General features: G+C 50.9%; 3 protein-coding genes across 6 annotated transcripts; all 3 read right to left on the reverse strand.

Annotated features, from left to right (window-relative positions):
- Positions 1 to 2,038: 2,038 nt before the first annotated feature.
- Positions 2,039 to 18,128, reverse strand: NUCKS1 (nuclear casein kinase and cyclin dependent kinase substrate 1). Of its 2 annotated transcripts, none has more exons than XM_050326828.1 (8): positions 17,969 to 18,128; positions 11,615 to 11,664; positions 10,439 to 10,544; positions 9,879 to 9,934; positions 9,400 to 9,552; positions 9,048 to 9,200; positions 8,432 to 8,581; positions 2,039 to 7,776 (listed from the first exon to the last, which is right to left on the reverse strand). In XM_050326828.1, exons 1-8 carry the CDS (start codon positions 17,983 to 17,985, stop codon positions 7,577 to 7,579), a joined length of 885 nt encoding a protein of 294 aa, XP_050182785.1. In that variant the 5' UTR covers positions 17,986 to 18,128; the 3' UTR covers positions 2,039 to 7,576. The 2 variants fall into 2 exon arrangements, with proteins under 2 accessions (XP_050182785.1, XP_050182786.1); XM_050326829.1 differs by having other exon boundaries at positions 8,432 to 8,578; positions 17,969 to 18,126.
- A 2,762-nt stretch (positions 18,129 to 20,890) lies between these two features.
- RAB29 (RAB29, member RAS oncogene family) lies at positions 20,891 to 28,929 on the reverse strand. The gene is made up of 5 exons (XM_050327038.1): positions 28,770 to 28,929; positions 27,486 to 27,557; positions 25,940 to 26,121; positions 25,021 to 25,142; positions 20,891 to 24,387 (listed from the first exon to the last, which is right to left on the reverse strand). The coding sequence occupies exons 1-5, from the start codon at positions 28,927 to 28,929 to the stop codon at positions 24,270 to 24,272; spliced, it is 654 nt and encodes a 217-aa protein (XP_050182995.1). The 3' UTR covers positions 20,891 to 24,269.
- Positions 28,930 to 30,014: 1,085 nt separating this feature from the next.
- Positions 30,015 to 46,355, reverse strand: SLC41A1 (solute carrier family 41 member 1). 3 transcript variants are annotated; one of them, XM_050326984.1, is made up of 11 exons: positions 46,314 to 46,355; positions 44,812 to 45,937; positions 39,745 to 39,852; positions 36,474 to 36,545; positions 35,870 to 36,014; positions 35,632 to 35,778; positions 34,759 to 34,906; positions 34,602 to 34,681; positions 33,658 to 33,792; positions 33,316 to 33,464; positions 30,015 to 33,067 (listed from the first exon to the last, which is right to left on the reverse strand). In XM_050326984.1, exons 2-11 carry the CDS (start codon positions 45,169 to 45,171, stop codon positions 32,882 to 32,884), a joined length of 1,530 nt encoding a protein of 509 aa, XP_050182941.1. In that variant the 5' UTR covers positions 45,172 to 45,937; positions 46,314 to 46,355; the 3' UTR covers positions 30,015 to 32,881. The 3 variants fall into 3 exon arrangements, with proteins under 3 accessions (XP_050182941.1, XP_050182942.1, XP_050182940.1); XM_050326985.1 differs by lacking the exon at positions 46,314 to 46,355 and adding an exon at positions 46,034 to 46,051; XM_050326983.1 differs by lacking the exon at positions 46,314 to 46,355 and having other exon boundaries at positions 44,812 to 46,003.
- Between the last annotated feature and the right edge of the window lie 5,021 nt (positions 46,356 to 51,376).

The raw sequence follows: 51,376 nt of genomic DNA on the forward strand, positions 1-51,376 counted from the left end.
AAGTTATTAGTGATATCTGTGCTTCATCTATCACACTGTGTGGGACACACACCCCAAATACCAGAGAAAGAAGTAAAAACTCCAAGCTGTGCCCACTGCCCTGGGGAGCCCGTTCAGTGCCCAACCACCCTCTGGGGGAAGAACCTTCCCCTGAGATCCAACCTCACCCTCCCCTGGCACAGCCCCAGCCCTTCCCTGGGTCCTGTCCCTGCTCCCACAGAGCAGAGCTCAGAACAGCAGCTCTTCAAACCAACCCCAGCCCATTTACTCCTCCAAGGGCACCTGCAGGGCCCCAACGAGCTGTGCTGCCACAAACAGATCCCGTCTTGAATTCCACCTTTGGACTCGATTTTCGTCCTAGAACCAAACGCTACCAAGAGGAACACAAACAGGATATTCCCCAGGCAAAATTCTCTCGGATTCAAACTTGACAGCGAGGATTGTTTGCCAAGGGAATCTTATTCCCCCGGTTTGGCAGCACTTGCTGGAGTTACTAAACCTTATCCGTGTCCACCGCTCAGATGCCCGTCCAGCAAACCCAGAAACAAATAATTTGTTTCTGGTATTAATTCCCTGTAAATATCACGAAGCCAATGGGAACTTTTGTTAGGGAAGTTTCCTTAAGTTTATGCTGGCAAAGCATCTGCCAACAGGATGGAGCAGTCAGGAAATACACTGGGCTCCAAAGAGCAAAGCAGCCTAAAAGTGAAGTGGTGCAGCAGGACCTGAAGGAAACTCCGCTCCAGGATCAGAAATCCATGTCAAGACTGCAGCACAGGACTGCAGATGCCACAGCAGTGAGGTAGGAATACCTGGCAAGGTTGATTGGCTGCCCTGTTCAAAGGGAAAAGACAGGAATGCCATGAGCTGCGTGATTAAACCACTCCATTCCCATTATTCAAGCTCTCCGTTCCAAAAGCCTGGAGCATCCCTGTCAGCAGCAGCATCCAACAGCAAACACTCCCGGGTTACAGAGCCTCATTTTACCACCCTGTGGGATAAAGGGAATAGGTAGGAAACCCCTGCAGGCAGACACAGAGATGGCATTTCATAAAGTGCCCCAAATAAGCCCTGGAAGCAAATGTGTTAATGAACCACCACTTCATTGTGGCTGAGCATCCTGCTGACCTGGGGCAAGGACAGCACAGGGGCTACAAGCACGTTTAGCCATCCCAAACCTTTCAGGGAAACACGCTCCCTTCGGATCCCAAAAGCAGCTTCAGCTTAATCCCCGCGAGGAACAAACAATTCCAGGTGCTCGTCCTGACGGACCGCTTCGGTTTTTAATAAACACACTCGCCCAGCTCCACTCGTTATTCCAGAGCCTTTCCCGGCTCATCCCAAGGGAAGGAGGGAGCGGGATGAGGCGCCGTCCCAGTGCGCCCCCTTCTGGCGCAGTGCGGGCAGGACACCAAAAATGGGTCAAAATCGGTAAAATCGGTAAAAAAATGAACTGACCGGGGTCCAACCCGGGGCCGAAGATTCCGCAGGAAACGGGCTGGAATGCGCTGGAATGGATTTATGAAGAGCACAGGCGAGGTGCCGTGACCCCCCGTGCCTGGGCAGCCCCTCCACGCTGTGCCAGGCAGGCGAAATTCGGGTGATTTGTCCCATATTCCCGATGAACACAGCAGGCATCTTCCATACGCAGGGGCTGTGGGGCTGCTGTCACTGCTGGGACACACGTGGGGAATTCCCTCGTGGAGGTGACGTGACCTGTGCAGGGCTTTGAGCCTTAAACCCCCAACTCACGACCCTCCCGGAGCGCTGGGAAAGCCCAGGTTGGGCTTCTCACAGCCAACATGACTTAGTTTGTAATTCCTGCCCCTCATCTCACAGGCAGAGATGGGAAGGTCCCACCTGCCCCACTCTTCTGGCCAAAACCCGACTTCCCTCTCCCCAGACAACACAGGAGCTTCCCAAGGAATCAATCCCAAAACCACCACACATCCTGGAAGATAAACACCTCTGACACCTCAACCAACCACTGAAGGGGTGATACCTTCAACCAGCAGAAGAATTACACAACTCGTGTTCATGGGTTATAAAAGCCCTTTTATAAAGCCATTTTTAAACAAAACCAAAAAGTTTACAAAAGAAAATAAAAGATACAGAAGAATGAGTTGCTTAATATATTCCAAAAAGGAGAAAAATAAAAGAGGGGACACAATTCCAACATGCTGAACAATAAAAGGGTTCTTTTTCCTCGTGGTTTTTTTTTTTGTTGTTTTTTTTCTTCCTTTTTTTAATACAAAATACAAGCGAAGGATACACATACTTAAAACAGAGCTCAGGAGCAGGTATGCAGTCCTGGGAACCCTTTCAATAAAAGCAAAGCAGGGTTTTGTTAATTTTTTTTTTCTTTCTTTCTTTGCAGGTACATACAGAGACTGGAATATGTAAAATTAAGTAGCACAAAAGACCATCACACAATTCTACCAATGAATGTTGCATCTATAAATTCACGGACATGGGCGACAGTCATGTTCACTTCAACCCCTTGAAAAAACAAAAACCGAGAAGAAAGTGTGGGGTTCATTTTTTATTTTAAATAAAGCATTAATGTTACATTCAGACTTAACTCCTAGTACCATGCTTATCTCAGTGTTGTCAAGGTATTGCAAGAGTTGCCAACCCCACTGGGCCCAGAGGTGACTGTTTGCAGCTGCCCCTTTTCTGTCTGCTCTTGAGATCAACAACAACGACAAAAATAATTAAAAAGGATGGGGAGGGGAACTGCAAAGAGCCTGATTTTTAGCAAAGCTCAGCAGGGGATTGCAAATACTCGAGACAAATATTCATTGCATACCACAGAACGATGCCTTGCCCAAGGCCCTACCTGGAGTCTCCTCCTCTACCTTCCCACTGATTTATTCAGGGGTTTGCTGTGACGCGATGTTAGAACGGGAAATTAACGTAGCTCTTATTTACAACTTTAATTTCGTAACAATTGCTTCTGCAGGAGAGGAAAAACAGAAACAAACAAAACAAAACAAAAACAAAAAAAAAAGGGAAAAAATTAAAAAATAAAAAGCAAGTCAAACTCACAAACCTCGTGAACACAAAGGGGATCAGATGTCAGACGCTCCCAGGCACGCACTCACACCCGCGCACTCACACACCACAGACCTCGGGGGCTTTTACACACATTTAAGTCTGGCTTAAGCTGATTTGAGGGATTTCCTCCATCCCACCCGCTACCCCCACCCCCTCCCAAAATATATATATAAAAAAACCCCCTCGCCCCAATATACAAAGCATATGCACAAGGGTGGTTTGCAGTCACACTGAGCATGCTGGGCCGGCTGCAGGGGCAGGAAGGCTGAGTCGGGGCCGACAGTGGTTGAGACAGTTAGCACGTGGCAGGACTTGACTAGACTTAGAAAGAGTTGTGGGTTTTTTTTAGTAGAAAGAGTTCCATGAAAAGACATTCAAATGCCAGTCAACTAGTGGAGTGGGGGGAGTCTGGAATGAGGGCACACTGGGTTTGGGGGGAGGGCTCGGAGGGCACGGTTGGCTCTCGGAGCTCTGATGCTCCTCAGAGCACTCAAGGAACAAGGAGCCACCTGGGACAGTTAAGAACAGAACAGTTACTGCTGCTTCCTACTCGATTAGAACTGCCATTTGAACCTCCCAGAACTGTAAGGAAAATACTCAAAAAGCTCAGGGAACATTTTTTTTTTTTTCTATTTGATCATATACATATAGAATATATAAATTTCCACATATAGATGTCACCCCCCTCCCCAAAACTAACATCTCCTCTATGCCAGCAACTACCTCGTGACAGTGTCCCTTTAAATATCCACCTGCTTCATTTTCACATCCTGCCTCCCCCCAACAGATGAACGTCCACTTCTCAACCAAATATTAAAACTCTCGGATCAGTTTGTAGGTTTTAAGAACCATGTGTTTAACAATATGATCTGTTATAAAAATAAACACTCCACAAACAAATTACATAAAAGCAAAGCACCAGTTTCTACAGCTCAAAAGCTTCCAGCATGTTACAGTTTGCTTCCCTCCCCCTCCTTAACCTGGGTGCCTCAGTGTCTAATTGTACCTTTGTGACCATCACCAGCGGAGGGAAAAAAAAAAAAAGGGAAAAAGGAAAAAAACCAGGAATTCCAGCACATCTTCTGCCACTGTCCCTGGTTGTCCATCACCTCCTGTGCTGGCACAGGAGCTGAGCAGGCTCAGAACCATTACCTGGCACTGGTGTCACCCAAGGTGTGCTGCTTCTCTCCCCTCTCACTCCTCTGCTCTGATGAAGTTAAAACAGAATTCAAAGCCTCTCAGCTGCCCCATTTTTCTCAGGCTCTCCCCCACAGTCCACTCAGAAACCCGCTCAGCTCAGCGTGGTGGGCACTCTGATGCTGATCAGAAACTGCAGCAAAATCACCTTCAACCCAAAATTCCAACTGAAACTGCCACTTCTGACTGACCAAACCTTCTCCAAGGCAGGACTGTTGGCATGAACTGCAAAACTCAACGTGGTGGTGTGGATTTAGAACGTCCAAAAGAAATCACAATACAAGTTATAAACTGCTATTTTTTAATGGTGAGGTCAGGGCAGGACTCAAGCCTCGACTAAACTTTGGGATAAATCCATTTACCTCTCTGCAGAGGCTCCAAAACTACAGCTGTGCAAGTGAAGATTTTCAAAGCCTCCTGTGAATGAAAAGTTTCTGCTCCAGGGAGAACCATGTGTGCTCCCAAAGAAAGGCATTTGCACAGCTTTCCTTTGAGAAATCAGAATGCTGAACACTAATTAATTAAGAAAGGACATGGAAAAACATGAAGCTGCTGCTACTGGAAAATGGTGTGTGCTAAAAATAATTGAAAATCATAAAAATATGAATGTAAAGGGCTGTGTTTCTAACAGAGCAGCCAAGAGACCATCAGGGCTTAGTGTTGGCATAAATCAGAACAGTTAGATTTAGAAAAAAGTTACAAAATCCCCAAAGCACGGGATTTGCATCGTGTTCGGGATGTGATAAACTCAGAAAATCAGCACCGTGGAACAGCCACAAGAAATGAGTGTGTGAGGGGGAAAAAAAGAACAGTCCTGTGAGATGAGGGGCCAAACTTGCCAGGCATAAAACAATCCAGTCCCAAAAAAAAAAAAAGACCCCAAAAATACATATTTTAAGCAGAACTTACAAAATACACTCTTCTGAAAAGATCTATAGCAGGTGAAGAACCGGCTGTTTGACCACATGAACTGCAATATAATCCTTGCACATTTTAATACCAAAAAGCCCCCTAAGAACCCAACGGTCAAGAGTAGCTTGAAACACGATCTGCATTGAAGGGGAACAACTCTGCAAAGCAAACACTGACAGGAGTGTTTGCTCCCCCCAAAATTGTTAAAATATGGCCATTTATTTTTCCCATATTCCCCAGGAAGCGCAGGACTAGGAGCAGAGGGAATGCAAGAGGCTCTGCTCTCCCAGAAATCAGGGAAGAGGAGCTGGGAGAGGAGAGGGGATTAAATTCACTTCTTTCTCGAGATTGGGGCTTCGCTCCAGGCCTGGAAGCTGCTCTTGGAAAGTGGAACCACTTCAAAAATGAAAGATTTACAATCGAAACAACGATCATCTTTATTGTAACGGCAACAGTAGTTTCATGAGAGGAAAGAACGTTAAGAGAACTTGAAATTTTTTATAAGCCAAGGTAAAGTAATTTACCAGCCTCAATAAAAACCAGGGCTATGAACCACACAAGACAAACCACTCGGCTGCTGCATTAATATTCCACTCCCCAATCTGAGGCATCCTCAGGCTCACTAGGGGTTCAGCCAAGTGTCCTTCCTGATCATATTAGTGTATGACATCTAAGAGCTCTCTAAAATCCAAACAGGATTACGAATCTGGTAGCATGTGCTACCAGAAATCCAACTAATTAGCTGCCTTATGTTACACCTTCAAGAGGCTGGTTATAAAAGGTGTAGTTCTGTGACAAAAAAAAAAAAACAACCAAAAAAATAGGATGCAAAGCTTGTCAGCTGGAAGATAACTGTGAGCAACGTACAGAAGCACAAAGGGTTTAAAGGGAACAAAAAAAAACAAAAAGAAAGAAAAATGGCAGGTCCAGTTTTGAAATATTTCCACCAACAAACATGGCAGCAACCTCTGTTATCAGGGTTTGAAAACCAAGGCTTGTGTAGTTCAATGGAGGTTAAAAAATAAACAACAACAAAAAAAAAATAAAAAACCCAACAAGAAAGGACGTGGCTGCTTTGATAAAAGCACATTAAAATGCCACCACACACATTTTGAGTGTCTTGCATTTAGAGGGGCCTCCTGCTCTCCTTCTAAAACAGTCCTGCTTCCAACACTCCCCTTCCTGCCAGCTCCATCCCTCACCAGCTCCCCAGGCAGCCCTGCCCAGGCTCGGGGGGCTGTGGATGGAATGGGTTGGTGGTGGGGATGGTCACTGCCTGCTGTCCCACGCTGCAGCTGCAGGGGCTGAGGGATCCCCCTGGAGCTTCTCTGAGGACAGATGGAGGGAGAGAAGAGAAACACTAAAGCCTGACTCATGGGATCCAAGACTGACCAGAGCACTACGGAATCCTTTGCTTCACATTTACAGACGGACATCCCTCGCCCCAAAACCTAAAGGATTTCAGTTTTACACTACCCATTTTTTTTTTTTTTTTCTCCTTGGAAAAAAACTCTTAATGACATTTTCCACAAGACCAAATGGAAACCGGTTTCAGAAGTGGTTTGTAATTTCTCTTCCTTATTCTGCCCATCTACAGCCAACCCTGAAGAAGTAAAGTGGAGTTAATTGATGTGGGAAGCTTGTAAGTTGTATATCTGGGTTTGTACAGAATGGGCTGCAATTTGCCTACAGCAGAACAGTTTTCTATCCAGCAAAGACAAAAAAAAAATTAAAAATCTCCCATCCTAATTGGAGGGTCTTTTCTAAATCAAAGACATTGGACCATCTCTGGGTCTCTTGATTGCTTTCCATGAAAAACGTGCCTGAATCCAAGGAATACAGGTTTCCTCCCTGTATCTCCTTTTCCTCCACTGGAATTATATCAACTACATTTTTTTCTGAGAGTGAGCTTGTCTCAACAAAAGTCTGTTAAAGCATAGGTTCTTTTTTTTTTTTCTTTTCTCTCCATATATTCAAATACAGAATAATAGTTTTAAAACAACTCTTTACCAGCACTGGGAAAAATCTATTCTACTTAAGGATTTGTAAGTATGGTTTCCACATATCAGTCCTCAAACCTTATTGCTTCACAACTGCAATATCCCTTGGAAAAAAAAAATATATTTAATGGTCTGTTAATGTGTCTCAAATGGCTTTCAGATTTGCTGGGGGAGGGAGAACGGAATGGCCAACAGAGAACATTGACTTCAAAATATCACTGTATAAGGGTTTCCTCTTATTAAAAAAGGATACACTGTATTAAACAGCTGAAAGTAAAGACAGCATTCAAAGCCCATGAGTCAAGCCACAGCCAAAACCGTGTTCTACCCCTAAAAGTATGTTTTTCTTTTCCTTTTTCTTTTTTTTTTTCTCTTTTTTTTTTTTAACCAAAGATTTCCTCAACTGCCATTTAATCTTCACCAGAGGGTGCTTCATCTTCAGATCCCTCATCCCCTGACTTCTCTGGTGGAGGGCTGGCTGATTTTTTCTTTTCTGGGGGGCTTTCAGGCTCTTCATCCTCTTCTTTGGGGGATGGGGTCTTTTCTTTCGTTGCCTTGGAGGCTGTGGGGCGACCTCCCTTCCCTTTGCCTTTCACTGGACTGGGGGTCACTGAAACAAGAGAAAGCTTGTAAAACTTTCCATCAGCAAAGGCAGAAAATAACCTGACATGGTGTTACACCAACGGCATTTACAAGGCACTTCAGCAGCAGGTCCTGTTTTGCTCTGACCCCACAGGTTGTTTTCTGCACTCCTTGTCAGCAAAGCTGAAGTGAAAATCAGCTGACAAGATTTTAAAGCTGTTTCATGGCAGGTCCTGACTAATTGTGGCATCGTGAATGAACACAGCTCTTGTCAAACCAGAACATGCATCATCTATTAAACTTCAAACTTGCTGCAGAAATGCATGGAATTCCTCCTTTGGTTCGGATTTCCCCACCTTCCCCCAGCCTGAAAACAGAGTCCCCAAAAAAGCCACAAATTGTATTATTTGGCTACAAGACAGAAAAAAATCAGAATGCAGCACCTCAACAGGGAAGCTTTTGAATACTATGTAGTTTTAACCAACAAGATGTAGATTAATTCAATCCCTTAAGTAAAAATTAAAGTCACCTTATTATTTCACATTACTGCTTTAAATCATGGCATTTTAGCCCTTCAGCATTTATGTGGGTGTCTGCTGACCCCAAGATTTCCACTAAATCCTTTAATAGCAGAAAAAGAAAACAACCAAAGGCAAACTGAGCAGCTTTCTTTGCAGACTCACCTGTAGCCTTTAGCCTGGGCTTGGGCATTTTCTTTTCTTTCCTCTCTGGCTTGGATTTCTTGGAGACCTTCTTATTCTTCTTTTTTGAACTGCCATAATCACTGTCATCATCATCTTCCATGAGGAAGTCTTCATCACTTCCTGAATCTGCTGGAAGCATAGAGAAATTTAAGTTCTTTTGAGGGCAAAGAGGAAAGGGAGCAGAAGATGAGAGACCTGCCAGTGAGACAGGACACAAATTGAGACGCTGTGAGCTCCCATTTATCTGCTGGGGTAAAACATCTGGCTTGGTTTTTACATCATCTGAGAGTAGCATCATCAGTGCCTTAAAACCAGAGGGACAGCAAGAAGCAGTGAGAGCTTTATAACAACCCTGTAGGGCTGATTACAAAAACACACATCTGCAAACTCTGAGCACAAATCCTAGGGGTGAAAAACCAAAGCTTGGTCTGTTGGACAGTACAAAGTAAATTAGTAAGAAGGACAACTGATGCTTTCGGTGTCCCAGCCAAAAAGCAAACTGTTCCTTCTGCTGTGTGGCCAGACCCACAAACTCACACCTGCTCCTAATCCAGTTCATCACTGATGTAAACTCTTTACAATCCCATTTACTCACTCTCCTGGAACTGGGCCTCATCATCCTCCTGCTCTTCCTCCTCGCTCCCCACGTCATCCATGAGCATCTCCCGCTGTTTGGAAGCTGCTTTGGACGCCGCCTGTCGCTGCTGACGGACGTTTTTGTGATCCTCCTTCTCATCCTCGCTGTCCTCTGCAGCAAAAGGCACCAGGTTATGAGGGATGCACAACACAGACCCCCTGTCTTGAGGCAGCAAGTCATCAGTAAATCAAGAACTCACTTGATAACTGAGCTGTGAGGACAACACAGCCATGCTCAACATAATAAACACCCTCCTGTAGTCACCCAACTACCAGTAAACTCCTTTTTTTTTTCCTTTTCTTTTTTTTACCTGCAGGCCTTTTCCTGGATTTGGAGGCTGCTCTCTTATTCTTGTCCGGTTTAGCCTTTTTTCCTTTTTTGCTTTTTTGAGAGCTCTCATAGTCACTGTCAGCCTTGCCATCATCTGCTCCTATATCATCATCTTCACTGCCAAAATCTTCATCTGGAAGGAAAAGGTACAAATATGAAGTTTCTTGCATCATTCTGAAACGTGGATGGAAACTACAGGGAAGAGATTAACAAGTCTATCCACCTGTGAAGATGAACTTTATAGTACCATCACATTACACCAAAAAAACCCCACCACATTATCCCAAACCAGGGTGGGAGGTGACAGTAGGAGAGGTAGAATCCAACTTAAGGTAAGTGTATTAGAGCAGTGCTGCTTTTCTAGTCAGAACTGTGTCAAATCCTCCTCCTGCAACTCTCACAAACTGGTTTTGAAGAGACCCTGCTTGCTCTGAAGATGTGTCAGTACAACAGAGTTACCTGCTGAGTGTGAATCGTCTTTCTTAGTCTTCACATCTTTGTCTTCTGAATCCTCACTGAAAATGAGAAATTACAAAGTCTGACCGCTGTTCTAACTTTGTTTCCAGTCACTCTTGTGTGGAAAATCAGCATTTTTAAAGAGCAAACTGATGTCTAGGCTGGGAGTATGCACTTTTCCTGGATGTTACCATGTTATGCTTCAGTTTACTCTGGGGTATGTGCACAACCACAAAAGTACCAAATGGTCCCCCACCAACTCACCTGGAGAACCGTCCCGGCTGCCAACTTTTGTACCTGGATCATAGTCCTCCCCATTCCAACTGTCTGGCTCTGGAAAGCTATTTCAGTGATGGAGCACCAGTGACAAGTGCTTCACACATGATTTCTGTGTCTGCTCAGATAAGGGAGAACCAGCTCACTGTCTAAGCTGGTTATGCAAGTTCTGAGCCTGAGAGTTCACCCTCCAGACTTGAATTCCACCTGCAATCCCTCCTCCTGCAAGGTCCCTCTCCCCACACACCCACGGGGCACATTCCCAAGAGCTGAAGTGCTGCTTTTACCTGTCCTCCTGAGAATTCTTCCCAGATCTCCTCTTATTTTTGGCCTCTCGGGGAGACGAGCGGATTTTCTTGGATGGGGGCCCTGAATCTCTTCCATAATCTTCATCTGGACGGGACAGTACAAAATGGGTTTGAATCAAACTCCTACTTGCCAGCAAACTGCCTTCCTCAGCTCTAACTTAAACCTGATCATTTCATGCACAACAAAAAGAGGCCCTTAAAAAAACAAAACAAACAAACAAACAAAAAATAAAACAAAAAAATAAAACCAACCAAACAAGATCACAAAGCTTCAAAGGAGATGTTACAGAAGCGAAGTCCTGCCTTAAACTTGTGATTGGTCTTTTCTGGTGCCAACAAGCACAATAAAAATGCTGTGTACAGTCAGGTCTGACAGAGGGGTGTTAAGAAACATAAAAAAACCTCACCAGAGGACACAGAATCTCATTTTACACCTAGTCAGTTATTATATAAAGCTATTAAAGATTAACATCCATCCATATTTCTCCACTCTTTTAACAGCAAGCACTGTTTACTGTCCTCTGCTGGGGAAAAGCATGTCATCATACAGGAGTTTACAGCACAACTTTTTACAGCTCTGACACAATACCTTCTTAACAGAGCTGCAATTAAGAACTAAGCATATTTGTTTCATATTAATTACCAGTGTAATCTGATAAACAAAACAGCAGGATTGTGCCTGTCTTCTAAGAACTCAAAACATATTCCATATGGCCTCCAGAAAACGTTCTTCAATTCACACAGAACATAAAGATTATTATTTTTTTTAGATGCCATTCCCCAAAATGCCTGATATTATGGGCCCTACCAGAGTCCACTAAAATAAATGGAAAACATATTTTCCTGCAGAAAAAAATGGCATTAGGGAGATCCAGGACATAACATAGACCAGGGAAGGAAGTTGCTGCCAAGAGCCTCAAGGCACTGCAACAATACAAGCATTAAATAATAAGATTTCTATCACCATTGTTTGTTTAATACAAAACATATGAAAATCATTACATTTTCAAATACTTATTAACAGTTTGGGCTGTGAAGAGCAGGAACTCCTCAGAATTTGAGTTAAAGGCAAACAGTTAATATGCAAGGCAATAATGATGAACTGCTCTACCCAAGAATATGAGATTGTTAAGAAAAAAAAAAAAAGTAATTTACCAGCATCATCTGATTCCTGAAACTGGGAGTAATCGACCACCTTCCTGTTCCTGGTAAAAAGCAGGGAAAAAAAATTAGGAATACAATTAGAGATGAGGAATCAAAAAATTATAGAGATACAAAAGCTTTCTTTAAGAAACAAGGAAGTGCCATATCCTTGCTTCCAGTGCTGGATTTGTAGCCCAAAAATATCCCAAGGAAACTCTCATAATCAGCCACCTACACCTCTGAAGGCAGGATTAAAGACACATTATATTCCAGCATTTTCCTAAGGAAATAATAGTAATAATTTTCCTAAGGAAATAATTGTAGTAGTCTGGATTATAATCTCAAGAGTCTGAAAAAGCTTTTTGGTAAGCACACAAATATTACCATTACTAAACATTTCTCAACTGCTCTGCTTTGTACTTCTGTTTCTCACAGCTCAATACACCCCACAAAAAAATTCTCCTGGAATGTTTGTTTTCCCGTGTGATCCCTGTTTCTAAACCACTTTTAAGTTTTCGCTGGGGCTTCTGGGAGTTTTCTCCAGGAATTCCAGTGATCCTCCAGGAAGATGCCAGAGCTGTGTCACCAGGCACAACAAGGAACCCAGGCCCACATTTCACCCCAGCTGTGTTTGTAGTGAACAAACCTGTATTTTTTTACCTCCCTGGCACCTCCTCTGCTCTTTAACCAAGCTGAGAGTGGCACAGGCACTGAGGGATCATCAGCTGTGCAAATGCACTGGTCACTTCTACACAAAATTAGTTACCTACACAAGCAGCTATTACTGAAACCGAAGCCTCACTGCTCAAGAAAATTAGATCTGCTTCTCTAACTTACTGAAAGCTCAAAACCAAAATGAAATGTAAGGAATTGGTGGGTTTTTTATCAGCACCTTGTCAATCGAGGCCCAACTGCTGTATTGACAAGACATAAGTGCCCTGTGATGCAGCTACTTGAGGGAACCAAGCCAGACCCATAAATGAATTATATGTGAGTTCACTGACAATGTCTCAGCCAAACTCAGACTCCAAACCCTTCCTGTAAATGTTCACATGGAATGGGAGGAGGAGGCACAGCTGGAAAAGGTCCCAGAGGTTCAAACACCCCTCCCCTCCACAGTCGCTTTTTTTACAATCCTTTTGGCCCAAAGCCAGCGAGAACTTTGATTTTGCAGGGATCATCCCGTGAGCTCACTTGGACAGCTCGGGGAGTCAGGAAAACACTGATGAAGTGCCCTCCCCAGCACCTCAGACCTGAGGAGATCTGCAGGGGGAAGGCAGGAGCAGCTCCATCCACACAGGGATCCACCCTTCCCCTCCCTCTGGGCAACTTCCCATCCTGCTCCCAGAGCTGAGCTGCACCTTGGCATTAACAGCAGGCACTGCTGATAAGCCTGTTTAGCTGAAAGACACCCAAAGTCATCACTGCTCTGGCTGCTGATCCCTCTCCAATCAATCTGAAGTTGCCCCCCTGTACAGGCACCTCCAACTCGTGGCTCACAGCACCAGCCTTCGAAAGGGGAAAGAGCAAAACTGGGTTTCAACCCTGCACTGAGACTCTTAAAACAATTATAAAGCAAAAAACAAAGCCAATCCCTCAAATTAAAAAGAAAATCAAATAGGCAAATAAAAGGAAGGCAAGAGCAGTGACTGGATTTCTCCAGGTTGAATCCCATCCAAGCCTCTGAGCACGTGTGAGTGGAACAAAGTACAACAGCACCGAGGTGCAGAGCAACTGTTCACTCACACAGCCTGAGCAGGGTAAAATACCAGCTCAGGAGCAGAGTTATTGGCAAGGTTTGTCATGGTTCATCATCCAGGGATTTACATTCCTATTCCAACAGGTAGTCCTCCTGAAGATTGCCTCCTGACCCACCTCACGTGGGAAAACACTGATATTTATCCTGGTGAGCAGTTACACCAAACCAAACATCTTATTAAATAACTACCAACTATTACAGTTTTATTTTTTTCCTCCAAAGGCATAAATGGAAAAAAAAAAAAAAAAAAAAGGGCAAAATGTCCACACATTCTGTTCCAGCAGCTTTGTAAAACAACAGTTTTGGACACCTCTAATCAAACAGGATGGAAATTGTAATACTGCCACCTTGCAAGTTGGTCATGCACAGTTCCATCTTGCTGCCTCCAGTCAGACACACGTTAAATCAGGTACTGAAAATGCAACAGTGTCAGCTAAAACAGTAACAAAACCAGTGTCCCTAGGGAAAACATCCTTTCTCCAAGCACTGCCCCCTGTGTTTTCAGCTGGGAGGTGAACCCTGCTCAGCTTTCCCTACCTGGTGAACAGGAGTTGTGGTATTTGAATCAAAAAAACCCCAGAAATCACTATTTCAGAAGAAAACAGAAGAGAAGGCTGTTTCCTTGTGCCATCATCTTACTCTGCAGGGCAAGGAGAGGGTGGAGGAAAGAAGGAATATCTGCACTGCTAAAAATCTGCCAGTTCCCAACACAAGCAGAGAAGCTCAGAGGGACAGAAACCCCAACCAACCTGCTCCTGCCCTTCTCCTCACTTTATCCTCACCATTCAGCTCGTTTGGATCAACTGATGGTTTTATTTAGAACTGTCAACAGCACTTGATAATTACGAGTTTGCAACGAGGGACTGCAACGTTTCTTACTCCAAGGAGATAAATCCACACTCTGCAAGTTCACTGCAAGAGCCAGAAAAAGAGATTGCTGGTGTTGTCAATGAAGAGGCTCTTTGCCATGAGCGAAATCCAGAAAGATGTTAAGGCAAGCAACCAGACATAAAAATAAACTCTTTGTTAAATCCAGTTAGACTGAGCATAAAAAGACAGGCTAGTGGACAGCTGGGGTGGGTATTGTTCAATCTGGCTTCAAATATGCACTGAAATTATTTGAAGGCAATTCCTTGCTAATTCAGCTTAACATTTAAAGTGTGTGTGTGTGAAGGAATTGGGGGGCAAAAGGTACAGAGAGAGGTCTAAGAGTATAAGTTTTAATAACACTTTTGGAATAAACAGCAACTCATCTAGCAAGTCATCAACATGTTGGGGTGGAAGCACTTAGCAAAGCAATAAGTAATTTAAATACAACTCAGAAATGCAGAGTGATTCTTGCAACCTCTACTCGATGCTGACCAAAGAGCCATTTGGAAATTATGAAAAGCAATGTCAACATGTCAAAGGATCACTGAATGCCTCTAAAGCTGAGCAGGAACTGTACAGTAGTACCTCATCTTCAGCTACTGAGGTCCCTAAAGCCTCGGTCTTTGCAAGCCAACACATCAGAACAGACACTACAGTCAGGGAGAAATATTATGGTTTTTTTTAAAAGGAATGCTTAGATCCCCAGGTATTTCTGCAGGCATTAAAATCCACAGATAAAGGCCAAGTTAAAAAAAAAAAACCCACAACATATACTCCTGAAAAGCAATGCTAAAAGGAGCCTTCAAAAATCGAGTCACTGCTTTGAGTCTCGTCCTGCACCGAAGGGGAATGTCCAGGCCAAATGACAACCAGCAGGTGCAACAACCTCCCCTCTAACACCACACAGCAAGGGGAGTGAACCACATTAAATGGTTACTGAGATCCTGGACATCATTTAACCACATTATTTAACCAATATAACCACCAAACCAAGCATGTGAACAAAGCTACAGCCTCGCCCTCACCCTCAGGGCTGGGGCAGCTCTGGCTCAGGGGGGCTTCCCCTTCTGGTTCTCAAAGGTGTCCCCTTTGGGGCCAACATTATCAATAAATACTGCCATGAAAAGCACCTTTTGGTGCCTTTTCTTTATACATAGAAAATGAAAATACCTGCATGAAACACTTCTGGCTGTCACTTTTAAAGCTGCACAAAGCAGTGCTGGATTTGGGCCTTGCATGACCATGGAGTTCCAATCCCCATCAGGAGCTGACACGAGGCAGGTGGTGACAGTTATGGACCCAAAACATGTCACAGGTGACTTGAAACCCCATCAAACAGTGAAATGATTTATGCAGCAACAGTTTAAGCAGCCTTGTGCCCGTTCTCTAGTGGAATCTAACTATAATTGAGTAGATTTTAATACAGGGGTGTTCTGGTGCACAGCACAGGGGAGGGAACCAAACTCCAGCAAGTGGAAGTGAGTAGTGAGGAAAACCAGAAACAAACTCCATTAAAAGTCAAAATTCTGACTTGAAACACATTAATTGATTGATGGGATATATAAAAAACATGGCTTAAAGTATTTAATTTATTATATATCCCTATAATATTTTATATTATAGGATATAATGTCACCGCCAGCCCCAGCTGCTCTTTGCAGTTCTCAGCTGAGTTACCCACAGGAGGTTCAGTAATTTCAGGTTCCTTTATTTTTTACTTCTTGCCTTTTTCTAACAATAGTGCAAATACCATAAATATCCATCCAGGTGAAATTTAATTGTGTAGAAAGTACTTGGCACACGAAGCCTGTAAATACCAGCACTTTATTACTACTCCTTAACAATTTTAAGGAACTGACTTCAACAACCAGACCCAGTTTTAAGGTAGCATTCCATGACAAGTGCAGTAAAAACTGGGAATATATATGGTGGATTTTATTAACTTCACTGTTTTAGGGGCATATATTCACTAGAAACCAGCAGACATCATAAATTAATTCAAAGAACACTGACTAGAGGAAAACTCTTCCAACACTAAATCCTACCCTGATGAAGAGCCTTTCACCAGGCTGCCATATCACCAACCACAAACTGAGATGGCCAGAAAAAAAAATCCATTTCAGAATTAATTTATTAATGGATTTAGATCTATTAGCAGAGCTCTCCAGTTAATATTTAGTAGGGCAATAAATATAACGTAGCAGGCCCTGAGTATTTCCCTTTTCCCCCTGGAAGGGCTGTTAAATACAGGCAGACAGAGGACTGCTACCTCTCTCCTCCCAACAACCTGCTGGACTTTGGTGCTTTATCTCCCTGCAGACCTGGGCCTGTCAAACCTTTCACAGCCCTGCAGGACTGGAGAGGGGAGGGTTATTTTAATTATTTTTTTAGGTGTCACTTAAACATCAAGTATATCACCCATAAATATATATATATGTATCATGGCCACAATTAATTTGTATCTATTATTTAGAATATCCAAATTATCCACACATCCACACCCCAGACCAAGCTTACTGGGAATAAAAACACAACCAGTTACTGAAGCACCTTGAGAAAGAAAAAATTCAAAGCATCAGGAGAGCAACTTGAGAAACCTCTTTCCTTTTCTATAAGAACAACTTAAATCGCGAATTCACTCTCTAAAATCCCAAGTTCACTCTCTCTGCAGAGGAGAGTGAAAAGGAAGACACTCCTGCCCCCTTGGTAAACTTTCAGCTATAAGGCAAGTTCACAGAATCAGAGAATTTATACAGAATGTCCCGAGTTGGATGGGACCCACAAGGATCATCCAGTCCAACTCCTGACCCTGCACAGACACCCCAAAATTACACCCTGTCCCTCAGAGCGTTGTCCAAACCCTCCTGGAGCTCTGGCAGCCTTGGGGCTGTGCCCACTGCCCTGGGGAGCCTGTTCAGTGCCAACCACCCTCTGGGGAAGAACCTTTCCCTGACACCCACCCAACCCCTCCCTGCCACAGCCCCAGCCGTTCCACGGGCACCCACTCCCGGTGCTGCGGGTTCTCAACCCCGCCACGCCGCACCACCAGCAGCTCCCCGAGATCCAGCACCGCCTCACCACGGACACAACCACCCCACCTACCTCTGCGAACGCACAGCTCCCAAACCGCACAGCTCCCAAACCGCACCGCTAAAAAGCTCCTTCCTCTCCTCCGCGACCCAACCCCTCTCCGGGAGAGGTGGTGGCGGAGGGGGGGACACGAACACCAGCAGGAAAACGACCCTGGAGCGCTGCGGGCGGGCGGGCGGGAGGAGCAGGGCGTGTGTCCTCCTCCTCCTCCTCCTCCCGGCGGCTCCTCCCCTCAGCGTGGTTCCCCAGCACAGCCCCCGTGGCCCGGACCCCCCTGGGGGTGGCCCCGCGCCCCCTCCGCGGGCGGCGGGGCAGGGGCAGGGGATGGGCGGGCGAGCGGCGCCCGCCCCGCGCCAAGTGGGTCACGGCGACAATTCCCTTTCCACCACCCCCCCGTTCCTCCAACAACGTTACAAAAATGTGGGACAAGCGCACGCAGGGCCGGCCACCCCCCAAGCCCGCAGCCCGCCCCCAGCCCCGCGCGAGGCGCACGGCGCGGAACGCCGCGTTTGTTGCGGTAAAGGCGCGCGGCTACCGGGGGGCAAACAAGGGGAAATAGAGGAGAAAAATGGGCACGGCCCTGAAAAGCGCGGCCTGCGCGGGGCCGCGGCGGCGGCCGGGGCGGGAGCGGCGGCTGCGCGACTCACCTGACGGGCCGGGACATCTTCCCGGCGGGTTCGTGCCGCCCCCGGGGGGTGGGCGCGGAGGGAACGGGGGACGCTGAGGCCGCCGGGGCCGCCCGGAGCGAGCGGGAGCGCTGGGCCCAGCGCCTCAGGCCGCGCCGCCGGAGCCGCCTCCGCCGCTGCTGCTGCTGCTGCTGCCGCCGCTCCCCCTCTCCAGGCGCCGCTGCCGCCCCCGCTGCCGCTCCCCGCCGGCGCTCCCGGGTGCCGGTGTGGCCGCCCGCTCCCGGCCCGCAGCCCCGGTGCCCGCGCCGGTCCCGCCCCGCCGCTCCCCCCCGCAAAATGGTCGCGCTCGCCCCGCCGAGAGGATGCGAGCGAGGGGAGGGCGGCCCGCCCCCGCGCGCCGGGCCCCGCCCCGCCGCGCGCCGGTTGGCCGCCCCTGCGGCCGGGCCCGCCCGCCATTGGCCCGTTCGAACCATCACGGCCGCGCACGGCCCCGCCCACCGCGCCCCCGCGGGGAGGGCGGCGCGCGCGGCCCCGCACGCGGCGGGGGCAGCAGCGGCAGATTCGCCACGGCGGGACCCGCGGCCTCGGCCCGCACACCCCGCACGCCCCGCACACCCCGCACCGCCCGCACCGCCCGCAGGGTCCCGGCGCCGCCCGGGCACCGCTGTTTGTTTTTTTTTTTCCCGCCTTCCTCCGCTGATTTCTTCGGGGCGCGGCGGGGGCCTCGGGGCCCGTCCCGCAGATTCGCCGCGCGGGCCCGGCGCGGTTTTGGAGGGAAACGTCCGGCAATGTTGATTTTTGTCGGGATAAAACCCCAGGGAATCACCCCCGGCCGTCCATTTCGTCGTCGGCACTGATGTTACCACCGCCACTTTCCCCGTGCTGGCCCGCAGTTCAGGACGTGCACAGTTTATGCAAAGCCCACTGAAGATTTTTGGGGGTTTTCACACTTCAAATTCCCTAGAAACGCCAAAATTACTCATTCTGTTTAGAAAAGGAGCTGCTTTAACCATGGAAAAATTAAATGTATTCCACAGTCATTAAAATGGCAGCTTCTACAATAACAACTCACTTTTGCTTTGCTTTGGACCTTTATATCATCCTTCCGTTTCATTTTAAAAAGCACTTAAAAAGGTATTTTTATATGTTGTGTTCTCTGAAAATACTGGTTTGGCAATACAAACATGGTCAGCTTTATAGCAGTAATTATAATTAAAGGATAATTTGAGTTTATTTAATGCCCTGCTTGAGCTTCATTTGTCCCCTTTGGAATTATTGCCATTTTTCTGCCCCATCCAGCTGTGCCCTGTCCTTTGTGCCAGTCAATACTCATGAAAATCAAGCTGATCAGGGAGAAAAAGAGGAGCAACTGCCTGCACATCCATCCCCAAAATATACCGAATTACCGGGCCCTGAGGGGGAAGGTGCAGTAACCACATCAAGGAATTCTTTGCTCTCTCCTTTGAGCTGGAGATATTGGATTAAAAGCCACTCTGGCTGACTCACAGATGCACCAGTTTTGCATGTTTATAGCGCACTAAAACTCCGGTAATTGGGGGTGTTTGGGTGGAAAGGCTCCGGTTTGTTTGGCTGTCACACCGGGGCTGCGTTTCCTCCGTCCCTGTCGTGCCTATCGCGACTTAGGCAGCCAGGTTAGGGCAGGCAGGCTGATCCCAGCCCGGGGCCATTCCAGCCCCGCAGCCCCTTTGTCATGGAATCCTTCCCAGACTTCAGAGGATCCCACCCTGGGAATGCTCAGCAGGAATCGCCGTCCCCTGTGAGAGCCCTGCCAGGAGGGGACAAACACCCCGAGGGGGGGGACGGTGCCAGCCAGCCCTGGCACCACAAATCCCAGTGGAATTCCACTGGATTTACCACATCATTCCCTCCTGCTCCTGCACCTTCGGGTCAAACAGCACCTCCTGTGCTCCGGGGTGACCCCCCCCAAAGCGGGGGTAGATCATGTAATTTGATTAAATTTGTAATAATCTACAGCCTTTTCGACACTTGGGTTGTTTTATCGCACTGATCAGCCCCGGGTTCAGTGGGATTCGCTTTCATTAGGAAGAAACACAAATTAATTTGAGCAGGAGATTTTATCATCAGCCCTGATTTCATCACCACGCTCGTCAGCACAGAAAATTCATGCAAAGCCCACTGAAGATATCTGATTTTTAGACCATAGATTCCCTACAAACCCCGCAAAATTACTGGTTCTGTTTAGAAAAGGAGCTGCTTTAACCATGGAAAAATTAAATGTATTCCACAGTCATTAAAATGGCAGCTTCTACAATAACAACTCACTTTTGCTTTGCATTTGGATCTTTAAAGAGACTCATCCCTCCATTTTATTAAAAATAGTACTTAAGACGATATTTTTATATGTTGGGTTCTCTGAAAATACTGGTTTGGCAATACAAACATGGTCAGCTTTATAGCAGTAATTATAATTAAAGGATAATTTGAGTTTATTTAATGCCCTGCTTGAGCTTCATTTGTCCCCTTTAGAATTATTGCCATTTTTCTGCCCCATCCAGCTGTGCCCTGTCCTTTGTGCCAGTCAATACCCATGAAAATCGAGCTGATCAGGGAGAAAAAGAGGAGCAACTGCCTGCACATCCATCCCCAAAATATACTGAATTACCGGGCCCTGAGGGGGAAGGTGCAGTAACCACATCAAGGAATTCTTTGCTCTCTCCTTTGAGCTGGAGATATTGGATTAAAAGCCACTCTGGCTGACTCACAGATGCACCAGTTTTGCATGTTTATGTCCTGCCCGTAGCTCAATAAAACTCCAATAATTGAGGGTGTTTCAGTGGAAAGGATCTCATTTGTTTTGCTGCAGTTCACAGTGTGTGTTTTATACATTCCTGTTATTGTTATTTTTAGTTTCAACTTGTGAACCCGTTTCTTGAGACAGGAAAACAACAACCACTAACCAAGTCATGTCAATTTTTTTATTGCAAACTGTTGCAATGCTGCATTAGTTACTGACTGATGTGGATTAAACCTCCCAGCAGTTTTTCCTCTTTACATAAACACGATAATACTGAAGTTTTACAGTCCTCAGGACCCTGTCTCTAAAAAATTCCTGTGTAACAGCAAGCAATTAAAATAAAAAAAAAAGCTAAGTTTTGAGATTGTTGACTTATTTATGTCCTATAATCTGCTTTCCAATCCTATTGCAGTGAAAACCTCCAGCTGGGTGGACCCACAGAGCGCAGCCACCAGCACAGAAAATACCCCTTTCAACTTCACAGGGTTTTGAGTCCCAGGACCACAAATTCAAGTTACAGGAAGGAGGAACAACGTGTGGATGGGAGGGAAACGGGCACAGAGGGTACAAAGTCAAAGCAGGGAGAATAAACACCTTCATTTCCCCACCAGCTCATTCCTGGCGAAAGGCACGAGGGAAGCAGAACAAAGACAAGACTTTTCTGATTCGTACCTGAAAGGTTCAGGCTTTTATCCACCTGCATGAACAAGACTTAACTTCGTTTAAAACATTTCTTGGGTTTTTTTTTCCCTTTCAGTTGCTTTAAAAACAAGAATTATTCCAGCTGGCACCGCCCATTGCCCACGTCCTTTCCACGCTGCCCAGCCCAGAAAGAGCATCTTTGATGGGGCTTTTGAAGCTGTTTTACAGAATTAAATCAAGGGGTGGGTTGCTGGCTTTGTTTTGCCTGTTTTTTTTTAAGCCCCTTGTGCCCCAGAGAGGTCTCTGAAAACACACACATCTGCACAGGGAAATCGTTTTCCTGTCTGGTTGGGGTTTCACACGAGCTCCAGCAACGGCTCTTTCTGCTGTGCAGCTCTTGGGGGGTTTCCTTTTTAACATCTGTCTCCTGTGGCAGATGTTAACCAACAGTGAGTGTGGAAAATAAACCCCACCAAGGCTCCCACCGGCACTGGAAACCACTGGGCAGAACAGAAATGATGTAGAATAGAAAAAAAACCACAAAAAAACCCACCACCAAAAAACCTTCCTTTGGCTTTTTCCTTGAGGCACTTCTGAAAGAAAAGGTGCAGGCTGGGAGGTGCAGGCACCAAAGAGGCACTGGGAGGTTATTAAAGTGACACATGAAAGGTGTAAAGAGGCTTTTCTGCCCAGGAATTCCTTGGGAGGGTGGCACAGGTTGCCCAGAGAAGCTGTGGCTGCCCCATCCCTGGAATTGTCCAAGGCCAGGTTGGATAAACTCGGAGCAACCTGGGCTAGAGGAAAGTGTCCCTGCCCATGGCAGGGCATGGTATGAGCTTTAAGGTCCCTTCCAACCCCAACCATTCTGGGATTCTGTAACTGGACGGAACAGGAACTGGGAATTTCCAGTTTCCACGAGCTGAACTGAGCAGTGGGTGGGTCCTGGGCAGGGGTTTCTCCACCTTTCAGGCTCTCACACTTGGTCTCTTTGCCAAAACACTTTAAGGTGCACGTACAAAACTCAATAAATAACACCTGAATCTCAACAGTTTCGTGACAGATCCTTTAAAAACTCAAGGCACGTCTCCTCATGTTCCACAAAGAACTAGAAATATTTGTAGGATTAAAACCCACTTCCTTTCCTTTTTTTACTTTTTTTTTAACACAGTGAAGTAAAATTCAGCGAGGCACTTCCATTTTGTTGCTAACCAGTTCTCCATGTTTCTACAGTGAAAACAGCAGCACAGAAAGGGGGTATTTAAGCACCCCTGACCCCAAATTTGGCAATATTTCCATGACACAATCCTAGCCCAGGTATTTCAGCTTTTAATTAAAACATTGGAGCACTGGTTCTAAATTTCTTAACACTTACTGTCCACTTATAAATTATTTTCAGCTTCAAGGAAGGAAAACTTGGATTTTTTTATGCTTAGTGAAGGCAATTGGTTCCTTTTCTACCACCTTCTCCCTCCATAGATTATACAGAGTAAGAAAAGACAGGCAGGAGGAATAATTTGCCAAAGAAAACCAGTCCTAATTCACCAGGAATCAGGACAGAGCAATTTATAGTCCTGTTTTCAAGGGGAAAAACGTCACTGAAGGCCATTTGCTGAAATGCAGACCTTAAAACATGGGCAGGACAATTCTGTACCATCACACACTGCCATCACAGAGCCATGGCAGATCAAAAACATATCAAATCCACACACCATTCTGACTCCAGCCCTGCAGTCTGAGTTTCCTGCTCGCTCTCCTGAGATAGAGATCTTGTACCAATTTTTGGGCACCAGTTTTTCCTCACAGGCAGTACCTGGGGGGAAGAGGGAGGCACCAGAGAGAAGCGGGGAGTGGTTTCTTCACTTCCTTTTTGTCCCACAAAGTCTTCTCCTCCTCTTTCCCCTCTCTAAAAGCAGTGGGGGGGCTTTCAGGGAGCTGTTTCCTGCACCAGCCCTGCCACCAAATTCCCTCCTGGCTGCAGGATAATGGTGGGAAGGCAATTCATCAGCACTTGCAAGGCTGTTCCAAAGGGGTGGTGGGATCCAGGGCGTGCTAAAAAGTGAAAAAGGACCCTTGTTCTGGCACACAAAGGGGTTTACAGCCCCCCCCTCATCCAGCTCCCCCCAATAAAGGGGCAGCACAGCAGGATAATGGGATGGTGCCAGAGGGGGAGAGAGCAGGGAGGACAGAAGGCAATTCCTGACCTCAGCTCGAGGTCTCTGCTGTTGAACAGCACGGTCAGAACTCAGGCCAGAGGGGGGCTGTGCTGCTCCACTGCCCAAATTCCCCCTGGAACCTGCCCAGCTCTGGTTCCACGGGCACCACGTCGATCCACACTCCCCTCACACCCTCAGTGGTGATGATGGGATGTGTTGGGTCTGTCCAGGAGAGACTCTTGTCATTCCAGAGCACGGAGCAGGAATCCACAGGGAGACCCCCTGGACTCTGGGGGTGGACCAAGGTCACTGCAAGGCCCTGGGCTGGTGCCTCTGGGGTGTGGTGGGTGCAGGAGGTGGGGGGTAAAGGTGCAAACAGTATTAAAAATACACCTTCAGCAGCCTGGCACAGGCCAGCACCTGGCAGAAGGTGAAGTGCTCAAAAATTTAAAAAAAACCCAAATATAATCCAAGCCCTGTGCTTGGACACAGCCTGTGCTTCATCAGAGCAGCAGAGCTCCAGCCACACTGGGAAAAAAGAGGAATCCTCCCACTCCTCTCCTTTCCACTCCTCACTCAAGTCACTGTAGCAAATGCTCTACTGAGAAAGAATATTCACTAAACAGGAAACAGTCCATGATCTTGTGAAAAAACCACCCCAAAACCAGTGAGAGCCAGTTCAGGGAGATCTGATGATGATAATAAAAGGACCATCACTGCCAGACCCGAGGAGTTGGTGTGTCAGGGGCTCTTAACAACACGCCCAGCCTGGTGGGGAGGTCTCTTTAAAGTTAATATAATCCCCACTCCCAGCAGTGGAGGAACTTCCATCACCCGTGGATGAGGACATCATCTTTTCAATCAGCACTCTGCAAGACAAACATTTGGGAGTTTGGTTTGGGGGTTTGTTTGGTTGGTTTTTTTTAACCAGCAGCATTATGGAAGGGGCCACCCAGCTTTTCAGCAGTGCAGAAAAGAAACAGCAATTCGGCCCAGAAGGACACAAAACTCTACAAAATGATTGAAAAATCAGGTGAAGGGACTTCATAGCACTGCAAAGAGGATTCCTAAGAATACCTGGCAGCATCAGGAGACTCTGCAGGGACTGGATAACTCACAACACCTACAGCAACCACCTCACCTCGGGTCCAGTTAAGGACTGGGACACATCAACAGACCCCCTGGGTACCACCTGCCCAAGCTCAACGTGAGCTGTGAATACCCAGAGCAGGTTTAGATCAGATACAAGGAAAAAACTCCTCATGGAAAGGGTTGTAAAGCCCTGGAAGGGGCTGCTCAGGGCAGTGGTGGAGTCACCATCCCTGGAAGTGCTCAAAAAATGTATGGATGTGGCACCTGGGGATGTGGTTTAGTGGTGAATGTGGTGGTGGTGGTGATGTTTTGACAGTTAGGACTGGATGATCAGTTCCAGGGATGGGGAGATCACAGCCTCTCTGTGCAGGGAATTAACTCTTGGATGCATCACCAGGCACTGTTCCTACCTCATGGCCTCATTGATATTCTTGTTTTCCTTGACAGACGTCTCCACCCATCCTGAAAAGCCGTTTTCCTTGCTGAACCGATCCACTTCTTCTCTTGTCACTGCCCAGGGGGAAAGGTCACACTGGAAAACAGGAATCAGGCATTTCAGAATCACAGAATCATGCAATGGTTTCACTTGGCAGGGAACTTAAACATCATGTCATTCTACCCCCTGCCCATGGGCAGGGACACCTTCCACCAGCCCAGGTTGCTCCAAGTTTATCCAACCTGGCCTTGGACACTTCCAGGGCTGGGGCAGCCACAGCTTCTCTGGGCAACCTGTGCCAGGGCCTGCCCACCCTCACAGGGAAGAATTTCTTCCTAATTTTTAAGCTGGGAGGGCCATTTAGTGCCTATGTGCAGGCAGCTCAGCCCTCCACAGCTCCCAGATCCCCAGGCTGAGAGAGCTCTCGGGGCAAGGTTTCTAATGGGATGTTGCAAGCAGCAATTTATTTATCTCATCTGGGTTACTGACACACCTCAGTCAAGCACGCATGGAATGGAGCTTCAAACACTGTCCCTCATCCCAAATCTGCCTCTCAGCAGCCAGGGAAGGAGTTCCAGGTGTGGTGGCACTGAGGCCACAGTGGTGACAACAGGATGTACCAGGAGGCAGAGGGATCCTGACCCGTAACAGCTCGTGGGTCAGGCACACAGATTTCCCTACAACAGGCAAAACTGTCACCTCAGAACAGAATCCCAGAATCAGTGAGGCTGGAAAAGCCCAAGGAGTCCAAGGGAACAACTCAGTGCATCCACCCATGGAGTCCTACCAGTCCTTCAACACACACACAGAGACAAACAAAACCACACAAAACCACCCCACAGAACCACACAGACCCACCCAAACAGGCCCAGAGCACACCCAGAGCTCCTCACCTTGTTGGCCAGCAGCAGGCAAGGCACGGGATTCCCATCTGGCAGCAGGAGCTTGCTGTCCAAATCCTGCTTCCACTTCTGGCTGTTGCTGAATGTGCTGATGTTGGTGACATCAAACATGATGACACAGGCTGAGGCCTCCCTGTAGTACAGGCGGGTCATGGACGTGAAACGTTCCTGTCCTTCGGGATCAAAGGGAAAAAAAATTACCCCCCCTGGGGTTACTCTTTTGGGATGATGTGTTTATTGTGGTCCATCCTTTTCTCAGCTGACACTCGTGATCCCCACTCAAATAATGAGGAAATACAGGCAACTCCAGTTTGATCCAGTTTGATGGAGCTGGAGCAAACTGGGCAGCTCTGAATGCCAGCACTCAGATCATACAGTCATGGAATCCCAGACTGGTTTGGGTGGGAAGGGACCTTGAAGCTCATCTCATCCCAATCCCTGCCATGGGCAGGGACACCTTCCAGGTTGCTCCAAGCCCAGCCTGGCCTTGGACACTTCCAGGCATGGAGCAACCACAATATTTGCATTATTCCTGGTGTCCCTCAAGCCAGCCCTGTGTCCCCACACACCTCTGAGTGCCCAGGGACTGTCAGCTCGGGCATCTCCTTCTCTTGGGGCACAACAAGGGCACAGTGCCAGCCTGGCCCCCCTGCTTTCCACATCTCAAAAGCCTTTTTTTTTTTTGGTGCCAAAACTGAAACCAGTTTCTTGCTGCAATCCTCCTGCTGCCAACTTCTCCTTCCTGTTGCCTTTTTAAGGATTCCAAACACAGGCAGCCGAGCAGCGAATCGGGAGGAAACCACAGCCCTGTTTTTCTCATCTCTCCGGATCCAGAGGTGCCATTTTAGAGACGCTGCTGCCCTGTCCTGGTGCCAGGGAATTTGGGAACCACGTTTTCCTGCACCTCTCCGGGGAGCAGGGGCTCCTCCCTCCACCTCAGCACACACAACACTGTCCCTTGGAGTGTGTCCTGCTCCCGACCTGCTCACCCAACAGTCTCCTCTTGCCATGCCTGCTCCCAAGGGATCCACTGGCCTTGCTCCCACAGCTCATGGAGCAGCCAGATCCCAATCCTGGCAGCCACAGCAGTGTGAGGTCCATGAAGCTGCTCCATGCAAGGCTCAGGATTCCTGGCTGTTCACGCCAGAAATCCAGGTTTTAGCACAAGATGTGGAGCTGAGAAGTCACATATCCAGCTACAGATGAGCCTGTTCCCCCATTCCCTCTGCTCCAGCTTGGAAACCAAAAGGAAATGCTCAGCAGGAATTACCATCTGTGCTGCTGAGCTCCTTGCAAATGGGCCTTTAATTAAATATTTAAATTGCTATGGCAGGCTAGAGCCAGCCCTGCAAACCAGAGCAGTCACACCCCTGGAATCCACAGGCTCCTGGGATTTATTTTGGGAGCAGAAGGAAAAGGAAAAAAAAAAGGAAGAGAAAGAGGAAGGGGGAAAGGAAGAGGAAAAGGAAAGGGGAAAAGGACCAAGCCATTGAGAACTTTAAATTCTGCTCCTGTTTGCTGGTCCCTGTGGACTCACCTGCGATGTCCCAGAGCTGCAGCCGCACTGTCTCCAACTCCGACCACTGAACCACCTTCAGGGCAAAATCCACTAGAGAATCCCAAAAAGAGAAAGGAAACCTCATCAGGGGTGTTCTGCACCCCAGAGCTCATTCCTCCACAGCCCTTCCCCACCTCCCAGCACAGGGCAAATCGTGGGGCCTTCCAGAATCCTGAACCAGTGGGTTGGTAACCAGCCCATGCACAGCTCCAGGTTGGATGGGGATTGGAGCAAGCTGGGCTGGTGGACGAGCTTTAAGGTGCCTTCCATCATTCCATGATTTGATTTAAGCGATGCAGTGAGTCAAAAGGGGAAACCCTGTGTTCCTCAGATTCTGATGGGTCAGGTTTTCACTGCAGGGAAAAAGCTGGGTGGGACTTACCAAAACCAGGAACTAAGGGGAAACAAAAAAAAAACCCACACAAAAAAAAGAAGAAAAAAGTCTGCAGCTCTTCCTGCTGGGAGAGACTGTGGGCACAGCCCGGCGCTCTGCCCACTGGGATGTGGCTCTCCAGTGTTTTCCACTTTTAATCCATCCCCTCCTCAATTCCTGAATAAGAAGACTTGAACAGCACTGCTTGGCCCCCACTATTTTGGGCCCTTGGGGAGATTTCCAAGGAAAAGCCTTGTCAGCTCCTGCTCCTTCCAGCTTATTCATTTACACCGGTGTTGAACAAAGAACCCACAACCCCACTCAGCCCCATTCCCAGACCTGTCGCTGCCCCACGACCTTCCCAAGCACCACCGACACCCCAGTGGTGGTTCCAGGCTGCTAAATCCATCCCAGACCATTAATTGATGCTGCTGGTTTTGCTGGGAAGAGCTGAGCCTGTGACCTCAGCCTGTCCAGGGTGCAGCTCCTGGGGGTTGGTTATTCCCAGGCAGGGGGGAGAAGGATGGGGCAGAAACCCCCGCGGGGGCTCCGGGAAGAGGCTCTGGGAGCTGCTGCGGGAGATGCTCAACAAACCCCCGATGGGAGCTCGTTCCTCTCCCAAATTCCCGCTCCCACGGCTGCGGGGGGGAGCAGGACGAGCATCCCACGGGCGGGGGGCGGCGGTCCCGGGGGGCTCGGCCGAGCCTGGGTGGGGAAACCCGGGGCGCTCCGGGACGGAGCCAGGAGGGCTCGGGATGCGGAGCGGGGACAGACCCGGTGGAGAGGCCGGTGCCGGTCCCGGGGGAAGGCACCGGGACCCCGGGGAGGATGCGGGGACCCCAGGGAGAGCACCGGGAAGCCCCCGGGAAGGGCAGGGTCCCCCCGCTCACCTCCCACGGTGGATTTGTAGTGCCGGTTGAAGCTGTCGTTCGCGTAGCGCTGCACCAGCGATGTCTTGCCCACCGTGGCGTCCCCCACCACCAGCACCTTGAACATGCGATCGCGCTGCCCCATCCCGGCCCCGGCCCCGGCCCCGGCCCCGCCGGTCATGTGAGAGGGTCAGGTGGGGCAGCGGCGGAACCGCGGCGGGGCTGCCGGGACCTGTAGTTCGCTCGCCCTGCCCGCCCGGGGCACCCCCGGACCCGGCCCCCTGCACCCCCGGGTCCAGCCCTCTGCATCCCATGCACCCCGGGTCCAGCTCCATCCATCCCCTGCACCCCCAGATCCAGCCCTCTGCATCCCCTGCACCCCCTGATCCAGCCCTCTGCATCCCCTGCACCCCCGGGTCCAGCTCCATCCATCCCCTGCACCCCCAGATCCAGCCCTCTGCATTCCCAGATCCAGCCTCTGTATCCCCTGCATCCCCTGATCCAGCCCTCTGCATTCCGAGCCCTGCTCTGGGCACCCCTTGTATCCCCAGCCCCTGCCCTCTGCACCCCCAGCCCCTTTGCAACCCACAGATCAACAAAAAGACTCCACAAAACGCACACATATGAATATATTTTTGTTTCCTTCAGGGTCTTCAACCCCCAGTGTTTCTCTCTGCAAGACGGGCTCCTTCCCCCAGCTTAGAAAAGGCCAACACACCCTCTGCCTCCCCAGGAGAGCAGGATAAGGCTGATATTCAGCGTGTGGGATGTGAGCCAGCAGGGCCTGGGTGGCTGCTCCCCCACCTCTGGCACTGCCAGGGCTTTGTTTTGGGATCCTGCACCAAGATCCTCTTGTTTGGGCGAGCTGGAGGCACAGCCCTGCAGGGAATCAGTGCCCAAGCAGCTGGGGAGCATGGGAGTCCTTCCACAGCCAGCGATTCCTGCAGATCCAGGGGCTGAGCGTGCCCCAAAAGCTGCAGAACCTTTTTGTCCCACAAACCTTAATCAACAGGCACAGACAGCAGTGAAAGCAGCGCTCAGGGAGCCAGGGCTGGGCTCTGTACCCAGAACAAACACCCAGGTTCCTGCTGGGAGCCCCCCCCAAGGCCAGGTGGAGGTAATCTGGCACTTAACACTAATCCCACTTTGCTTCATACCCAGCAATTTATTTGATTTTGTAACTCTCCTGCCACTGCGTGTCAAAAGAGCTTCAGTCTGAGCTAAAATAAGCTGCAAAATGTGAGAACCAAGCAGAGGCATAAGGAGGAAACACACCACAGTCCACATAAATAAATGTCATCTTTATTTAACCAAATATAATTTATCAGTTAAGTTGACATCTGTCAGTTATAGGAACTATAAATAATTAAGACAGTCTTTTTTTTTTTCCTTTAATAAAAGAATAGACCAGGATTTTTCATCTGCAGGCAGCTGTAGAGTAGGCATGCATTTGAGTGCAACCAGTGGGAAGAGGTTTTTCCATCAGTATTCCTCAGTTTTAAATTAGATTCTTCCCTGCCCCAAACACATCTTTAGACCATATGTAACATTGGGACCCCCAGCCCAGCAGCTCCCACCCCCTCGGGGTCTCTGCATGGGAGACCACGAGTGGCAGATTGTTCCTCTTCTCCTGGGGAACTGAAGAGTGATGTGACACCTAAAAGACCAGGAGAGCTTCTCTATGTACACATAAAAGCTGAAGTGTTAATGTCTCGTATCTATTCCTCAACATCAGGCGGAGAAATCGGGTGGGCGGCAGAGAACGTTCCAGAATTCTCCAGGCTGAGAGCCCAGCACAGCAGCACAGTTGGGGTTTGGTTTGTGGTTGGGTTTTTTGGGGGTTATTTTGGGCACAGCTTTGGCCAGATGAGATGTGTGAGAAGTCACCAGGGGGGACAGAGGAGGATCAGAGCTGCTCCCACACGGGACACGGCACAGACTGACTTTGGTCTTGACCTTTTCCCCCAGGTGCATTGGCTCTGGCCTCTGGGAGAAGCAGGAACTGTCCCCAAGGAATTGCTCCCTGCCTAAAGAGCAAAGCCATCTCCACTTAGGCAGCGCTTTGCAGAGCTCGGCATTGCCCAGAGTAACAAACAGATGTCCCCACCTGCAGTTACCTCAGGTGAAGATCAGCGCTGCCAGCACCACAATGGGGCTGCCTCCCAGAGAGCCAAAGGGAGGAGACGAGCGCTGGTTTGTGTGAGAAATCTGGAAGTTAGGCAAAAGGAGGAAGTGATACCAGCTAAGGATAGTCGTGCTGTGGTGGGAGGAACGGGTTTAAAGCAGGAGGCAAAGCAGACAGCCCCAAATCCACGCCCAAATTTTGGGTTCTGCTCTGTGCCCATCATGGCGCCTGGCGCCCTCAGGGCAGTGCCATGCGGCCTGGCTGTCAATCAAATCAGGCCTGACTGGGAGCCCGCCCACACCTCACAGCCCGGGCATCTGATTGGCCACGGCAACCGTCACTCAGGCTTAGGAGAGCACTGAGTGGTCAGTGAACCAGCTGTCCCGCCCAGGGGGCGTGGCCACAGCAGCCAAACCCTATAAAAGAGGGGCACAGAGGCTCCATCTTTAGTTTGTCCCTGGGCCTGTGAGTGTGCGAGTCAGTCAGAGCTGCTCACGGGGACTGCCTCAGCCTCCAGAACTGATTCTGATCCAAATGGGAGCACTAAAGAGGGTTGAAGGCTGAAAGGAGGGTCATTTCAAGCACCTCAGTCACACAGATGGCCAGGTTTTCCTCTCACTATGTCACTGCAGGCTGTGTGAGAGCCCTTCCTACACGGACTAAACAGGGGAAGGGAAGGAATTTCAGCCATCACTGAGCTGAGCAGCACAGAAAGCATGAGAGGAAGAATCAGAGAAGCAAAGCCTGCACTCCCAGTGCTCAGCCAGCACTTCCAAGTTGGGCTGTCACCCCAGTCCCAGATTTTACACCCTGTGCTCCAGCCACGTCCGTCAGAGCTGCACCAAGAGCCAGGGCTCCAGAAATCCAGCTGTGCCTGCTGACCTGTTTTCCAGCTGGTGCCTGTGCAGGGAGAGGAATCCTGTGGCTGAACATGGATGTCCTTCCTTAACAGGCACCAAAAGACTAATGCTGACCAGCTTGAAACACCTCAGGCTCAGCTGAGAGAGGCACTGGGTGGCTTCTTCCCAGCTGCACTCAGCAAGTGAAAGAAAATCTGAACACACAAAATAGGAGCTATTTTACTATCCACCCCTTCCTGAAAGTCAACAGCACTGAGCAGACTGCCCTGAAAACGGTGCTGTGCCCACAGCAGCACAAAGGAGGCTGTACAGAGCATCCACGAGGGCTCCAGCAGATCCTCCAGTGGAGCACTGGCAGGTGACAGGGGGATGATGGATGGGGAGAGCTCACAACCCCTTAGGACGAAGCACAGAGCAGCTGAACTCAGCTCACAAGAGGCAGAACGAGCAGTCTGAGGTGCTGCTGGATGGTTGGCAAAAGGGAGACTAAATCTGCCAGCAGAGACCAGCCTGCTCACAGCCAGGCTTGGGGGCTCTGCAGTCCTCAATCCCAAGATCACTCACTTCCCTGTGGGCACACAGGACCCTTCCTCACTCATCCCTCTCCCAGAAACCCCCTGGAGCTTCAGAGCCAACACAAGGCAGGAGGGTGTCAGGGCACAGAAGGCAGGAGATGTCCCATGCCCTCCTCTGTGAGGTTGTACTTTGCTAGAAGGTGCCAGTTCAGTCAAATAAACCTGAACTTGAGCTCCAGGATTTAAAACGCTTATGAAGCGAAAAAGCAGCCCTTGACCTCGAGTGAGTGGGGCAGGGTGGGCTCCTTGCACGATCTGACTGATCAGGAACTTCACTGTAACCTTGGTTCAGACACAGCTCCTACGAAATTGCACTTGGTGATTGTCTCGTTACACTTTTGTTTTTGTCTTTTTTTGTCTTTCCTAAAACTAGAGAGATTTTTCTGTACAAACTGGGCTTGGAATATAAACCCCATAAAATTCCCATTGAAAATAATGAGAATCCAGTACTAAAGGTGAAGTCTCAAGAGAGACAGGGTGTGGGGAGGAAGCAAAGAAGAGTAAAGGGGGAGGAAAAGAAGCGACAAGAATGAAAGGAGGAGGAGAAGTGTGGGAAGGGGGGAGCAGGGAGAGCTAATCCCCCACATCGGAGTCCCGGTCCCCGATGAGCCAGAGGATGTGAAAGCTGACAGCGAGCAGCCCTGTCCCAATGAGGTCCCCCAGCGCTGTCAGGTATGGGATGGAGAAGTTGTCTGGGTCGAGGTCCCTGTTCCACATCCAGTGCACCATCCAGTCAGCGATGTAGAGCAGAATAAGAACCTGGGGGGGCAGGAAGGGAAGAGCCACGCGTCAGCCCCAAATCCTGAGCCCTGCGATCCCAGAGGTCAGCTCTGCCAGTCCGGCTCACAGAGGCACAGCCACATCCCAAGGAATGGCCAGGGGTCAGAACTCCCTTCCTGAGTGCTGTGTCCTACAACTCGAGTGACGGAGCGGGTGCCACTGCAGGTGAGGTGGCAGTGTCCCCTGGGCCAGCCTGGGGGCTCAGCCCCCCGAGGGGCTGCACTCACCTGGAGCAGTGCAGCTGTCATGTAGAACACCACGAAGATCAGGGTGAGCGTGGTGTGGCCCCCCTGCATGGAGCTGATGGTGTAGAGGAAAACCAGGTGCCCAGGCACCACCAGGAGGAAGAGCACCCGGGCAGAGCGGGAGTTCACGTCTGCAGGGGGACAGAGAGGGACATCAGGCTTGAAATTCCAGCACAGCAGCTCTCACCCACAGCTGCCTCCCAACAGGCTTGGGCCACCCTTTCCTGTGACAGAGCTCCAGCCACTGCCTCAGGGAGCCCAGCCAGCAACTGCAGCCGCTGCTGCTGCCACAAGTCAACGTATTTCAAGGGCTGACACAGATACCTGAGCTGCAGAAAGTGCTGCAAGGGCTGGGGCACTTCCAAGGGGCTGTTTTGGAACTCTCTCCAGGCATCCCACTCATGTGCAGGTAGGTGGAGATGCGGCTGGCCTGCACTGCCACCAGGTTGCCACCCACACCTGCAGGTCAGGAGAGAGAGGAAGGTGATGTTTCAAACACTTTGAAGAGCTGTTTTCAACAACCAGCAGATCTAGAATTGCCAGGTGCTGGGATAATGTAGGACAGTCTATTTTTGACCCAAATTCCCCCTTTGCAGGATGTAAGGAGCTCAGACAAAGCACACTGTTCTGCAGCTTCCCTTCAGGCCCCTCAGTAAAAGAGATGCCATTCTATTACTGCAGCTTGGCTTGGAAGAAATATGTGAAACAAAAATGATGAGTCAGACACCAAAACACACACAGGAAGTTTAAAACTATTATTTTTCACATGAGGCGGAATGAAACTGTGAAACCCACTGGCCCAAGAGGCACTGGCTCAGAATTAACCCCATTTCTTGCAAAAAGTAATTAAAAAAAAGGAGTTTCCCTGGTTCATTAGGCAGAAAGGAGGTCAAAGCTTTATAGCAGAAGCAATTGGATTTCCTGACTCCCAGGTGCAAATACAAATCTCCACGTTGCCAGGTGCCACAAGGCAAATATTTTGGAAGATGGGGGTGTCCCACCAGACAGGAGGAATGAGGAAGTGAAGAGGGCCCTGGAAAGGTGTCTGTTAGGAAGAACAGCCTCCCAGGGCAGTCACCCTTCAGTGAAAGGCTGGCACTGGGGGGAGCCACGGTGCTGTAAAGCTTGAGTCAAAGCATGGTGCCTCCCTGGCATCCAAGAGAGATTCATTGTCCTTAACCTGCTTGAAATAAGGCCCAGGGGACAATCCCACTGTTTGCCAGGAGCCTCCAAGAGCTGCAACCCCAGCCAGGGTGGGAAGGACTCACCATTGATCACTGGAGTGAAAACAGCCATGCCGGCAAAGTTCGGATCCGACACCGTCCTGTCCAAAATCAACCCCCCAACGCTGCAGGGGGAAGATGGGAGAGGTCAGTGCTGGAATGTTCCCCTGGGTGTGTGTGGGGGGGACAGGAAGCCTCCCACCTGCTGATGGCCATGGCGATGACGACGGGCTCCCAGCTGGAACAAAGCACCTCCCAGGTCGCAGAATCCTTCCTGGCCACGAACACCCAGATGGGCAGCAGGGCCAAGAACAAGGAGCACACCAGGGGATTCACGTAGAACTTGCTCTCTGGGGGGAATAGAGGTATCAAGGACACATCCCACTGCAGCGAGGCAGGTGCTGCTTCAGCAGAGCTCAGCGAGCCTGGCCACAGACTGCTGCAGGTGGGAATGCCAGGAAGGGCAGGGGAACTGGGCCAGTCCAGCCTCAGCTCTGCAGGACGTGGTCCTTCTTCCTCCTGGTGTCCTCACAAGGGTGGGAGTTTTACTCATAGGGGTGTCAGTACAAAATCACGGGGCTGTGAGTACAACACTTGGGTCTGTTTATCAACAGATCCCAGTGAGATCTCTTCCATTTCAACTGCTCATTCCCACGTCCCGCTCCTGCGCAGGATCTCCCAGTGTTGCTTCACCTCTGGATGAACCTGGCTGAGTCACATCCCTGTATCCCGGCCCCGGGAAGGAGGAGGAAGTGGAGAGGCTGCAGCTGCAGCCTTGCACTGAGGATCCCCAGCTGGTGCTGACTGCACAGCAGATGAAATCCAGACCTTCCTGACCACTTCACCCATCCAGAGGGAAGTGTGCAGGTCCCTGCCAAGAGTGCCTGCAGCTACAAGGCCCTGAGAAAGTCCATTTCCTCCCCTTATCAGTCTAAAAGTCTCACTAACTGAGGGAGCTCCAGACCAGGAATCCTACATAGCCCAAGGACAGAAAGGGCAAAGGAAGAGGGTGAGGTGAGTGGGAGATGCAGCAGCACAGGGAAGGACCAGGCAAAGGCCTTTTGTTGCTCCTCACCCAGGTCCTTGTACAAGCCACAGCTGATTCCTGACAGCAGAGCCAGGGTGACGAGATCCCCCAGGCTGGCAGCAATCGGTGTGGCCACATTATCAGGGTTGATCCCCATCTTCCTGGATCCGATGATGACCCCAATCATAATCATTCCTAGAGGAGGAAAAGAGCAGGATGAGGCCAAAGGGAGCCGAGCATTTTAGGCAGAGGTGTGCACAGAGGGCGCTCAGCATCTGTCTCTCACCCAGAAAAAGGGAAGCAACGAAGGCAGTGGCCACACTGCTGGCACAAAGCAGGACAGCGTGGTACAGGCTGAAGTGCCCGTCTGGGATCCATCCGAACACCACGGCTGCGATGGAGGCCAGGAAGCCAACCACGGTGGCCTGAACCTGGAAATGGACACCAGAGGGTCACCAAGAGAGCAAACAGCCCCAGGGTGAGGGAAGAGGTTGTTCAGAGAAGCTGTGGCTGCCCCATCCCTGCAAGTGTCCCAGGCCGGGTTGGACGGGGCTTGGAGCAACCTGGGCTAGTGGAAGGTGTCCCTGCCCATGGCAGGGGGTGAGACTGGATGAGCTTTAATGCCCCTTCCAACCCAAACCACTCCATGATTCTGTTCTATGATTCTAAGAGGGAAGCAGCACCCAGGATCCCATGTCAGGTGGATTAGAATCCAGCAGGGAAACACTTAAGTCTAACCTGTAGGGCAAAGGTGCCACTTGCCTCGACGTTAGACACAGAATACTGACAGTCAATAGCAAACCCAGGTATTTAAACCTTCTGCATTTGCCAGAGTTGGGCTTGCACCAGCTACCAATATTCCACTTCCTTCTCCTTTCCCTTTTTCTTACCAGTAGCAGAGCCATGTTTCCTGTTATCATCTTCCAGAACTCTTTGGGTGTGTCCATTTGGCCAATATTAGCCTGTAAAAGGACATGGAATATCATTAAAGACTGACAGCACTTTGCACAGGCCAACAAGTGAAATTCCTGCCTTGCAGCTCTGCAGAGGTGTGTTTGCAGGTGTGAGAGGCCAGCTGGGGCACAGGCTGTGACTGTCCCTTGGGGTGTTCACCCTGGGTAACTACAGCACCTCTTCCAACTGCTGCTCTGGATTTACCTGCTGGAAATCTTGCAAGAGCACCGAGATCCCCCCCTGTGTGTCCCTTTGTAGTCACACCCTGCTGCTCACTGACCCACCACAATTCACTGCCCTGCTGATCCAGCCAAGCCTGGCTCAGGCCCAGCTGGGTCACGCTGCCCCTCAGGTCAGCCAGGCAGGAGGGAGACAGGGGTGCCAGGTCAGCTGTGTGTGCCCCTGCTCCCACACGGAGCGAGGCCAGGGCAGCACGTGGGCAGAGGAAGCTGGCAGCAAAAACACCCTGTTTCGGTTAAAAGCTGAGTAAACAAGGCCAGTGCCACGTGGGGATGGACTGGCGGGAAGCAGCCCTGGCACAGGGGTCACCTGGCACCGCTGCAGCTGCGGGAGATGCTAATCAGGATAACCAGGAGAGATGGAAAGTTGCTTTAATTCCCTGGAGTGTGATCCGAAATAGCCCAGTGGAGTCGCTGCTGGTCGCTGCAGGGCACCAGCTCTGCTCTTCCCTACCACCTTCTGGGGCTTTTTATGGAAGAATGGATGAGCAGAGCATATAAACTTGTACCTAATTTGTATTAATAGAAGCTGATGAAGGTGGCAGCAAGGGAGAGGCTCAAACGTGTGTTGGAGCTGTGGCCTGACAGCACCAAACCCAAACTTCTGCACAACAATGCAGCAGCAATTTCCTCCCCTCAGGTTTCCTTGCTGGTCTCCAGCAAAGGAAAACAAAACAAGAAAACCAGGAGTCAATGATCAACTAATCCCTCTGCTCTCCTTGCTGCGTGTGCCTGAGAACTGCCAGCTCAGTTCAGCCAGCACTGAGATGCCCCCAGCTCTGGAGTGAATTATTCCAGGTAGTTTAGTGGAGAGGAGGAAGGAATGAGGGATAACTAACAAGAAGTTGACTGGAGTAGCACATTCAGCACAGGAATTTGAGCTCCATAGGAAGCCTGACCTTAAAATTCCAACCACACGGCAATTAGGCTGGGATTAACATAACCTAGCTGTAGTCACTGCCAACAGGATTTAAATCCTTTAACTAATGGGAGAGTTTTGCTTCTTAATTGTGAAAGGAATGTCTGAGGTGCCTTAATGCAGCACTAATTAGAAACCCAGAGTCTGAGAAACCACTCTGGGCTGCTTTCCTGTGGAGAGAGCACGGGATCCACACCGGGAAGCTCCGCTCAGAGGGGAGCTCCCCCCACACCTGCACGTGGGACCCCACGCTGAGGGATGAGCAGGGCAAGGGGAAAAAAGGAGAGCCCAAGAGATTGTCCTGTCCCACCATGTACAGACACGAGGAGGCTGGACTTGGTGATCTTGGAGGTCTTTTAGAACCTTAATGACTCTGTGAATTCCATGATTTGAAGGAGGCAGAGAGCAAGGCCCTGGGACCCGTGTGGAGGCAGCCGTGGCAAAGGGACCCAGAGGCCAAAGCCTGGCTGTTGGCACACGAGGCACCAGCAGACCAAGCTGGTGGGTGCTCTCTGTGCTGGTGTCCTCGTGACCCTCCTGCAGCCACTGGAGCAGATGGGGCAAAGTTTTGCATTCCTGGCTTTCCACTGCCAAGCCTGCCCCGACACTGCCCTGTGCCAGCCCCAGGAGGGAAGAGGATGCACAAGTGCCACTCTGCCTTTGTCCCAGGAGAGCCAAGCACTCACCCTGCCCAGCCCATGCTCAGGAAGGGCAAGCTGGGCAAGGTCAGGAGGGAGAAGGGCCTGTGTCTGGGACAGCAAGGATCCTGTCAGGATCCGAACAATAGGGAGCGAATAAAACAAAGGGATTTGTTTCCCAGAACCAAGGGGCAAACAAAGCTCAGCCTCTGTCCCTGCAGGCCCTGGCACTGCTGGCCCAGGGGCAGTGTGGGGCCTCCCAGCAGCTTTGCCCTCCCCACAGTGGCTGGGCAGAGGAGCCCAGCCCCGAGGGAAGCAGCCACAGCCCAGCTTTTGGCAGGCAGTGCTGGCACAGCCGTTCCCAGGGCCCTGCTCCTCCAGGGAACGAAGGGCAAGGGCTGCATCCAAGAAGGAGGTGGTCCCCACGGTCAGCAGGACCTGTTCCACTCTGCTGTGCCTTCTCCTGCAGCAAGCAGGAGGGGAAGGCTGAGGGGAAGGGAACATGCCAAGAAGGAGGTTGCTGCTGCCACCCAGGCAGACAGTTCTCCATCCCTACATCTCAGTGAGCACTTCCCAAGCAGCTCTCTCGAGCCAAGGTACATCAGCACTGTGGAAGCCAAGGCCAGGCTGGCTGCTGCAAGGACTCTCTCCTCAGCAACTCACAGCACAGAGGAGCCAGAAGCTTGGCAGCAGGCAGCTAACACCTCCTGGATGTAAAGTTCCAAGCTCCCATCATGGGGAACACAGGAACATCAGTCACTTGCTGTCATGCTCAAGCAGGAGATGCCTTGCAGCAGGAAGGAGCGTTATTGTCCCTGTCAGGAGAGGGTGTTGGTGTCTCTCCAGCAGCTCCAGAGACAAGAGTGCTTGTGTTGGAGGGACATTGAAACACAAAGCCATTCATTTACAGCTGGACTAACCCAGTGCTCCGAGGAGCTCCCAGAGCCTGCCCCATCCCTCACAGGGAGCTCAGTGTTCCACAGGAACCCGACTGAATCGGAGCAGGAGATCTCCATCACTTCAAGAGCCTGTCAATCCCCCTGTGAGCTCTCAGTGCAAGGTCCCCTCTGCTTTGCTGTACAGTTCCTCCCCACCCTGGCTCCTTCCAGCCTGCTCTGATAGCATTCCTGCACCAGCTTCCTTGGAAAAAAACCCTGGATCCAAGCACTCCAAAGCCATCTCTCACCATGCCCTCAGGACCCCTGAGCAGCCAGCACAAGGAACTGAACTGTCAGCAGAGCTTAAGGACCATTAAACCTTCAAATCCCATCAGCCCAGTGGGATGAAAACACCTTCCCAGCATGCTGAACTCCAGGCTCTGGTGTCTGTGGTCACCAGCACAGAGATTTTCCTTCCCACCTCTTTCCAAAGCCGGCATCCCGCTCCCTCCCTCAGCTCCCTGGACACTCACAGCAGTGGACAGGCGGGATGCCAGAGTCATCTCCAGGTTCCCCTTCAGGCCCAGCAGTGCAGGTACTAAGATAAACAAATTGGTCACGTTTTTGAAGACGTCCCAGTGCTGCAAGGTTAAAACACAGAGCATTAAATCTTGGCATGGCTGATACAAACCCCTGGCACTGCCCCCAGCAGCCATCCCAGTCCCCTTCCCGCTGCCACACTTGGGAATTTTGCAGTGGTTTTACAATTCTTGACATGTGTGTAGCAGGGACCACGTTTTCCTTTTCCTGCTGAGTTTAAAAAGCAGCTCTGAGCTGGCAATTTTCAGTGAAAAATCCCCCAAAGATTCCCCAACTGACAAAATGTTTACGCACAGGGAGGCCAAAACAGGGAAAGAGGAAGAGGCTTTGCCCAATATTTGCAATTTTTGGCAGAATCTGAAGCTTGGTCAGTCTCAGCTGAGAGCCATTCCTACATGTGTGCCTCACAAAGACATTTTGGAGCAAAGCATTGCTGCTCCCTGATCCAAAATCCAGCCCACTGTGGCCACCTTTCCCTGGTACCTCACCTGGCACCTACATTACAGGTATTTCCTAACTCTTCTGGCTCTCCAGTCAAGTCACCTCCCCTGGGATGAGGGAGGGAGGCAGCCATGGTTATTTAGGAAAAAACAAAGAGTAATTGCAGGGTAAGCAGCATTATAGAAGAGCAGCTGGCTTGCAGGAAAACACAAAAACCACTCCAAAAAACCTCCCAGTTGCATTTCAAAAACAACCCTCAAACCTCACTGCCCCTCTCTGCATTGTCATGGATGTGTTGCAAGAAGGCCCTGTGTCCAAAATAACTCCTGCTTCCCACACTGGCCTGGCTGCCACACTCCTTAAAGGACACTGGACTCACACTCCCAGCAGCTGGTGCCGTGCTGGGCACGTTAAACATCCCAGCTCTGCAGCTTCACCCGTCAATGGTACCTGCAAAAGTTACCTGGGAGAGGCTCCACCTCTCCCAGAGCTTTTCTTGGCAGTGTCAGACTGCCAGGCTCACCAGGGACGTGGATTTCTTTCTAGGACAAGGAAGGCTTGTGGGCCAACACCTCCCAGCAAATATAATAAGTCACTCTACCTGGGTGACTAATACCTTCCTGTGGGGAAGGGTTTCAATCACTTTTGTTTATTTTTCCATCCCTCACCACTAAGCCAACAAGTTCCAGTTTCCTGTAGGTCCTTTGCAACACCCACATTCAAGCTGCACTCACTTGAAAAACCACTGGAGAGGAAAGTGCTTGAGATGAATACACTGGGACCACTTTTCCTCAAAGGCAAAAAGTGTTTTCCAGTCAGTAAAAATTCCCTTTATGTTTCTGGCAGCTTGGTAAGACAAGATGAGGGTGGGGAGGCCCTGGCACAGGTTGCCCAGAGCAGCTGTGGCTGTCCCAGCCCCTGGAAATGTCCAAGGCCAGGTTGGACAGGGCTTGGAGCAACCTGGGCTGGTGGAAGGTGTCCCTGCCCATGGCAGGGAGTGGAATGAGATGGATCTTTAAGGTCCCTTCAACCCAAACCATTGTGGGATGCTCTGACAAGCTGACCACACACTCCAGCTCCCAGGTACAGGGATAAAAGCTGCTCAGCTATCTCAGGCACAACCACAACCCTCTCTCTGCTCCTGAGGATCCCAGTCTCCAGGGGAAGCCACCATCCCTGGAGGTGTCTAAGGAAGGACTGGACGTGGCACTCAGTGCTCTGGGCTGGGGGACAAGGTGGGGATTGGGCACAGGATGGGCTTGGTGACCTTGGAGGGCTTTTTCAACCTCAGTGACTGTGACTGTGTGTGATCTCAGTGCTCACTGCTGAGCAGAGCAGAAGAGCAGTCTCAGACACTCCATCCAGCCCAGCCTCACATCAGGCTGAGCTTCCTTTAAGACACAGCCAGGCTCTCCCCACTCTATTTTTAGCAGTCACTGTGATTATTTTGCTGCGTGGTCTACGGGTGAAATCCTTTGCTACAACTTCCCTCAGCAGCATCCAGAGCTCAATCGGTGAACACCACGCTGCCACTTCCCAGCAGGACGAGCTGGGTGTCACCAGAATCACTTAATGAGAGGAACATCGTCATTAGTCAGACCAAGGGCTGCAGTGCAAAACTTTCCTGGCTCCAGAGATCACAGAGGCAGGATCAGGCAAGAGCCAGCACCAGCTCAAACCCTCCCTCACCTTGCCCCAACCCTGGCTTTGTAAATTAAGCTTTAAGAGGGGAGGCTGCACTGCAAACTGGTGCCAGAAGCAGCTCCCTGAGCAAGACAGGGCTGTTGCTGGAGAAAGGAATAAAAGCCATCTTTGGGGAAGGAAAACAAGGAGATTTCTGCAGAGATCAGCAGCTTGCTCACTGCAAAGAGCAGGACCCATGGGCTCCTGCCAACTTTCTTAATATAAGATGTTACACAACACTGGGCTTTGGGCATTTCCTACGGCTCCAAGGGCTCCGTGGCTCCTGCAGGGAACAAAGACAGACCTGTGCCCATGATGTGGCTGCAGGGGCAGAGCCAGGGCCAGGCTGTTTGGGCAAGACAAAAAAAATGGGGAAGAGAAGAGGAAGTAAGAGTTTTAAGTTCAGGACAGCGAGATGGTAAAATCCCTTTCTGCCTGTAACAGCCTCTGGAGGGTCTGGATGAAACACCAATCCCCAGGTGCTGTTTTGGGAAGCTCTGCACCGGCAGGCAGATGTTCCCAGGGGATCAGCCGTGTCGTTTCAGTCCCTGGGTGTGAAGTCAAGGCTCACAGCTCATGAGGAAGAGCTGGTTTTGCTCGGATCGCAGCAGGGCGGTGATTCACGGCTCAGGGGAGGGGCTGCTGCAGGTCGGGGCTGCGACTGCCGTGGTGCAGCTGCTTCTCCCGGCATCCTGCCTCCAAAATGCCACGGAATGGGCAGCCCTGACAGGAATCCAGGGCTGGCAGTCCCTGACACCCACCCTGGAGGGGTGGTAACACCAGAGGGGGTCAAGCAGGCTCCGCTCATCCATATGAAATCCTGTCCATCCAAAGAACCTCCAGGGAGCAGATAAGTCTGGAAAACAACAACTGGGGCTCTGCTGGGTTCTGCACTGTACACAAAAACCAGCGGGGCACTCACATGTACCTGGCCTGGAGTCTCCTCCATCCCAGAGGCAGCAGAGGCAAATCCTCCTCCTGAGGGGCACATTCCCAGGGACACGTTAATGGGACAGCATGGCCAAAGGCCAGAGCTGCTTGTTTTCCCAGTGGGGAGACCAATTACAGCTGGCTGATTAGTCCAGTTCTCCAAAACACAGGACGTGGAGTGCATGGAGCCCCCCAGCCAGCGCCAACCACGGCTGCATCCAAAGCCACGGGGCTCCAGTGACCCACTCCACATGCTTCCTCCTTTCATCCAAGGCTCTGAGCCTTTGGAAGCCAGTTATCAGGATCAGCTCCCCAGGCCAAGCCAACAAACTTCCCCATCCCCCTTTCCCACCCTATGGCATTTGAATCCTCATTTAATCCCGAGGCTGAAGGGAGTTAGAGCTGCTGGCAGGAAAAGCTGCACGGCCACACGCTGGGCTGCTGTGGGACACAGGAATTACAAAGTTGTATTTCCAATGGCCATAAAAGAGAAAGGCAGGAGAGAGCACAGGGCTCAGCTGCAGTATCCCAGCCCCTTCCCAGCCAGGAGGGCTGCTCCTTCTCCAGGAAAAACTTTAGGTTGGGTTCAAATCCCCGGCTCTGGGCGACTTCCAGGAGAGCCAAGCACGAGCTCACAGGGACCTTGCCGAGGGAAACACTGCTTGAAATGTCTTTCTTTTTAAGAAAATGATTCCAGTAAATCTCTCTCCCCCGGATTAATTTAGCACATCCAGCCTTTCCTGTTTTGAGTCACTTCACAGCTCTCTCAACGGCCAGGAGAGGCCGTAAGGATGACCAGAGTGCAAAGGCACGCAGGGAAACTGCTGTTACGGGCAGGACACCACGAGGACTGTCTGCTTGACCACCCACGAGCCCAAAAAAACCCTCTGACTGACTTAGCCTGGCACAGGGCTGTGGAGGGGATGATCTGAACTGCCAGCAACACCCAGGACTGACACTCGAGCCCTTCTCTGCCAACACTCCAGGGCTTGTTTACCTCACTGGAGCAAAGAGAGGAGCTTCAAGCAGAGCATTTTTGGTTGACCACAGCTCCAAAATGGCTGCCTCCCCCATCCAAAGAGTTTCATAAACCTGCACTGCACAGATGAGCGAGTTCTGAGCCTCAGTCACTGCTTTGGGCTGGGCATCAGACAGCTCTGCCCAGCCTGTCTTCCAGGGCAAAGGAGAAGGGGTGAAGCAACTCCTCTGCTGCCAGACACACGTGCTTGGAAAACGTGTCAGAGACCAGTGCAGGAGCCACAGCTTCCAGAGGCACCAATTCCCACATAAAAACACAAACAGGCTGCCAGGCTGTCAGCTTCCCACAGTATCACCTGCCAAGGTAACACGGTTTTCATCCCGAGCTCACTGGCAGCTCTCTGGCAGGCCTGTCCTAAGGATCACCTCCACATACCTCCCAGGAGGAACCACTCCTTTAGCCCTGGCACCCCTGGCCGCTTCAGGAGCATGAGGAGGAGGTGAAGGGGCCACATGTGGCCTTCAAGCTCGAATGAGCCCCCAGCACAGGTGTCCAGCACACGCTGTGGCAGGAGAATCATTAACCTGGTTGGCACGAGCCTGGCACAGCAAGCACCCAAGATGGAAAAGGGACACAAGTGGAATTAGTGACCAGGGCTGGGATGGCACCAGCCACAATCAGGGAAGGGCTTTATTTCAAGCTGTGATGCAGCGTGGTCTCAGGTCCCACACTGTGCCAGCTGTGACCTCCCCCTCTGAGCCACAGCTGTGCAGGGGTGCCCTCAGCCTCTCCTTCCCTCATTCCACACATCACCAAGGTCTCCCTGTCTCCCCCTCCCCAGACCCAGGGAGGGTCTCCTTCCCTCCCTGTTGCCACCTGCTGAACTGGCCTTGGCATTCCAGTCCCTCCTGGCTCCAAGAGGCAGGATTTGGAGCCCAGTGCCATGCCAGGGAAGCATCAGTCCTACCTGCACAATGTCCAGCACCATTCCAGCAGCAACTGTCCCAAAGCCTGCCAGGAGGAACGGGAAGAGGACTTGCAGCCCGATAGAAAAGGAGGTCTCCTTGAGGGGTGAGGCTGGCTCAGGACTCTGGTGTGTGCTGGTGTCATCGCTTTCATTGCTCTGGCTGCCATTTTCCAGCAGGGCATCGTCCTCCCGCACCCCTTTGGCGTTGGCACGGGACTCCAGCACCACTGCTTCCACTGCAGCAGGGCCCAGGAAATCTGAGGGCTCCACCAGCTGCCCCTGGGCCGCACTGCTGAGATGGTCCACAGGCACAGCCCCGTTGGCCTGGTGGGTCTCCTTCTTGTCAGGCTTGGAAGACATGCTGTTCAGAGGCTATCCTGACCCTTGGCTCGGTGGGCCTACAGCCAGCAGCTGTTCCAGAGGAGATCTTCTGCCAGGAGCTTACACAAATGGCCTTTCCGGCATCTAGGAGTGACCTCTCCTACCCCTGCTCGCCTGCCTTGGAGTGCAGAGCCTGCTCCTGCAGCAGAGATCCCCATCAAGCAAAGTCCAGGCACGGGGGACACCAGCCACTGAGAGAGCAGGAACTGGGGACAATGGCCAGTTAATTCCCTCTGGTTCTCCTCTCCAGTGCTGTGTTGCTACAGCAGCCTCCAAGGCAGGATCCAAGCTTTCCTTCTCTGACGTCTGACACTTTAGTGCATCTTTATCCAGGTTCTCTTCCCGCAGCGCGACTGCTGTGATGGAGCACCCAAGGCAGGGAGAAAACCTGGCTTGTAGAGATGATCCAACACGGAAAAGCTCTTTCTGCTACCTTCTCTTGCTGTCTCCAACAGCACTGTGTCCCTGCAGGATTCCAGTCTGAAGTCTCCTGTGGGTTTTTTTGCTCTGTTTCAGCCTGGCTTGCGCTCTCTGCCAGCAATCCCAGCAGGCTCCAAGTGTCACTGCCGTCCTCCTCTTCCAGGAGAATTTCTCACCCAGCAGCACAAGGCGACCACAGCTCTTATTCAGAGCAACAGCAGGTCCCCAGTTAAGGTCGCTCACTGAGCTGGGCAGGCTGCAGGGTGGGCTCTGGCATTCGGACAGCCCTGGATTTGACGCGGCTTTCCAAGAACTCGCCTTTCACCTGAAATACAAGGGAGGGAAACAGATACTCCGTTGGATTCCACGGCAGCACAACAGCCCCTTCATTTCTGTGCCGAAGGTTCAGCCTCCAACGCACCCCGGACTATCCCCTTCAGCTCTTCTTCCCCTCTCAGCGGGGCCGTGCCAGGGGACAGAGGGACCCCCGGAGCCCCCGGCCGGGGCTCTGCCCCCGCCCGCCGGTGCCGCAGCGCCCGCAGAGCGGCGTGGCTGGGGGAGCGGGACCGGCGCTGCCGGAGCGCGGCGGGGACACCGCGGGGATCGCTGCCCGGAGCGGAGCGGAGCCGGTCCCGCGCCGTGTGCCCGCCGTGCCGCCGCTCCCGCAGCGATCCCTCAGGGCTCCCTCATCGCTCTCTCACCTCCGTCGCCGCTCCCTCTCGGCTCCCCTCACGGCTCCCCTCACGGCTCCCCTCACGGCTCCCCTCACGGCTCCCCTCACGGCTCCCTCAGCGCTCCCCGGGCCGCTCTCCCCGCTCTGCCCCGCCGGGCCCGGCGCGCGCCGCCCTGACATCACCCCCGGCCAATGGGGGCCCTGCCCAGCGCGCCGCGCCGCGCTCCTATTGGCTGCAGGCGCGTGGCGTCACTCCGAGCCCCGCCCTCTCTGCGAGGACCGCGGCGGGGAGGGGATGGGAGGCCACGCCCACTTCGCGGCGCTGGGCGTGGCCTGGGGGGTCACGTGGGGGAGAGTCCGCGTGGAGCAGGGGGAGCGATCCCTGCCCGTCCATCCGTCCGTCTGTCCATCCATTCACCCATCCATCCCTCCCTTCACCCATCCATCCATTCACCCTCCATCCATCCATTCACCCATCCATCACTCCCTCCATCCATCCATCCATTCACCCCTCCATCCATTCACCCATCCATCCCTCCATCCATTCATCCATCTATCCATTCATCTATCCATCCATTCACCCATCCATCCATTTACCCATCCATCCATTCACTCATCCATCCCTCCATCCATTCACTCCATCCATCCAATCCATCCATCCCTGTGCTGTGCCAGGATCCAGTGATCCTGCTGGCCATCCACCATCCGTGCTCTCCATCCATCTGTCCATCCCACTGTCCATCTATCTGCAATCCCCTGATCCATCCATCCATCCATCCATCCCACTGTCCTGTGACCCATCCATCCATCCATCCATCCATCCATCCCACTATGGATCTGTGCTTTGGTTATCCCCCATCCAGGGGAATGTGGCTGGAGCCAGGCCCAGGAGCACCGACACGGTACAAGTGGTACCCACTGGCTTTCAGGCCTCTGCCAGACTGGTGGAGTTCAGGAAAATAATCAGGAATATTGTCACGTCCACACTTTGCCTGTTTACTCCAAACTGTTCCCCAACAAACAAACAAAAAGCATTAAACCTCCTGCTGCAGAGGTTCCTCAATGCTCTGCAGAATGTCATGTTCTTGAATGACACCAGCTCTTCTGATTCATGTTTTCCTTTTATTTTCCCCTTTTTTTTTCTTTGTTTTTTGTGGGGTTTTTTGCATGAGTGGAACTTATGAGCAGTTGTTTTTTCCTTCCTGCCTTTCCTTTCCTCCCAGGAAACAGTCAGCAGCAAGTCATTACTCAGGGTGATGACGTGATCCCCAGCTCCAGGCCTTGGAGACAGGTTTTGGGCCAATAAGGGTGGCTGTGACACAACCACCCATGCAGGGGGAAGGGGGAGGGCAGCACAGGAACCACATTTCCCCCATGGATACAGGGACACAAGTGTGACTGGAGCTGGTGACTTCATTCCTCGAGGAAGCCAAGGCAGTTGTGGGCAGCAGGGGATCCATTGTGATCTGAAGCTCTGGGCTCTGCTGCTCTGTTTCTGTCTGCTCTCATTAAAAATTGAGCAAGGGGAGGTTTTTTTTTCCTGAAATATTCGCTGCTCTGGGAGAAGAGGGTGGCTGGAACACGTGGAGCAGAGCAGGAGAACTGATTACAGAAAGCAGCTCTGACAAGGGACTTCATACGGGCAGAGAGTGACAGGACAAGGGTGATGGTTTTAAACTGCCAGAGGGCAGGGTTAGGTGGGATATTGGGAAGAAATCCTTCCCTGTGAGGGTGGGGAGGCCCTGGCCCAGGTTGCCCAGAGAAGCTGTGGCTGCTCCATCCCTGGAAGTGTCCAAGGCCAGGCTGGATGGGGCTTGGAGCAACCTGGGATAGGGGAAGGTGTCCCTGCACATGGCAGGGAGTGGAATGAGATGATGTTTAAGGTCCCTTCCAACCCAAACCATTCTGTGATTTCAAGGGCTGAGGAGCCTCTGGAGTCACTTCCCTAATTCCCAAACCCTCCCCTTGTGACACCAGCAAAGAGACCTCAAGGAAAACTTAAGACATACAGAGACATTTTTGAACTAAAACCACAACACACTTCCACACTCAGGCTGGGATTGGAGCTCCAAATCCTGCCTCCAACCCCAGCCTCTGTTCTCCTTTGTCCAAATAAACCTGGGGAGGGCTCTCCTTCCGCCTGCATCTTTCCTTCCTGACTCGGAAAATCCGTATCTGCCCCGGAACAACCGTTCTTCCCTCCCCTCCCCAAAAACAAGGCACACCAAAACCTGACCTTGGTGCTGCCCAGGCCACCTGCACGCTCAGGAAGTGGAAGTGTGGAGACAAAAGCTGCCTGAGACAAGAACACAGAAATAGATAACCCCCCCCCACCGGAGCAGAGATCAGAGAGGCAGAGGATGAAAGGGCAGGAAATGGGTTTCCAATTGCAGGGAGCAGGTACCAAAGGCAACAAAGTGTTTGGAAAGGGAAGGGTTTACCACTGAGCTGCGTTGGATCAGGGAATGTCGTGCCCGTGTGTTTGACAGCAGCCACGTGATTTTGGCACTGTCAAACTGTCCAGCCCTGGGCCAGCACTCAGGAACAGCCTGAGAGCCCACAGTGGGTACGGGGTGACTCCCCCTTGCACAGAATCCAGCAAAATAAAAGGGTTTGGCCAAAGTCACTCAAAACATCCCCCTAATCCAGAGCTGACAGTGCCCTGAGAGGTGCCTTTGCCCCTGTTCCAGCTCCACCACTCTGTCACAGGTGTCAGTGCAGTCCCAGCTGCCTTTGACCAAGGATCCCAAAGGAACCGAGTTCCTAAGTACTTGCAAACAGAAATCCCAACAGGCAAACTCAAAGAGTGGTCGTGACTTACCCCTTCAGGTGTCAGCCCAGAGCAAAAGCAGCTCACGAAGGCAGGCAACGATGTCAGAGGCTGACCCTGAGCTGGGAGAAGAAATGCAGATCCTGGAAATTCTGCTTTGCCAGCCTGGAAGCAAACAACCCCATCACCATCCTTTTATTTTTCCCAAGGCCCACACGAGCAGTGCTCCCAGCTGTGTTCCTGTGTCACCCACGTGCTGTGACAAACACGGCTCAGCCCCAGCCAGGTCCGTCCCTCGGGCTTTTGGCCACGTGAGAGCTCCTGGCAGAGAGGAGCTGGAAGGTCCTGGTTTCCTGTGCTCCACAGGGCCAGTGGTTCCGGTGAGATAGCAGGGACATGGACACCTGTCCTGGAGGCACTGAGGATGTGCCTCACGTTTTGGGTTTGTTCCAAATATGGGCTGTGAGCTCATTTACATTCAGCAGTTGGGCTGAAGAAAACACCAATACCACAAGGCTGGGCAGGGCAGAGGCTGGTATTAAAAAAGAATAAATGAAAACCATCACTTTAACTCCCTTCTATTTCACAGAATCACTGAATACTTGGGGTTGGAAGGGACCTCCGTGGGGGTCACCTTTCTACTGCAACACCAGGCACAGTGTTCAAGTGGACTATTTACAGGGCTGCAATAAACCATGCATTGTGTTGGATTGAAAATACAAGTTAAAATGCATGAAAAGCACCCTGGGAAATGCTACATGCCACTTCTAAACCCCACTGCCCAGGCTGTGGGTAAATCCATCAGTGCCAAAGAGCGTTTTCCCTTTGTCCCCTGCCCTCACCACCCTTCCATGTGGTCATTTTCCTTCCTGCTGAGAACTGGCTGCAGCTTCCTCTGGGGCCCACCACCACAGCTCTTCAATCAGCTCAGTGATCTGCACCGAGCAGGGGGCAGGGCCCTCCCTTCCCCACCACGCTGAGCTCTTTATCTCCACCGCCCGCTGCCCCGGGAAGTGTGGGAGCGGAAAGCGGAGCCAAACCCCCTGCACGGCAAACCTGATGTCACACAGCCCGCCCTGAGCTGCTCAGCTGGGCCAAACAACCCCTGGGCAGCACTTCTGCACCACTCCAGGCACGGAGATGTTGGTGCTGTAGAGAGACCTCACAGCAGTGCATCTTTAAAGCGTCGTCACAAGAACCCGAATTCGTGGATTAAAAGGACAAACATGTCTAAAAGTTTCAGAGCACCAGCAAGGGGAGGACAGAACACACTGGCAAGAATCTGTGCAGGGTTCAACCACTGAAGAGCACAGAGTTAAGGGTCACAGGCTGAGCTGGAGGTGAGGAATGCTCACCTCTGCAGGTTGTGGCTGAGCAGCCTCCGGATTCCTCAGTGCGTGTCTTGCTCTGGGCAAGGGGGAGTTTTCACAGCACCTGCTGGAGAAAATGGATTTTGCCAGCTCCGTGGAATACCAAATAAAATGGCAAGAGAGGAGCCAAGAATGCAAGTGTCAAATGCCAAGCTGGAGGAAACAACTCTGTAAACACCTTGTTCCTGCGTCCTCCTGCAGCTCTGGGCCTGAACTCCCCACGGTCACTCAGGGCTGAAAATAAACCAAGCCCTGTGAAACAGAGGCCAGCAACAGAGCTTTCTTTAGAAAATGCAGGTGTGGAATGTGACCTTTTCTCCACGGTGTAGCAGGTCCTCATGTCCTTAAATCAGCTGGCCCACAGCAGGCTGGGATGACTGGGCAACTGCAGATACGTCATTTAGAGCTGTCAGAAGAACGGCAGCTTTGTGGACTCGGGGAAAGGCAGGGAAACAAGGAAGTTGCTATGGATATAACACAAAAATGTTAACACACTGGAATTGGACTAACAGAGTGCTCAAATCATTAGTATGACACCAAGTTACCTGTCTTCAGAGCAGAAAATCAGGCTTTTCCTTCTCTGATGAGTCAGAGGTAATTGCTCTCCATGCTCAAGGCACAGTGACTCATTACAACCAAAAAAGAATAGCTCTGAGAGTTAATAATCTGTGTTTTCAGGGTGCACTTGGCATCAGCGAGGAGCTACTCACCCCAGGCAAAGCTGTAGGTGATCTCAGCAGGAAAGGCCAGCACATCCCTGGGGTTTGGGGGGCTCAGGCTGCAGCAGAGCTCTGCTGAACAGTGCAGAGGCACTGCATGATTTCAGCACCAGCTGATGAGCAGCACTTAATGAGGCTCTGCAGAGAAGTCTCATGGCACACGTTTGCACAGCACCTGCCAAAAGCAGCCCTGCCTTCCCAGAGCTGTTTGCCCTTCACTTTTCCTTCAGCA

The sequence above is a fragment of the Myiozetetes cayanensis genome, unplaced genomic scaffold (assembly GCF_022539395.1).
Source record: "Myiozetetes cayanensis isolate MyiCay16 unplaced genomic scaffold, myiCay2020 scf32, whole genome shotgun sequence".
Lineage (NCBI taxonomy): Eukaryota > Metazoa > Chordata > Aves > Passeriformes > Tyrannidae > Myiozetetes > Myiozetetes cayanensis.

Excerpts from the sequence above, each read along its gene's own strand:
- SLC41A1 (XM_050326984.1), bottom strand. The coding sequence starts at position 45,171 with ATGTCTTCCAAGCCTGACAAGAAGGAGACCCACCAGGCCAACGGGGCT. Across the intron at positions 36,015-36,473 it reads GAAACATGGCTCTGCTACTG|GTTCAGGCCACCGTGGTTGG; the intron begins GTAAGAAAAAGG and ends GTCCATTTCCAG. Across the intron at positions 35,779-35,869 it reads CGTTGCTTCCCTTTTTCTGG|GAATGATTATGATTGGGGTC; the intron begins GTGAGAGACAGA and ends TTCCTCCTCTAG.
- NUCKS1 (XM_050326828.1), bottom strand. Across the intron at positions 10,545-11,614 it reads TCAGGAATCAGATGATGCTG|ATGAAGATTATGGAAGAGAT; the intron begins GTAAATTACTTT and ends TGTCCCGTCCAG. Across the intron at positions 9,201-9,399 it reads ATCCAGGAAAAGGCCTGCAG|AGGACAGCGAGGATGAGAAG; the intron begins GTAAAAAAAAGA and ends CTTTTGCTGCAG.
- RAB29 (XM_050327038.1), bottom strand. The coding sequence starts at position 28,929 with ATGACCGGCGGGGCCGGGGCCGGGGCCGGGGCCGGGATGGGGCAGCGC. Across the intron at positions 25,143-25,939 it reads GCCTGCTGCTGGCCAACAAG|TGTGACCTTTCCCCCTGGGC; the intron begins GTGAGGAGCTCT and ends CCTGTTTTCCAG. Across the intron at positions 24,388-25,020 it reads AATATCAATGAGGCCATGAG|AGTGCTGATTGAAAAGATGA; the intron begins GTAGGAACAGTG and ends TTTGTCTTGCAG.